The 71,205-nt window shown below is 40.6% G+C and overlaps 2 protein-coding genes across 5 annotated transcripts; both read left to right on the forward strand.

Annotated features, from left to right (window-relative positions):
- Positions 1-368: 368 nt before the first annotated feature.
- LOC129260851 (uncharacterized) lies at positions 369-16,808 on the forward strand. 4 transcript variants are annotated; one of them, XR_010296685.1, is made up of 19 exons: positions 397-879; positions 1,410-1,950; positions 2,628-2,862; positions 3,228-3,419; positions 4,031-4,115; positions 5,118-5,250; positions 5,812-5,901; positions 6,555-6,603; positions 7,023-7,137; positions 8,509-8,577; positions 9,197-9,333; positions 9,932-10,019; positions 10,673-10,840; positions 11,295-11,410; positions 12,020-12,080; positions 12,685-12,768; positions 13,218-13,418; positions 14,599-16,243; positions 16,789-16,808. XR_010296685.1 is itself a non-coding variant. In XM_064114394.1 (18 exons), the coding sequence occupies exons 2-18, from the start codon at positions 1,593-1,595 to the stop codon at positions 14,698-14,700; spliced, it is 2,283 nt and encodes a 760-aa protein (XP_063970464.1). In that variant the 5' UTR covers positions 369-879; positions 1,576-1,592; the 3' UTR covers positions 14,701-16,234. The 4 variants fall into 4 exon arrangements, 3 of the variants coding, with proteins under 3 accessions (XP_063970464.1, XP_063970462.1, XP_063970463.1); XM_064114394.1 differs by lacking the exon at positions 16,789-16,808 and having other exon boundaries at positions 369-879; positions 1,576-1,950; positions 14,599-16,234; XM_064114392.1 differs by lacking the exon at positions 16,789-16,808 and having other exon boundaries at positions 14,599-16,480.
- A 2,302-nt stretch (positions 16,809-19,110) lies between these two features.
- Positions 19,111-33,902, forward strand: LOC129260850 (small ribosomal subunit protein uS3-like). Its single transcript, XM_054898844.2, has 6 exons — positions 19,111-19,162; positions 22,776-23,000; positions 23,366-23,648; positions 29,381-29,523; positions 31,246-31,406; positions 33,823-33,902. The coding sequence occupies exons 1-5, from the start codon at positions 19,133-19,135 to the stop codon at positions 31,381-31,383; spliced, it is 819 nt and encodes a 272-aa protein (XP_054754819.1). The 5' UTR covers positions 19,111-19,132; the 3' UTR covers positions 31,384-31,406; positions 33,823-33,902.
- The last annotated feature ends 37,303 nt before the right edge of the window (positions 33,903-71,205 follow it).

Here is a 71,205-nt window from a genome sequence, read left to right on the forward strand (position 1 = left end):
AACTACATAAACTACATGAATGCGCGCGCTAAGTGAGCGGAGTTAGGGCAGTGGTGAGCGGCGAATGGGACAGGCGCAAGGGATGCCGAAAACGGCGAATTACACAGCGGTGCTTTGAAGACATATAATTATTATCCTATGAAACAATTTTCCAGTATTTTCTCTTTCAGTTGACATAAAGAAGTAAGGGTATCATAGCTAATTGAATGAAACATAAAGGAAAATACGTAAACTGAGCGACGATTGGGCAGCGTACGGTATATCCGATCTGGTTCACCGTCTCGATGTTCGGCTAGGTGGAGCGTAGTGTAGCGGTAGTGAAGTGGAGCCTGCACGAACATCGCACGAGGTAGGTCCCCGGCCGCGGGGGAACTACCCGGGTAGGTGGAGCGTAGTGAAGCGGTGGTGAAGTGGAGTAGAGCCTGCACGAACATCACTTGAAGTTGAGGTACCGTAGGTGTTCTGCCGAACAATCGGGTCTAGTATTACCGTATCAAAATGATTTGAAACATAACAGTAAAACAGTTAGTAGTTACACCAGTTCTAGTAGTCTGATTATTCTGATTATACTCACAAGTTTACGGATGAATCCGAGACACAGACAGCAACCTCCGCTACAGGTAGTCGCACTTTGCGTACCAAGTATTGCGTAATTGAGCAACAATTAAGCAAGCAAGCCGGCCGCGTCCGGCCGGCCGGCCCCGGCCAGCTCCCGGCGGATGCTGTACTAGCGCTAGCCAGGCCAGCCAGGACGGACAACGGCGACGCTAGCTGAGCTGAGAGAAGGAGACGTGAAGAATATCAGACAAACATTGATCAGGCTAGCTAGGCAGAGGCTCTAGATCTAAAATTGTCTTGCTGCTCTTGGAAGAAACCTGGGTAAGAGTTTGTTAATGAATCAGCCTGGAATCTGATATGGAGAGATTAATGATACTGTTGTTGATTGTTGTCATGTCAGCTTTGAAATTGAACTTTGATTTTTTTTAAGCATGCTGCTGCCTGAGGCTGAGGTCAGTGAGGAAACGCTTGCTTTATACTATAGCTTGAGAATAAAAGGTTGTTTAATTGGTTGAAAGTCATAGTGCTTTGTCATGTGTTCAAATTAACTTAATTTGAACACATGACATAGCACTATCATATCACCCACTTGTGCTTTTAATTTTAGAGATGGAAATAATGTGTACCCAACATTTATGTTTTGCCACAAAGTTGGTATTCAAATAAATTAGTCCCAATTGCATCATGCCACCCTATTGATTTCAATCAGAACAAATTGAATAAAAAATTGCATGTACTATAATTTAATAGAGTTTGAGTTATTAATGTTAGTATTCAGTATTCACAATTTCACATAAAATTTACAAATTTCACATAAAATTTACAGAGTCAACCTCCTTTTTTTTACACAGGTGGAAGCAAACTATATTTTATGACTTAAGATGATATTGCTGATGAACACCGCCCCAAACACAGCATTTCATGAAATCAAACTTGGTGTCTAAATTGTGATTTTAAAGAAGTCATCAGTAATACATTGTGTTCAATAAATTTCTTAATTATGCACCAAACTGATAGAGCCAACCAAAATAAAGATGATGAATTGTTGGTACTTTCCATCTCGACGCCATATCCTCATCGCAATTCTTCTAGTCCTAGTTCTGCAGTTGGTCCTGTGGACGTTCGTTGCCTTCAAGCCGTCCAACAATATTACGATATTCTTTAGCAGATCCATGGATGAAAGATCACAACTAGCACAGAACCAGCTTGACTTCAATGATGCAATCTCAATTAATTATCATCCAAGGGGTAAAAAAGGCAATAGTACTTTTAGAAGACAGAGACATAGACCAAAACGGGTGAAAGGTGGTTTCTTAGACAAGTTGGATTCATTGAAACATGGTAAACTACAACTCCATGAAGATGATACATCTGAAAACAAACTAGGAAATGGTAAGCATCCTCAGTTACTGGGAAGACAACACTCACTGATCATATGTATTTTGTCAGTGGTTACGATTTGTTTTAAATTTCTTTATGCTAATCTGTAATAATCAGCCAAATGATTGCTTCATTTCCCAGAAATTTCCAGAAAATTAAGTCACTGTGCCATTGTATTGAACAATGGACAAACTGTTTACCCTTCTGAATAGTTGGGTTAAAAAAAAACAATTGCACATGAATCTCTTATGCAACGTTTCAGCTATTTGTAAATCCATTTTTTTGTAGAATGATGATGAAAATAATGCGCCAAATCCACCCTGCAAGGCTCAGTGTACAAAGAGAAATAATTTGTAAGAATAAACAGCAAGAGATATGATACTCTGGAGTCTGGGATTAAGAATTGAAAAAAATAAGTACTGAAAAGGAGCAATTCAGGTAAAGTTTAAATGTATCAACAGAAGTAAAGTCTTTTATATCCAGAGGGAGATCATTCCAGAGAGTTGGATCAGAATATACTCATCATGAACATTTAACTGCGCTGAAGATTATCGTTACATTGGGTGGAGGTACTCAAGTGAGGATGGGGAACTGCTAATGCCATTTATCAAAGCTTATAGGCCTATGCAAAAGTTTCAAATTTGTCCAATAACATGTATTTCAGTTTTACATGACTTTATCCTCCTTAGTTTCACATCCACTGCTTCTCGAGAGGGCAAACCTAATGAAGTCACCATGGTCTGAAGAAACAAGACACAGATTGTTAAAGAACCTTCAACCAAGTCTCTTCACAGAGGATTTATCTCCCCTCAGTGATAGCCGCTGTTCTATAGCTGAAGTAGAAGCGCCTGGTTCACTTTGTCATCACTATGACTGGGATTGCAGTCATAGTCCCACCTATACACAGCACCATAGGCAAAATAGGTGATTCCTATGATTTAAGATCATTCAGATTCTTAAAGGTATATGCGTTGAAATCCCCATCTATTTAGGATTAATTGATGGTATTAGTCAGTGGTCAAACTATGAACAACCAGATAGGGTCACAAATCTGCGAAAGTTGATGCCTGATCCAAATTCTGTTAAAGTTGATGCTCGATTTGTCAGCATTTCTGTGAGTAACAAACTATTATAAGCTATTCTACCAATCATCAATGTATTACCCAAAATTTAGGAATAGTATTTCTACACTGACAGGTGATTTCTTAATGATTGATAGCAAAGTGAGGAACCATTCATTAAAAAAAAATGACATTGAAGACCTTTTGAAATATATTTTTCACTTGCAGAACCCTGACAATCAGCTGCCCAGGAGACTTCCGAATAGACTGGTACTTTGAACGAAATGGGGGCTTAACCAGTGATGTCATGAAGAATTACACCAATCAGTACTCTAAATGGAGTCATGTGACTAAACCTATCACTGTACCATTCCCTACCCAGTATGCTGATATATTGTGTCGGATATATACAAAAAATGAGTAAGAATCTCTGATTTATTGTAAAATGTTTGAAATCTGAGTAAAACAAAATGAAGATATCCAAGAACTGTGGTATTCATAACCATTTGGTATGTAATAGCAGACTGTGGACTTAGAGTGCATACGAAAATTTGATACAAGCAACATAAAACTAATTAATTTGGGTAGTAAAAGCAATCTTAAATTTGTAGAAGTTGGAAATTGGACCATTATTGGATTCAAATCTCAGATCTATGAAAAAATATTGTTTTAATAGGTGGATCTATAACTGAATCTAAAAACAATCTGTCCTATTCAAATTTGGGATTTTATATTAAACATTGTTTTACTCATCTTATTATGTATTTCACAATACACAGAATTTGATAACTATCATAGAGATTTGGCTTTGACTCATTGTAGAGTTTTAAAGTTTAGTAGAAAACTATAATTTAGCAAAATTATTGTATAAAATGCCAATGTTGCTTAATGTTAGTTTCATTGAGACTGGTCTATTCAACAATCAACATCTAAATCATATTGATGCTTTGTCAGAGATAAATCCATGATAATATATAATATGATGATCATTCTTTTTTATTTGTCATCATACTTGTTTTGTTTTAAATTAGCCCTGAGATTCACCACAACTACCGTACACAGTTTCTTCCAAACAGAGAATCTGTTGAAAAACAGCTCAAAGTCTTCTCCAAAAAGGTAAACTTCAAACATTGATTACGCAACCCTCTGAGTCTGATCATGAAAAGATGATAATTGATATCCTTTAAATATGATGAAAGAGCATTAAACTTTATCTAATATGATTTTGTGATTGTAGATACTGTGCCTGTGTTTCAGTTGATAAATGGCACAAATTTCATCCCACCGCTGCCACAATAAATCAATAACAAAAAGAAAAGAAGGATATCATAATACTAGCTACTTATATAAACCAATGTTCCTCCTTTCATTGCACTGGTGCTTCAAGTATTTTTTCACATTAATGTTAATTGCAATAGAATAAAAAGAAATGAAATTGAAATTCTCCTGAACACAATACACTAATAACTTTTAAATGAGAGAGGAATAAGCTTTCGGTTATAACTGTTTCTGCTGATGAAAGTTGGCATAATTGGATAGGCAGTTGATTCTATAACTAAAAGTCATAATCCTCATTGTCTACATTTCCAAAAGATATTTTGTTCATTACAAGCTTTGCTTTCTGTTTGTTTCCTTTTTTCTCATCGATGAATTATAATGTAGCGATTATGGATTTTTACCTTGTATATAGGCCTACATAATGTATGTTTTAAAGATTTGGAAAATAAAATAATTTTGAATTGAATTTAAATTTGAATTATTGCTTGATTGTATGAATTTTGTTTCAAGGTGTGTTTATGTCCCCATCTTTACTCTTAATGTTTTGTTGTGTTTTTTAATTTATTTTATTACCTCAAGAGATAAAGCTCTTTTGTAATTTTCTATGCTATGATAGCATGGAAAAGGGATAACATAATATATATCGCCTTTATTTCATAATCTAGTCTTGTCAATTAGTTTAGTTTCATATCAAATACTGCTATCAGCTGTCAACAAGAATAATTGATCTTAAAAGTTTATTGTTATCTCAGATTTTGAGCGTTTACCCAAAAATTATCTTTGTCATATTTCTTTTTTGATTTTTTTTTTAAATTCTATTTTTCTGTTTTGATTCTATAGAAAGAGGAGCAGAAAGATTGGCAGCCATTATCCATATTATCCATCAACGTAGATTCTCTATCCAGGGCTCAGTTTCATCGTTCATGTGGATTACCAAAGACAAGAGAACTCTTGCAAGGAATCTTTAATGCAAGTATGTCAACATTACAGATATCTTTTTTGTTATACAGGTTTCATTTGATTAGTCAACCAGTAGAATGTCTTGCCAACAGATTGTGTATCATTTCAAAAAAAGTAATTCACAGGCTTATATCATTGCCACAAAGCATTGCATGGTATTATACATGTAACTTGAGTTTGAATTTCACTGAAATTGCCGTGGCAGAACATCATATTTTCAGTTCCAATTCAATCCAGAGCAAACCAATTCAGAAAATTTCAATCTTGGATGTCTAGTCGCTTGATCAAAGGTACTGATGAGACTTTCTACTACCAATAATTGTCTTTTCATCAATTTATCTGGGTAAGAAAATGTAATGCTAAAAAGCCATAATGTTTAGTTTACAACAAAAAGCAAGGAAGCATAAATGTACATGTTATAGAAATGATTCTGACTCATTTGCTCTTGAAATTTATTTTTTGTTATAGCTGTGTTTAAGTGTTTGCTCTTTTGTCTTAAATTATCAAGCTGATGCATACAATACAGGTATTTGATCTATAACGTTATGCTCTATACTCTTTTGTATGCAAACAGGTAAAGATTCAAGTCATCAAGCATTTCTCTTCAATCGCATGAATTCAATAGGTGGTGTTACAGCCATGAATTTAACTCCTTTATATGCTGGTGAGATTTATTTATTTTATTCATTTGTCGTTTATTTTAACTGGGTAGCCCTTTCAGTTTCAAGAACTGCTCGAACAAGGGGCCCTGTATCAACAGAAATTAAAAAACACAACAAAACAATATTACATAAGAATAGTCAACAAAATGAACATAGTAATCAATGAGGAAGAAAAGGTGTAATACATAAAAGTAAAATATAAAAGATATCTCATTCTTGCTCATTCTGCCCATGCATTTTTTCAGATATGAAAAAGAAAGTTTTGTATTTATTTATTACTTATTTATTTATTTAGTTGTAATTTGCTTGGGTGGCAAGACCTAATTTCTTAATTTTTGTTTGAAAATATATACTTTGTGAATAGTGACCTTTTTCTGCTTTATTACAAGCAAACATACATGAAAATGGCCCTTATGAATAGAAGTCATTTATGACTAGCAGGCTTGCCACTTGCCCCTGTGAATATGGACAGGAGTTGAAAAAAATTTAAATCGAAACAACTTGTCTTATATATTTCTTTGCCCAGAAGTTTTGTATCATTGCCATCAATATACTCCCTGATATTTTGCAATCATTTACAAAATAAAATAACAATAGTTTCATCTCTCCTCTCTTGTTTTTTTTAATTTTTATTTATTTATTTCTTTTTAAACAGGGATTTATTTCAAACAGGCAGATGAAGAGAGAAGGGTCCTTATTCACAGGTAATTTGGTAACACTGTTAAAAAACAGAGAAAATGTTGTATTAATCTATTAAAGTGTTCTAATTTGTACCAGTAGCTATTTCTCTATTTTGGGGATTACTTTCCTCTATCTAATCATTTGAGTTTCATGTTTATTTAGCCAATGAAATATATTTTCTATATTTGCAATCTGAAACTTCTTTTTAAAGATAACCTGTCAAATTAGTCACCCTCTAGGGTCATCAGTCGGGCTTCCATTATTGTTTCATGACTTCAATTCAAATGCTATATGGCTACAATGAATGTACACCATTTGTTCTTTAAGGTGCCAACTTGATCACACTAAATCCTTATACATTTATCTGACATATATGGCAAGGATAAGGGCACAGGATATTCAATACAAGTATTTTTAATGAAATATTTTAATTCATTGTTAGATACACCAAACCCATCAAAGAATGGGTGTGGGACTATGCCAATGAACATGGTTATCTGACCAGCTATGCTATGGATACAGGCAACGGGATCATGGGAACGAGGACAATTTGCCCTGTGAGTAACATATAGTACTCTTGACTGTGTAAAGTTTGGTCACATATGAAGTGCCAACTGTGATAAATCTATGCATTCATTTTTTTATTATATCATCCATTTTCTTAGGTTAGGTGTGGATATGGAATGTAAGCTCTGATTGTATATGGTTTGCGCACACATATGTGAAACTACCCATGTTAATTTGCCAAAGTCATCCCTTTTCACTCTATTTGATGGTATCATCCATTCTCATTTGTCATAATGGGTATATTATCTTTGATATGTATGGTTTAATATACCAACTGTAGTAAACCTCTCACTGTCAATTTCATTATACTCAAAATGTCATATGTAGGAAAACTTGTTCCAATTTCATATCACCAGCGATTTCTTTGACAGAATGTATTTGCTCTCTGTGAGTGATTCAAAATATCATAACCTTGTAACTTGTAAGTATCGCAAATCAGGTACCTACGTATGATAGAGAACATTTAATGAAGTATCTTGTTCATGAATTCAAACTATTGTAAGTTAAAATCTTCTGATGAGATGGACTTAGAGCAAATTTGTAACTAAAATCACTGTCATGTTCCTTCGTAAAAATCTTTCCCATGTTTTTATAGCTTTTATCTTTTTTCAATTCATCACTGATGCATTGCTAAATGTTTTCATTGCCACAAAGTGTCAGATTCTCAAGTATTGTTGCTCATCCTTCTTTCTTTCATCTGTCACATCTAATAGATTTATTCATCAGTCCCAACCCAGCTCAAATCTCTATTCAACTTAGATCCATGTTAGCTAGCAATCACTCTTGTTCCAAAATCATCTCATCTTTGGTCAATATACACCCGTCTTTACTTTCTAGGTAAGTATATCTTCTTCTACATGTATCTGCTTCTAAAGCTTGTAGTTTGTAGAGTGAAATTGTGTGTTGCCCTGACTCATTGTTTTGTATTCTTGAAATCCAAAGTAAAGGTATACTCCTAGATGATCATTGAAGGTTTGCATGTTGTTACAAATATGGTTTACCTCGGGTAGTTCTGAAAAGAACTGTCGTGTAGGTCCCAAGGTCCTAAGGACCCAAGGGCAAAGCTTGGAGACCAAAGACTAGATGTCTGTGGTCAAAGACATGGCCAATATTGTGTAGTTGTCTGCGAGACCAAGGGTCACAACACTAAATATGCTTTCCATGAACAAATAGTTTATTAACTTATTTTTACCTTATCCTTTCTGATATATTTCTTAACCTTGTCCAGCCTTATTTTAGGGCATACCACGAGGGCAAAGCGATAAAATGATCTTGGATTTAGAAGTGATATTATGTAGTATTTTTTGACAAATTATTAGAGTAAGTGACTGTCATTACTGTCTATATGATATTCATTTCAGGGTTGCAACCATCTTCCTATAGAGTTACCTCACTGGGAGCATGACTGGGTTAAGATGGAAAATAAAGAGGTGAGCCATTTCATTATTTGCGTTCTAGTTCACAAAGGGCTTTGTGCTCAGACAATGCCCAATCCTCCCATACATTGTTCTTTAGTTTGTACTATGCAATTGCAATTTGCACAAGAATGCTGCAATATTGCACATTCATATAATTAAATTCAACAATTGTAATAATTAGTTTTCGTTATGACTTTTGCATTACAGAAGCTAAGATATTTCTTAGATGCTTAAGTTACATATTGCAATGAGAAGAGCTAAGTTTTAGAGAAAGTATGTATAAACACTCACAATTATTATTCTCTCAGAATTACTTCAGGGCACAAGAGTTGATTTCCACATAAGGGATGTTGGTTTAGGGTAATATTTTATTACATTTTCCTGGGACCCTAGGTGTTGGATTGGGGTAATGGGAATAATGTCTAGTTCCTTACAATTTCAGGCAATATAGTTGTTACATTACTGTTTAATAGCGGCGATGTGTCATAAACTATATATCATCTATTTAGATTTCAATGTCACAGTATTATCGCCTTATCATACAGTGTTTAGTAAAAGGTTTAATTGAAGTTAGTTTGATTGTGCAATCCAGTAGAATATTTAGAAGATGCTGCTCTTCCCTTTCATACAGATGAAACCAGGAGTGCTGAGCGGTCTTTGTGACGGTGATACTATGATTCATGAACACATCATGAACTTCACTAAAGATCTCATCAACTTTGATTACCCTGCCAAATGGGCTGCTTTTGATCTTAATGCCAAACACAGGTGAGGAGTTTGCTTGTTATCACGACCCTCTCCCCTATCTCCCCCCCTACCTCACGTTGATAGTGGATAGAACCATATGTGGGGGCATCATGGTCTCGTGGTTATGACTTGCCTTTCAAGCTGAGGGACGTGGGTTTGATTCCCAGCCATGGAGTGTTTTCCTACAGCAAGAAATTTACCCTACATTGTGCTGCACTCAACCCATGTGAGGTGAATGGGTACCATGTAGGAAGAAACTCCTTGAATGCTTCAGCGCCTATATGGCGGCTAAGCTAAAACATGGGTAATAATAGCATCGCTTTGTATCCTCAGGCAAAAAGTGCTTAATTAATCCAGCTGTTATTAGAGAGCATAGCTAGCTAGGCAGTTCAAGTAACCAATCGCTCTCTATTCAGTTCTAGAGCACCAGCCAGGCTAGATATAGTAAGCTTCCAGTCAGCTAAGTGCACACACAAAAAAGAAATATAGTTATTAGAGGTCATATGGGATATGGAGCTAACTCCTAAGTTGTCCGTTGCAGTCATTTGTGTAGGGCCATGAGAATATTGATAGTGTATAATCTCTCTGATTCAATGCACTTGACCTTTCTTTTATCTAGACCAGAGCAGGAATCAGCTAACCAGGTAGATGCTCTTCTTGCAGACACCCTTCAATCATTGATGGCCTCCCAACCACATCTTGCAATTGTAAGTAATGGTCATGAGGATGTTGTAATTTCCTCAACCTATATGAAAAATGTTTGAAGCATAATAGCAAAACTGATGGGGGAAAAAATGTAATTTTATGTTGGTCCATTTGCTGTTTATTTAAAATGACATATTCTGACCTACTTCTTTAAGGCCCTGCCACATCGTTCCGTGCAAGCCTTGCGGTGAGTTCCGCAACTCAATCGCAGTTTTGAGCATGTCCGAAACTTTTCTGCGTGCAAATCAGAATTGCGTGCGCTTCTGTAGGCAACTGCTTGAGAGATACTTGTAGAATACTGTCAATGCAGGCGACCTATGGGTAGCAAAAATAGTCACCCACAAGTCACACGCAAGGCTTGCACGGAATGATGTGACAGGGCCTTGAAGTATTATATTTCATGAGAATTTCTAATGTTATCCCAGTTTCACAAGAAATTCCTTGATCTTCATTATTTGGAATGCATTATGGATGATTCTCACTTTTAATCAAAACTGTACATTGGAATATCACCAGGGTATTTTGATAGGGGAAGGATGAAATAATAACAAAGGATTGAATAGAATAATATTTAAAATAAAAGAAGAAGAAACAAAGTGCATTTAGAAAATATATTTTCATTATGTTTTGTCTATCAATTTGTTCCTTCTGGCAGTTTCTGTTTGGTGATCATGGTGATCGTTACCATGGTGATGATGCTAATCATCCCGGTAGCTACATGGAGATTCTCCTGCCATTTTTAGCCATCATCCTTCCTAAACATGTGATCAACTCTCATCCAGAATGGGAGAGGAACCTCCTTATTAATAGTCAAAGATATGTGGTGAGTTAAAATTATTTTTTTACAGTTAAAGAAAGAGTAAATCGAGTTAAAAGGGAAGGTGAAAAGCATATATAAAAAGTTTTCAAATTCTATTCTGCATAAGCAATAAGGCGTACATCTATAATCCAGCTCCATTACACACTGATTTGGAGGTTGGAAATTCAAGTCATTGGTCTCAACTTCCAGATTGTGATGTCAAAAGTCAGTCCACAGGTTTAAATATATGTATATTAAATTGATAAAATTACCATTATGTAAAAAAAATCTTTATATTTCATTCACATGAGTTGAAAAAAATAAAATGCCCTTACATACATAATTTGACAACAATAAATAGCTGGAATGTTTTATTGGGGGATGAAGTCTGCACCTTTGAATGTATTTAAACAGTGCTTTCTCTATTGTCACCATTGCCCCTCTCTCTCTCTCTTTGTCTCTGTCTCTCTCTCTGTAGGTCCATTATGACTTGCACCACACAATGAAGTCTCTTATGGATTATCCACACCTGGATCAGGTCAAAGGTCATATATTCAAAGAGTCATACAATCTCATTACCCAGGTAATTCCAAGGTAAGTGTGTTACTCTTGTTGACATGGCATAATTTAAAATCCAAACTTGAAAGTACTTTGAATTATCAGTTTAAAAAGTCTACATAATGAGGAGGGGGGGGGGGGTTCAAGAGGGAATATTTCTTACTTTGTCAAGTTTGATGACAAGAATCTTGACTAAGTTACTTATGATTGTGTTAGCCAGTTAGGAATCTTTCACTGGAAATAGTGAATATTGTACAATAGATACTTACAAATTCTCTGTGGTTGTGACGTTTCACCAACCGTTGTTGGCCTTATCTGGCAAATCAGGCACATCTCTCCAAGTGACTTAGCACCAGTTACCAGACGATAGTGTTTCTTGATTCCCTGGGGATTAACCACAGAGCATTGTAAGTTTTTACTCTACAATTCTCAACCATTTTCACTAAAAGACAAATTACTAACTAATCATAATATTCATGGATTTACTTTTGATAGATTTATTGAGTTTTTTAAGAAACATGAAAAAGATATCATTTGTTCATTTAAGCCAACTTAGTAACAAATTATTATGAATTTGAATGATTTGCTGTATTAGGACTAAACCTTGAATTAACACTGTCCATTTATATTCATTTCTTTTGTCAGTGACCGTGGATGTACTGAGGCTAAGATACCTAACTGGAGTTGTGCATGTGGAGGACCAACGGTATGTGCTGACAGAACTTCTACATCACTTCACATTATGAATGGGAATTGTATATCATGCATGTGTATAAGTTATGTTGGATTTATAAATGACTTGAATATTTGACGCAAACTGAGTTCTGAACAGATGTAAACCCACATTTTTATTATCAGTGATAAATATTTTAATGTGATTTTTTTACCACTCCTTGATATAGATCATTGGAATACACTGATATTTTTCAAAAATTCTGTCAATTACTTAAAACTTGATGGTTTCATTATCCATGCATGCACTGTATGTATATATTTACAAGTTGGTAACATTTGTCTTTTTTTAACTCCCATACAATTGAGTTCATGGTAGTCATTATGATTACCTGTGTATGATGTGTATTCACAGGTCTGTAATTCATTTTAAATTTGTCTGCACTCTCACATTAGAGAGGGAATAAAAACACTAAAGGAAACTATGAAAATTCTACCAGCTCAAAAAAAAATATTAACCACTAAAAGTATTGAGAGATACATATTACGTGAAAATGGTGGTTGATGAAGAATAAAATATACTATAATATATTGAAATAATAAAATATACTACAATATGCTTTTTAATATCCTTATAGATGTTAACAAGAGGAGAATGGACTGAAAATCATGTTTCATATGCTAAACAAGCCATAGATGTCATCAACATGAAACACTCCAAGGTATGTTAGATTCAGGGGAAAAAAGAAGGTGCTGTTTTTGTTGTTTCTGATCATTTTATCTCCATTTTCTAATCAGTGATAAGATGATTTTCACCTTCTTTAGGCAGTCTCTGGTGACCTTATGTTTAAGTAATTATTCATTTTAAAATAGGAAAGAATACGTGGCAGCTTAGGAATATTTATTCCAAATATGACATTCTTAGTGTGTGCAAGGACTTGGAAACAATTTGAACTATGATTTTCCATCTACAAATAAACATCATGTACATGGCAATTTTTTTGTGTTGATAATGGAAATGGAAAGTGCAATCCCAGTGCAGCATCTTTTCAGTACATTTTTAAACACTCATAAGATAATTTTTCAATTTGACAATAAATAATTCCAAGTATTTTAAAGCAATAAAGTAATTTGAAGCCTACAATTAACTCATGTTCCTTGAATACCCTAGGAATCCTTGCAAATCAACTTTCCAGACAGCAACATGTCAAGTTCCTGCATGGACCTCCATTTTGATTCCCTCGTCACTGTTGCTAGGATACACCATGACTACGCCCGTCTACAGATCACTGTTTACATCATCACCTTTGATGCTGTAGAGGGACCATCTAGATGGGACCTTCGCATCACTGAAGATGGTCATATAGACTCTGTGAGTATTCATCTGATACAAAGGAAATTCTTGACTGGAATTGCACCCCTTCTAAATGGTGCCCATTTTAACATCTTTACATTGTTAGCATCTGTGATTGTGTATAAGATTTGATTTCAATGTTCTTTTTTCTTATTTTTTTCACCTACCCCTTCATTTTACCCTTTTTGCCCCCCCCCCCCCCTGAGTGGCTCTTGGAGCAAATGCCTGCTTGTCCCCCATATGCTATTACTTTTATAGTGCTCAAAGCACTATACTATTTACAAGCTGTCAATGAGGTAGAAGCATAGACAATACTCAAAGATGTGAACATATCATTAGATTCTTGAGGTGTATCCCACCGCTGCCACCAAAAATCAGCAGATGATATTTCAATAGAATCCTTGAAGTACAATCTTCCTTGAACTATTTCTATAAAAGATTTATTTTAGGACTACTAGTAATCTGATATCATAGTATTCTTCAAATTGGCAACAATGATTTTTTTATTTCCACTGCATGGTTTTATTTCCACAGATGATTGTTGATTTCCCAATTCTCCAAGTTTTTAGGAATCCAAAGCCTATTTTCCTTGGTGATTTGTTTTCTTGCTAGTGAAAGCAAGGTGATAAATATTTAGAGGTAGTTGCAGCAGTATGTGCAGCAATGCCTGTTGTAATTCATGCATTTCTTATTATTTAATGGATCTTGCATCCTCTTCTATGAAATATTCCTCAATGTCCTGCCAATGACTAATTTACAAGTTATTAAGACATGACATAATGAATCAACCACTGTATGTGTAATATACAGTATGTGAAACATGCATGTGTCTTCTCTTTCACTCAATTCAAATCAATTCTTAGTGAGTGCTATTTTCTACACAGTGCAGAAATGCAATGAAAAAATGAAAGATATAAATCTTGTAGGGCCTATATATAGGTGTATGAGCAGGTATATGATAATTACAGTTTTAAAGAAAAATATTCTATCAACATTTTCAACACCATGTCATTTGGTTTTTATGAACTTGATTTGTTACTATTTAATGGATTTTTTTTCATAAACAGCTAGATTCTGAAAGCAATGTATATTTACAAAAAGATCAACAATGATTGAGCATTATGATTATATTGAATTGCAACTGATTATGTGTGCTCATTCTTCTTTCCCTTTTCTTTTTCTTCTTGAACCCACACAGCTCCAGCAGCTCTCAAGATATCAAAAGTATGAAGAGTGCCTTGACTCCAGGGTCTCCATAGAGTTCTGTGTCTGCAAGCAGTTTCCTCCTGGGACCCCCTGATAAATGGAAGGAAGCATCACCAAACACAAAGGAGGAGAGAGGGGGAACACCAAGCAAAAGTTGAATGCCATGTAGTGCTTTTAGTCCAATAACTGGGCTTTAATTTTTTTTTAATAATTATTACATATATGTGAATCTGCCCAATTTGAATCTCTGTGGACCAAATAAATCTTTGTGACTCACATATCCTGGTCAGAAAACTTGCTTCAACTTGGGCAGTTATTTGATTTCAGGAAGGTTAAGACTTATAGAAGGTCCTCTCCTATATACTTAACTGAATATTCTGGCGTAGAGACAAAAAAGGGAGGAGGGATGAAGATTGAGACGGGAGGGAGAGAAAGAGAGAGAAGAGTAAGAAAAAAAGAGGGATAATCAAATGCATTGCTATATTGAAATAGATACTGAAATATGTGTTATAGATAGAGGCATACATAATAGTAATCATAGTAGTGACTGAGAGAAGAAAATAAATGTTATTAGATTTGTATTCCCCAGTTGGAGATAGAAAAAGGGAGAGATGGGTGTGTGTGAGGGGGGATGATGAAAGAGAAGATACAAAAGATACACATTTAGAAGAGCGAAACAAACAAGGGTTTATATATGGAAATAAAAACTGAGTAGGGCCATCAGGACATTGATATGCAATAACAAAAAGATGAACATTTGTACTTTCTGTGAGAGAATGAGATTAAATCTATGGGAATTCTGGGAGGAAAGAAAGAGAGTTGAGAAAATGTGAACACAGGGAATAGATTAGCTGAATGAAATATATCAAGAGAGAATGAGAGATACAGAAAAAGAAGAAAATGTTACGCTATATGTCTATAGAGAAAGAGTTTCAGACGAGTTGGAGTTATAATTAACAAATGTGAGCAACCACCCATTAAGTCTCTAGAGAAGGTTCTCTGTAAATGGTGGAAATAGAAATTTCTTCTCTGACAAGTGAAAATCTAACAATAAGTTTATCTGAGCCACTGGCATAAATCGAAGCGGTGAACCTATTTTGTTCAGTGGGGGTGAAACCTCCCACTTGAATAGTATGATGTCACAGATTTACGCCAGTGATCTGAATGAATTTTTACTCTTGTTCATACTGACAAAATTTGAAGTTGTAAAGTTAGATGAAATATGAGATACAAGAGTTGCATGACATCACTTTTTCCAGACTGCTTGAAAGTTCCACCAAGATTCCTCAGTGTGCAAATCTCATGCTTGAGTGAACTTCCAAATTACATCCTTGTTTTCTCTTTATTCTTTGAAGCTCTCATTAGATTTCTTCTACAATCAATCAAGTAGTTATGTGTGCAATTGTTCAATTTGGCAAGTTATATATAGTTGTGAGATCTCTCAAAATTAATTTTGGGTAACTTACTGTAAGTTTTGGGCCCAGGTTTTGGGTTGGCTGGTCACAAATGTTATAGTTATCCTTTCATCATGTGATTTTCTTTGTATTGTTTATCATTTTTATTTGTTAGTAAATACATGTATTATTTATTTGTTTTAAATGTAATCAGTGATGCAATAAAAAGACAACCCCGGGGGGGCCACTTACATTGACGAGTGGATACCATGCGCGACCAAAAAAACACGTAAAAAGGATGTCTTTTTCACGATAGGGCACGTTACGTACGTAACGTGATAAGGGTGTCAAAAACACAAAAATAATGAAAAAAGGGTATCTATTTCGCTAGGAAAATTACGTGTTTAGGGTCGAATTCGCGGGGATGATAAAACAAAATTAAAATGTTTTATAAAGGATGTCCTTTTTGCCCCAACACTTCGTGTTTAGAGTCCGATTTGCGCGAGGTGTAGAAGGTGGGGTCGTACTAAACCAAATACGGTAAAGCCGACGACCGAAGGACCCGTAACAATAAAACATTCCTGTACTTGTTTAGGGGTTCATTTCAGGGAACATTTGCCAAGAGTATCGTTTTGTTTCCTATACTTGTAAAGGGTAGGGTTTCACACGCCAATACTTGTTAAGGGGTGCATTTTCAGAATATGGAAATTACGTGTTTAGGGTGCTTTCCCAGACCCCATGGTCGCGCATGGTATCCACTCGTGAATGGAAGTGGCCCCCCCGGGAAGACAACTTGAATGTTTATTTCAAAGCTGTGTGAAATCCTTTTTTATTATTTCAAAGTCTTGCTCATTAATTTTTAATTTGGAACGAAATGATTATTTTTTATCCATAATGATTGAATCAACCTCGGTGAATTGGGATGAAATACTGTATGAGATTTACCAGTCCAGCAATCGATTATTTAGTTGAACATTACTTGTTGGCATGTTTATTAACCCTTTCCCATGTTTGCCTAACATTTAATTACATGACCAACCAAGATGGGTGTACCTGATGAGAAAATTGAATCATTTAAATTCAGATTTTGAAGTATTAGACAGGGGCCGCGGGGGGGGGGGGGGGGGGGGGGGGCTGGGGGGCTTCAGCCCCCCCCCCCCACTTTATTCCAAAACCGTGTCCAAATACGGAAAAATTACCATATGGTTGTGATTTTTTGCATGGTCACCTGTTCCCATGCTATGAGTTCAAAGGACTCTGTGCAGTGCATATTAATATAAAGGTCATTTAACTTTAGGCTAATTCAAAGAATGTTGAATAACACAATTCAAATCTCCCATGATCTGGAAGAGCAGCTTCTCATCTTTGTACTGATTCCTTACTTGTGCTATTGACACCATGCCTGACTGAATAAATGTCAGACAATTTGCATGGGTACTACTTTTAGTCAAAATGGATGAACTTGAGTGAATGGAAATTTATCCTTCTCCATGATGAGGGAAACAACCTTTACAGCCATGCATTATATTAACGTAGCCAATGAACGGATTATTCAAAATCCAGAAAATGTCCAATAACAAAGAAATTACTCGGCTGGGACATTGGTAAAACTTTCATCTCTGCCTAGCATACTTCCCCAATCTTGGAAATCTGTTTGCCTATATACCTGATGTCTTCAACATGCATGTAGTGTCAGAGGTCACAGCGATGTATCCAGCAAAGAGTTGCATGCTCTTTCATGTTGTGATAGATTTGAAGGACAAGTCTACCCAAACAAAAAGTTGATTTGAATAAAAAGAGAAAAATCAAACAAGCATAACACTGAAAGTTTCATCAAAATCAGTTGTAAAATAAGAAAGTTATGACATTTTAAAGTTTTGCTTAATTTCACCAACAGTTATATACTCGTCCTGGTCAATATGCAAATAAGGGGACTGATGATGTCATCCATTCACTATTTCTTTTGTATTTACCTATATGAAATATTCTATTTTTCCCCTCATTGCCCTGCAAAACAAAGTTTATTCCCCCCTGAACATGTGAAATTATCATTTGTTTTAATATTTTGTGGTTCAGTCAAGTTGGTCCTTATTGTCAAATCTGTAAAAATTGAAACAATGTATAATTCAAACAATAAAAAAAAATTGTGAGTGAGGGATATCATTGACTCTCTCATTTGCATATCCTTCAGTTGTGCGTATAACCGTTTTGTGAAAAATAAGCAAAACTTTAGAGTGCCTTAACTTATTTTACATCCAATTTTTATGAAATTTTCAGTGTTATGCTTGTTTGATTTTTCTCTTTTTATTCAGATCAACATTTTCTGGGGGTGGACTTGACCTTTAAGTTGTAATATCCAATAAGCCTTGAATGATATGCCTCTGAATTCAGAATACAGACTTCTGATTATAGTGCTCACAATGCCGGTTTGATTCTTTAGGATGTCTGCAGTGAGTTAGGAGGACAAAATAGATTTGTGTTATATTTCCATTGAACCAAATATGTAGATTACACTTTTTTAATCAGATTAACAACAACATCAACAAAATCCTTATTTTTCGAGAGCAACTTCGTTGGCTGAATAGAATATGCCTTTAGTGCAGCTGCAATCACCTAGTTTGCTGCATGTGCAAACTCTTTGCTTGAGGAAAGTGGTCTAAAAATGCAGCCTGATGGTGTGCACATAGAATAAAATCAAGTTGTGTGTGTCAAGACCCACTATTGTTGATAAAGTTTCAGTCAGGGTCTGTGCTTGCAGACTACCTACAATCAAGAAAATAAAAGAAAATACATTTACAATGAAGAAAACATAAAAGAAAAAAATGAAAAAATGTAAAGAAACAACTAAAGAGGAAAATAATATGGCCTAGAGAAAGCGAAAAATATATTTCAAAAATACAAATAAAAAAAGAAAGAGAAAGAAAAGAAATTAATAAAGAAGAAGGAAAGAAAGAAAAGAAAAATAATTCAAATACTAAAGAAAATATTAATTCTCTGTTAAAAAGCAGTGGCAAATCTTTTCTGACCATGGATAGAGGTGTCTCTGGTTGCCTTAGCCGACCTTATTAAATTGGCGTGCGCCATCTACGGTAATATTTTTAACAATCTTCCTTTTCGAGACCAGCCTCCAAAATGGCTACTCAGATATCAAAGAAGAGGAAGGTGAAGAGCAGTATTTTTACCTTCTTGAATGAAAAAAATATTGTAAAAGTAGCCTTTCTTTACAGATAAACTCTCAGATTGTTTGAAAAATCATGACTAGTTTCGAGATTATAATTTATGATGAAGATATTCTTCGATTGAAACTCGGGTGTCTGTGATGTGCGGCACCGTCCTTGTATAACGTACACACATGAGAACAGCCGCTTCTCAATTTCGCTGCCAAACTAAAGAATAAAAAATTGTCTATTGTCAAGTCGGTGACACTGTTTGGCATGAGTTTACTTTGAAATAGGTGTCGGCGCTAATGTAATTTTGCACTGGCCGATTACCAGATATACACTCGTTCACTTTCGACATGGGATTTATTCAATTGGGTGCAATTCGTGAAAAAGTTGGATAAAAAAATATATGACTGGCAAACTGCTAATGCTAACTTAATATTAGACAGCTGGCAGCCGTCTGTTTCGAGGAGTTTTTTAACTTTTTTTTTTGTTGAATTTCTCCTCGTACACAGACGGCTCGCTAGCATGCAACCACCATTAGGGGACTTGCAATGCAAAATCCCCCCGTCGGGGCTCTTCAATTTTTGTCTTTAATGAATAAAAATTTTGAAAATTAACGCGACCAAAATGCAAATTAATATTCCCTCTTGGCATTAATTGCCAAAAACGGAGAAAAATCAAGTTAAAAGGAACAAAAACAGTGACTTACCTCGGCTGTCGCGCAAATTCACTTCCCCGTTTTATCCGATCTTAAGTACATAAACATATTGCCATTGAGTCTTTTTTTTTGTTGAATTTCTCCTCGTACACAGACGGCTCGCTAGCATGCAACCACCATTAGGGGACTTGCAATGCAAAATCCCCCCGTCGGGGCTCTTCAATTTTTGTCTTTAATGAATAAAAATTTTGAAAATTAACGCGACCAAAATGCAAATTAATATTCCCTCTTGGCATTAATTGCCAAAAACGGAGAAAAATCAAGTTAAAAGGAACAAAAACAGTGACTTACCTCGGCTGTCGCGCAAATTCACTTCCCCGTTTTATCCGATCTTAAGTACATAAACATATTGCCATTGAGTCCCCTGTACAGATCGCGCTAGAACTTCGGTCTCTGTATTTGGTGAGTGAAGCCAACGGAGTTCAGCTGAACAACCAACATAACAGAGACCGAAGCTTTTGGTCTAACTTAATATTGGCTTATTGCTAACCCAGGGAGCTGACATCGAGGCACAGACTGGAACTTCAAAAAAACGAAAAGTTCTCTCCTACCCCCATCTCGATCGGCCAATTTTGTTATGAATCGTAACAAAATGGCCGATCGAGACTGGGGAAGAAGGAGAGAACTTTTCGTTTTTTTGAAGTTCCAGTCTTGTGCCTCGATGTCGGGAAACTGCCACTCGTTAGACCTTCATATCCTAGGCCTAATCGTGGTAAGTGCATAATTTCTGTTTTCACAATTCATTTGGAGAAATATTTAGACCATAAATCACGCTAGTCCCGTGAGTAGGCCCTATGGTCAAACTCAAATACACGGTAGGCTATTCGGTAAGCCCGTGGGCTCCCGCCCGAGTCGGGCGGGAGTTCCCTGGGTTAGCATACTGCCAGACCAGCTACGGCCATGGGCTCTAAATGCAGTTTCGGCAAAGGCTGAATCTCGAGCAAATTTCCGCACATAAGCATTCAAAAATTCTATGGTAAGGTCCCCAAGTCTGCGCGCACACAAATCTGAGCTGCGAAAATCTTGTTTAAAAAATATACAACAACGTAGAGTTCTAACTTGTAATGTCAGCACTCGCACTAGACAGCTGGCAGCCGTCTGTTTCAAGGAGTTTTTCAAAAAAAAATTATTTTTTAAATTTCTCCTCGTACACAGACGGCTCGCTATCGTGCAGCCACCATTAGGGGGTGAACAATGCAAAATCCCCCCGACGGGGCACATCGATTTTTATCTTTATTTCATAGAAATATTGAAAAAGAATTGAACCAAAATAGATATTATTATTCCGTTTTGGCCTGAAATGCACCAAAACGGGGAAAAATAAACTTAAAAGGGGAAAAACAGTGACTTACTTCGGCTGTCACGCAACTTTCCGTTTTATCCAAGCTTAAGTACATAAACATATGGCCATTGAGTCCCCTGTACAGATCGCGCTAGAACTTCGGTCTCTGTATTTGGTGAGTGGAGCCAACGTAGTTCAGCGGAACAACCAACATAACAGACCGAAGCTTTTGGTCTACACTCGCACTAACTTAGTGCCCTGGGGGGGCCACTTCCATTGTCATTGACGAGTCTCGAAAAGCGCCCTAATTTAAACACGTATTTTCCATATTCTGAAAATGCACCCCTTAACCACCCAAGGCCAGGGTTCATTACATGCCGCTGCGCACAGAAAAATCAAGCCATAGAAGTCGTGTGTTGTGGACACCAGAAGCGAGATCCCAGCACGCGCAACCCACTATATATTAGAAATCCACTGCAAATCGGCTACGCCTCGTTGAATGGATCATTTCATCTTTCACCTCATGAAGTATTCTGTCCATTGCACTCATAAACATTCATTATTTGTATATTTGAAAATATCCCCCTGAAACAGGCAAATATGTAGGACTAGGCCCTACGACAATATCGTTAATGTGTACATCAATTGCATATTTGCCAAAAAGTTTATTAGCTATAGACTAGTAAGTTCTGAGTCTATGTGAATTTGTACTTGAACATCTTGAGAGTTTCAATTGGGGGACATTGAATTCATTTTTTTCCCCTTTTTTTGTTGATTTTTCAATTTTTGGATATCTTGTCCTCTAATGTCTAATGGTGTTATATTGAAAAGGAGAAAATAGAGGAAAATATGGTGAAGGTTTGATGAAAATCTGTCAAAGATTAACAGGGTATGATTTTATTTTAGTTCTGATTTTGTGATGTCACAGACAAGCAGCTCTCCACATCATGTGATGTGTTAATTCCCCAAAATATCATTTTCTGTGAAAAAAGTAAGTTACAAGTGATTCTAATTGTGCTGGGGATACATCATCAGAAATTTTATGCCTGCTTTTGAGGAAAATAGTTCATCATGTTCCATTCAAATGGAATTTATGGATGTATGGGGAGATCATGACATTTGCTCTGGCCACAGATGATCTGATGGAAAATCTGCACGTTGAGCCAGACATAAAACCTAACCTCCAAAACTAAATAAACCCTAATCCTAATCTTTGCATTACTCTGAACCAAAGTCTCTCAAGAGTCCTAACTCTGACACTATTTTGTCGGCTGAGATAATAATATGACATGAGCAAATGTCGCAGGAGCATAATTCTGCCGTGTCATATGGGGAAGCTGCTACAACATTACAAATTAAAAACTTTATAGAGTCTCTTATTCTTTGATGGATTTTCATCAAAACATCAATATTTTTCTCTAATTCTTCAGCTTTTATTACAACAAATTTTTCATCATGCAGTTCGTGAGATAATGTTAAAACATGCCATTATCTTTTTATCCATCTATGAGTTTTTCTACATCAGTAAATCACTGGTCATGATAAGTGAATCATAGGGAAGAAATCAATTTTTTATATGCAAGTTGTAACTTTCATTTTTTGTGTGTGCAGTTTGTCGCTGATGGCGTATTCAAAGCTGAATTGAATGAGTTCTTAACCCGTGAGCTAGCTGAGGATGGGTACAGCGGTGTTGAGGTTCGTGTGACTCCAACCAGGACAGAGATCATCATCCTGGCCACACGCACCCAGAGTGTCCTTGGGGAGAAGGGCAGGCGCATTAGGGAGCTCACTGCTGTTGTGCAGAAGAGGTTCAACTTTGCTGACAATACAGTTGAGGTATGACTCCCAAGAATTATCTTTATTTGGGAAGTTTTACTATGCTATCAACCTTTGTTTTTATTAGTGTTAATTTTTTCATGGATGAATGATATGCAAATTTCCCAGTTAATTGGATGTCTGTTTAATGGTTACAAATTTTTTTTTTACTCTTTTTCATTTGTATGATATTGGATTTCACAGTTTCAATTGACATTTGCATGTTAATCACTAAAAGTTCTCCTTTAAAAAAAAAAGATTGCCTTGATGTCATATTCATGAAATTGTCTTGATTTGTATTGGTTCATATTTCTCTATTTTTCAAGACCCTCAGATTTTTATGAAATACTGAAATGTAAATTACTTTTTGTAAAATTTCTCTGTAGCTGTATGCTGAGAAGGTTGCCACTCGTGGTCTGTGTGCCATTGCCCAGTGCGAGTCCCTTCGGTACAAGCTAATCGGAGGTCTAGCTGTCAGGAGGGCCTGCTATGGAGTTCTGCGCTTCATCATGGAGAGTGGCGCCAAGGGTTGTGAAGTTGTGGTCTCCGGCAAGCTCCGTGGTCAGAGGGCCAAGTCCATGAAGTTTGTTGATGGTCTGATGATTCACAGTGGTGCTCCTGTCAGGGACTACGTGGATGTGGCCATCAGGCACGTCATGTTGAGGCAGGGTAAGCCAAAGAGTTTGTAATATATCTTGTGTGGGCTCTATGCTCAAGTAGAGAGCCTGGGTATTCAGATGGGCAGTTTTAATTTACTGCTATGATTTAGATGAGGTAAAAGTATATAAGTGATTGGCATGGTACCTAATTAATGGTACCTATTAGGCCTAGTAACCATGAAGAGATATGGCGAGTAGGGGATTCATTCTGGAGTCTAATAATTGAGGGTTGTGTGGGTTGGGAAGGGGAGACGCAATATCCCTTTTTTTTTAAAGGAAGTTGGGAGGGGAAAAGGTAAAAAAGGAAATGGAGGGGGGGGGGGAAGAGAGGAGAAGATCAAATAAAGAAACCTTAGTTTTGTAGTCATAATAGCCCTATTATTCATGACATCTATTTAGAATGTCTGTTTGCAGTTTACTTCACTACTTTAACCCTTAATAAACTGGGGGTGTCAAATCGACCCCCCCCCCCCTCGACAAATTTCATCACAACGCTATTGTGCAATTTTTTTTTACCGCACCACTCGCTGACTCTTATTAGTCTTGCGCATCTTTTGAGACCAAATTTGCGACACCCAGGAAAGCGGTTCGGAAATTACGCAACATTTTCTAAGTGCATGTCAAGACCCCAAATTGCTCAAAAACGTGATTCTGTGAACAAAATAAATTCAAAATGTGTTTTTCCACCAAAAATCTTAAATGTATGATTATTTTTATTGTTGGTTTAAATGGATTTATTTTATGCTTTTTATGATCTCAGAAGAGTCCCCAACAAATTTCATTGAAAAAACAATAAAAACAAGGATTTCAAAAACATAAGAAATTAATTATATTTTTGCAATTTTTTGTTAGAAATTGATACTCTCACTAAAAATTAGTATTCCTTTAGCTATATAAATTGAGTTATAGGCAAAAACATACACAAAAAACAAAATTTAGGGCAAACTTTGTACGCTTATTTGCATTATTAATAAGTTTATTTTTAAAAATAGGAAATTTTACAATACGATACAGTCTTGTAGTTTACATCTGGCTCTACATGTGCAAATTGTGAGATTTGGGGGGTCATATCGACCCAACGTTCTCGCTACCACGCGTCACGGTTGGCGGGCGCCGCCAAGCCTGAAAATTTTCAGGGCAAATCCGCCAACCGTGAACTTCCCCGACAACCGTGGCCGACAACTGTAAAGCAGGCCTAGATCTACACAAAAACTGGGTAATATATAAAAAAATAATCTGCTTTTCAGATCTTAAAATAAACTTGTCGATTATTTCGTCCATGATTTCTTCCCGGGATTTCTTTGACTCACTCACTACTACTAGTGCACTCTGTACGATACGACCTCGACTCGAGGCCCAATCTCTTTCGTGGGAAGCGCGAAGATGTTTACTTCGCATTTGCGTATCGCATTGCTCACATTATTTAGTCTTTAAAATGGTAGTAAATACGCTCAAAAACAAATGAGGGGAGAGGGGTATCGTGGGTTACTGGCTTGGGCAATGTAATTTAGATTATTACGAATTTCAGTTGATATTGTCACTTATTATGTCAAATATAAAGTGTGTCAAAATTACTATCAAAATTCGATCGAAATATAGTTTCATCTCGTCCCAGGCCCCAGCCTTTATAGCTACATCTACATGAATTCATTGAATGCATTTCTGATGACACTGCCGTAGAGCGAATTGAGAAAACTATTCAAAGATCACGTTAGTAATGACAAAGCCAATGGAATGGGTTGATATAATGTCCAACTCATTTACTTACATCAAAATGATTTATTCACATTTAAATTCCGATTTTACTCCATTATTTCCAAAGTCTTGATCTCTACATCGATCTTTTGAAACTGTTGATTAATTTCGCGACGGCGTGTCTACCAAGTTCTGTGCCACTGCACTTGCGCTCACAACGGTCACATTCATAATACAAATCGCACATGGCATCAAAATCCTTGATCCGGGGATCCGATAGTCTTCCAAAATTAGATGGGATCCAAAACTAATTTAATTTGATTTTTTTCATATATTCATTGAATCTGTTATAATTTTCATAATTAATAATCTTTATTGGTATTATTCACATTTTTTATCATTACGACTCATTTTTTTAATGTGAGTTATACGTACAGTGTATTTTCATTCTTTTGTATTGTTCTTTATTACTCTTTGCCTGCCAATTAAATAATGAGCGCACCTGTCACGGGCCTGAGAAATGTTTTTAGTCATCACAGTGAATGCTTTATGAATTTGTTGTACAATTGCTTAACTACGATTTGAAATAAAATATCATTTGAAATTAATTTGTGTAAAGGAAAAAAAGAGAATGGGGGGGGGGTGGCCGTGGGCAATGTAGATGAAAATGATGGGATGTTTGTGACTTTGTGGGGAGGGGATTGTTCGTAGCGAATGAAATTAATATTCTTTTGTTGGTCTACTGTGATTGTGGCTGCATAATCTTTATGGCGATTGGAAAATCCACCTTGGGGCGGGAGGGGTACGTGATTTTAATAGATTTCGATAGAAGTACACATTCAACAAAGTGGAATTGGCAATTCATTCACAGATATTCGTTTTAAGTACGAATTATTGAAGTTGATATGTGTGAACGTTTTAGAGGATATCGGATATGTATATCGTTTTTTCACGCCCACAATGAGTTTGCTAGTATAATTTGAATATCGTTGGATGAATTTTTCAAGTTTGTCTTTGTCTTTATGTTTTATATCGGAATTGTGCTTTTAATATATGAGTTATATCTTGGCAACGTCGTGAGCCTAATTATATACTGCGAGTGGATATTTATGAAATGAGTTGGAATGTGAACGAGACGCCCCAAAGCCGATGGCACGTGATCTAATTATAGTATTCACTTTCTGGGTTGAGCCAATCATTGTGCTTGAAAACGGGTTTCCCCGAATTCCCGCCCTTGGAATGTGTCCCACGTGTGTGACCTGTTAACCTGTTGTTTGAGTGCGAATCAGCTGATTTCGTGACCTCAAAAACTCTTCATGGTGTTTACGCTGGATGGGGGCTATAAAATTAAGATCTTTCTCTTTTATTCATTTTTAATAAACTGTTCGTGATTTTCAAACCACACCTATAGTGATATTGTGATGCAATTTATTGAATCACGTACCTCGATCGATCATCCCACTCATGGTGCAAGAAAATATTTTTTAAATTCACCAAAATATACATGTAAGAAAGATTTTTCGGCCGTCATCATCGGTAGAACCGTAGAAGTATAGACACGTCTATAAAAATGTATTCGCTTCGAATATTGACTTCTTCACCAATCCCATACACACGATCTCAACATCCCCTTGTCATTGTCCACGCCACGACCCCTCCCCTATCGCTCTCTCCCTTCGACCATCCTACAACCCCACTCCTCTTCCTCTCTTTCACACACGCTGTATTTGTAGGCCTACATGTAAAAATAGAAATCGTATTTCCTGTCAATTAACCTATACTTTCAAAACATTTAAATCGCAGTTAAGAAAAACAAATTCGTAATATTAGAGTATTATGAATGACTAAAAATATTTCTCACGCTCGTGATGAGCACAGCACATTCATTATTTTATAAGTGAGTAACGAACAATACAAATGAACACAGCAATAATTGACAGTGATAAAAGAATCTCGATTGGAAATTATTAGTATAAACATCATCAACAGAAGTCTTATGAGAGTTATAGTTTCAGTGAGTATCGAATAAACCAAACAAGAAACCATGCAAATTATATAAGTTGGGGACCCCGTCTCATGAATAGGCCTACCGATGCCCATTATTGGGAAGCCTCGGAAGAAAACTTCAGAGGCTTCCAAATAATACCTAGGTCACATTTGCTCTACGGCGAGTCGAAAACAGCCGTTTTATTCATTTTTATTCAAACCACCTATATTCAGCTGGTACAAAAATGTTAAAAGGGCTGTTTTCGACTCGCCGTACGGCCGCCGTAGAACAAATGTGACCGAGGTATAAAGTCGGAACAATCTTTGGATTTAGTAAGGGCGTGACGCAGCGCAAGCTCAAAGGGCTACGCATGCGGTCCGTAGATGCAGTCGGTCATTGACATAAGAAACAACACGCATTCACAAAATTAATCGCACTTTCTAAGGATGTAGCGATATCAATCTGAACATTGGAAAGTATGGAGTTAATTTATCAATGGAAATAATCTATAAACTGTAAGTATAAAATGAGATTGACTTCAATTTTTTAGTTATCAGTAATTGCCTTTCTGCTTCAATCGCAATTCGCCCAACCGGCTGTGTGGCCGGAGAAGCATTAAATAGACATAAAATGTGGTGCATTTAGCAGCAATCTAAGCTCGTCGATATTGATATTTTCGATAGCTGAGGGGGGACACCCCCCTCCCGAACCCTCCCCCCGTGCGTGCTTCGCACGCACCGAGGCCGCTGCGCGGCTTGCATCGCTTCGCGCCGCCAAGCGTCAGAGTGAACCTGGCGAGAACGTTGTATCGACCCCCCCCCCCGTAAAATCCCCAAAATAGCCCAGTTAAAATAGGGTTAAGGTTTACTTTACTATGGCTTATTATTTTGAGATGAATTCTAACCCTGATTTAACTGGACTATTTCAGACCAAGATCTCTGCCATTGATTTACAAGATTGCCAGGAAAATTTGCACGCACATAGAGCTCAGGGAATTTTTTTTTTTTCGGGGGCTCCATTTTAGATTTAAAAAAAAAATTTGGGAGCTATAGCATGAAATTCATTTAAACCAACAAAAGTAAAAATAATCATACATCTATAATATTCGTTAAAAATCACAATTTGCATTGACTTTGTAGACGGAATAACATTTTTTAGCAATTTTGGGACTGACATGCGCTTACTTAATGTTGCGTAATTTCTGAACCGCATACCCAGGTGTCGCAAATTTGGTCTCAAAAGATGGGCAAGGCTTGAAAGTAAAAAGTCAGCAAAAAAAGTCAGTTGTTAAATAAGGGTTATAGTAAATTACACATGTCTAGCCATGTTTCTGCCACATCATGTGACCTGCTCAATGGTCATTTGGAGTCCAAACAATTGGCTAAGAGTAAAACCATTCCGGTCCTTGAAGCAAGACTACCCATGCTGTCTGACAGCCATGTGGTCTTGTGCCGACAGACCAGATACATAGATTGAATAATTGTATCTTTCTGTCATGTTGCATTGACTTCATTTTATTTTGATGTGGGGTTTTTTGTTTGCTTGATGATTTAGTTCTGGGCTTGCATTCAATTGAAAGTATGGTTTGAGTAAGAATTTTATTTAGTATTTTATTTGGCTAAGCAAATTGTTCATACTGCTATTCAATTCACTTCTAAGTATAATACTTTGAGCAAAATACTTACTAAGAACCATTATGATGATGCAAGCTTATTGAATGTAAAAGTATTTCATTTATTAGCCTGGTAAAAATATTTTTAGCTCAAAATATTTAGAGCAAAACAGGAGGTGATATTATGCTAAAATGAAATAATTTGAATGTGCAATTAGCCAATTCACAGTTAGCTCATGTTTATCTCAAATTACCTTTTGCTGCTCACACACAGTACAACTATGAAAAGGCTTGTTTTGCTTACACATTGACAACAGACACAGTTTGCTTTTATAACAATGTCTAATTCAAGGAAAAGGGTGACAAAGTGAAGTGTTGTTTAAAGGGTGTTGGGTATTTAATCAGTATGTAACCTGACAGGATCTCTTTAATTGTTGATATGTTGTAGGTGTGCTTGGGATCAAGGTGAAGATCATGCGTCCATTTGATTCAACTGGCAAGACTGGACCCAAGAAACCACTCCCTGATGTCATCAGCATCTCGGAACCCAAGGATGAGGAAGCACCTACTCAGCCATGGTCAGAACAGAAGGTAAGGTTTAGGCGTTCAAAGTCCAACATTCACATTTTATTTGGCATTAAGTGGAAGCTTTGTTGATCTGTAGGCGCCGCTTTTCTGACGGCGACGGCGGCGGCGTCGTCAACATTGAAATCTTAACCAAGGTTAAGTTTTTGAAATGTCATCATAACATTAAAAATATATGGACCTAGGTCATGAAACTTGGACATTAGAGTAATCAAGTATTACTGAACATCCTGCCTGAGTTTCAGGTCACATGACCAAGTTCAAAGGTCATTTAGGGTCAATGAACTTTGGCTATGTTGGGATTATTTGAGGAATTGTCGTCTTAACTTTGATATTTTATGGATCTAGACCATGTTGGGGGAATCAATATCGAAATCTTAACCAAGGTTAAGTTTTTGAAATGTCATAACTTTGAAAGTATGTGGACCTAGTTCATAAAACTTATACATAAGAGTAATAGTGTATCACTGAAGATCCTTCCCGAGTTACAGGTCACGTGATTAAGGTCACTGAGAGTCAATGAACTTTGGCCATGTTGGGGTTATTTGAGGAATTGTCATCATAACTTTGAAATTTTATGGATCTAGTCCATGAAACTTGGACATAAGAGCAATCAAGTATCCTTGAACATCATGTGTGAGTTTCAGGTCACATCACCAAGGTCAAAGGTCATTTAGAGTCAACAAACTTTGGTAATGTTGGGGGTATTTGTGGAATTGTCATAACTAAAAAAGTTTATGGATCTAGCTCATGGAACATCGACATTAGGGTAATCAAGTATGAATGATTGTTTTGCACATGTCTTAGGTCACATGGTCATGGTCAAAAGTCATTTTGGGTCAATGGACATAATATTTTATTATCACATCAGTGTTTTCTTCTGTGAATAAGTATTCATTAGCAGTTTTCAAAGGCAGCACTGCTGATATATCGAATAGCGTAATGCAGGCGAGACTGCCAGAGGCGTTCCACTTGTTTGTTTTTTGTAGTAGTATCTTAAAAACTGGTATGGTTGTATTTTGTAATTGATATGTAGGCCATAGTCGAACTGACTCTCCCATGGATGCCCAGCCAATGCCGGTCAGCGATGCAATTTTCTGGTGATCAGTGGATTGATGAAATAAAGAAATAGATAAGAATTCAACAATCCATTGATTTGAATTAACGGGTCTTAAAACAAATTTCCAAAAGGTTCAATTATTATCCCTAAAAGGACTTGGGGGGGGGAATCATGCCCCCCCCCCCTCAACGCCTCACGCGATATTTTCGAAATGCAAAAGGATAACCCCGCAAATTTACATGACTTTTTTTGGAGTCTCGCGCAACTTTTGAGACCAAATTCACGACATACGTAAATAACATCGCAATGCCACATGACTTTACGAGACATGATGAAAAATGCTTATTTTTATACTTTGTGTACAAAGTCTATGGTATATAAAATTCATGAAAGGGTGATTACTTTTCATTCTAATTGGTCTGCTTAATTAATTTAGGGTTTAATTTAGTTGTTGAGTGGTCTGTAAAAATTTCCATTGAAAAAAAAAACAATGAAAAACAAAGAAATGCATAAGTTGTAAAAAACAAAGAAATACATTAGGAAAAATGGGGTTTCACAATTTTTCTTTGTGACAACCTTGAAATTAGATTACAAAGATGACATCTGGAAAAAGAAAAGAAAATTTGATTTACTTAACTGAATGAAATTCTTCTCGTGGCCTTTTTTAGGGAGCTCCCAAGCCCATGGATCAGCCCCAGCAGCCACCCCAGCCAGGCCAGCAACCCCCAGCCCCACAGCAACCCATGCCAGGTGCTGCCCCAGTTGCCCAGCAGCCACCACCACCCCAGCAGCAACCCATGATGTGAACAACTTCTCTCTACTTCAGATGGTAAGTTGTTGTACCTCCTCTAGATGTTGAATAGAGATGATATGTGACTACCCAGTTTAATGCAAACAAGTCAGCAAAAATAAATTCCTTGTTCTCTGTACTTTATAAAAAGCACCCTTTTTTCAAAAAGCAGAGCTTTTCAATAATGTATTATAATAATTTATCATTTATCATTTAACTACTTTATTCAATGCAAAAACTAATTCAGGGGGATAAATTTAGAATAAAGAAAAAAAAAGTTTATTATTGAAATACTTGTCTCGCTCTTGGTGAAATTTTACACTGTCACATTTTGATGTCATCCCCCCTTGTTTTTTCAAGTAACAAAGAAAAGGAGGAGAGAATAAAAGATAGAGGAGGAGGAAAAGATGATCAAATAAAGAGATCTGGGTTGTGAAACTCCATAATGCCCCTATTATTCATTACTTAATATAATATGCTTTCTTTTGTGGTAACTTTACCACTAAGGCTTATTATTTGGATATGAATTTCAAAACAGATTACACATGTCTAGCCATGTTTCTGCCACATCATGTGACCTGCTCAATGGTCATTTGGAGTCCAAACAATTGGCTAAGAGTAAAACCATTCCGGTCCTTGAAGCAAGACTACCCATGCTGTCTGACAGCCATGTAGTCTTGTGCCGACAGACCAGATACATAGTTGTATAAGTGTACATTATTTCCTCTGTCATGTAATGTTACAAGCTCTTAATGTTTTTCATTAACTACATTCAATTTTAAAGGTAAAGTCCACCCCAGGAAAATGTTGATTTGAATAGATAGAGGAAAATCAAACTAGCATAACACTGAAAACTTCATCAAAATCAGATGTAAAATAAGAAAGTTATGACATTTTAAAATTTCGCCTATTTTTCTCAAAACAGTGATACGGGTGATACGCACAATTCAGTGATATGTAAATGAGACAGTCGATGATGTCCTTCACTTACTATTTCTTTTCTTTTTTATTGTTTTACTTATACAATATTTAATTTTTTACATATTTGACAATAAGGGCCAACTTGACTGAACCATATAGTATTAAACAATGCTATTCCACAAGTTCAGGGAGGAATTAATCATTGTTTCACTTGACGATGAATGAATATTTCATATTTCATATACAAGTAATACAAAAGAAATAGTGAGTGGATGACGTCATCAGTCTCCGCATTTGCATACCGACCAGGATGTGCATATAAATGTTTTGTGAAATTCAGCAAACCTTTAACCCTAATTCTCCCGGGGGGGGGGGGGGTCCATAATGGCCCCCCCCTCGACAATTTTGTGCGATATATCCGCTGCACAAATTTTTTTGACCTCGCCGCTCACTGACTTTTTACTTTCAAGTCTCGCGCAAATTTTGAGACCAAATTTGTGACGACCGGATACGCGGTTACGACATTACGCAACATTATGTAAGTGCATGTCAGACCCAAAATTGCTCACAAACGTGATTTCATGTACAAATCCAATGCAAATTGTGTATTTAGCCAAAATTCATAAATGTATCATTATTTCTACTTTTACTGATTGAATTTAATTAATTTTGCCTTGCTTATGATCAGAATTAAGTCTGGAACGATTTCCACTGAAAAAACAATAAAAAAACAAAAAGTAAAAAAAACAAAGAAATACATAAGAAATTCATAAAACAATAAAATACATAAGAAATTGATTTCCAAACTGAAGTTTTTTTTAATTGCGATTGTTAAGAATGCTACAAAGAATATTTTAACCAAAAATTAGCATTCTAGGAGCTTTATTTAGTGAATTAGAGCAAAAAGTATGATTTATGCATAAATTAGCATAATTAATTCATATAAAATAAAATCTCATTATTTTGGAAAATTTTACCATACAGCCTTGTAGATTACATCGCACACAACCAGCGTGCAAATTTTTGCGTCGCTCGAGCGATCAGCGGCCGAGATCTTAAGGGGGGGCCATAATGGCCCCCCCCCCCCCCCCCCCCCCCCGGGAATGACAAGAATCAAAATACCCCGGGAGATTGAGGGTTAAAATGTACTAACTTTTTTATTTTACATCCGATTTTGATGAAATTTTCAGTGTTATACTTGTTGGATTTTTCTCTTTTTATTCAAATCAACTTTTTGTTGGGGTGGACTTATTCTTTAAGGTAAGGTAATGTATGCTTAACAATTTGATACTTCTGGGAATTGTTTCATCAATATTTGTTGTGTGATGAGTTGTCAGATCTGACAACTTTCCTTGATTTAGATTAGCTGTGGAGCACTTGATATGGTAACTGTTGGGTAAAACAGACATTGTAGGATAAAATATCTGACAAGTCCTTTCATGAGAGGTTTCCCCTACATTTATCACATAGAAGTGATCATCAAAAATTATTATTAATGACTTTATTTTTCTTGTTTCTTATTTTCTTTTCACAGACTACTGGATATCTGCATCAAAAGAACATGGATGCACCAGGCATTGTAATGTAAATAAAAAGGATATTACATGCCAAAAACTTGTCTGTTTTCTGAAGTTTTTTTTCTAGTTGTTGATTTGTATGAGCAATTATACATTTTGTTTTCTTTCCTTTTTCTTTCCTTTTGGGGGCCATTGTGAGACCATGAATTTGGTCTAATTCTATGTTTTCTGGAAAGGGGGTACCTAATACTGAAACAGTGTTACGTCATTTAAAAGAAAATTATCTGCCAAAAGTTTACCAAAATAATTATTTTAACAGTAATAAACCCAAAATAAATATATGATTCCAGTCCATTTTTTGGCACCTCTGGGTTTTCCCAGATCCTGCTATGGTGGATTCTGTGGTCTTATTAAAGTTCTTGTCATACAAATTGTCAAGCATGCACCCTAATGTATTTCATTTGTAAAGAAGAGTGAAGCTGAGCCATATTTGTCGTCATATTTAATGACATATGTCTCCATATTTTATTTTTGGTCTTAATTTCATGTTATTCTAATTCTATTCTCGATCATTTTAGTTTCCAATCTTGAGGTACTCCCTTTAATACCCATCATTTGCTCTACTCCCAAATCCTTAAAGGCTTACTGCAGTACGATTGGTCTATGACCTGATTTTGGAATAAAGCGGAACCTTTGATGCAAATATTGAGACAAGGAACATATACCCATACAAAGTTTTAAATCATTGTATGAATACTTGTGCTCAATTCGATCAATATGCTTCCCTCCTTATAATAAAAGCAAATTCAATAACTAATCGTAATGACATCCTACTAATCGTACGATTTGCTATGATTTGAAACCATTATGGCGTTTAAACCAAAATATAAGGTCTGAAATTTAAAAAATTTCCAATATTTATATTTTTACAGTTAATTTCAACCTCAGATGAAAATATTCAATTCATATTTACAGAAAATAAGCAAAATGTGATTTGTTCTAAAATCAGGCCGTAGACCAGTCGTAAGGTGTGCGGTGCCGTTATCATAATTTAGTCCAATTGCCACTTGGGCCATTTACCGTGTCTTATTTCCAGTTGGTCAGCCATTTTGTCTGATACTCTGTTTGAATGCACTTGTTAGACTAAAATGGGGAATACCATGGATACGGTATGGCCATTTCGCTATGGTGATTGGACTAGAGGATAACAGTTTCAGATTGCTAGTTTTAGTAAATGGGTTTGCCAAAGTGGTATGAGCATTGGTGTTATGGGTTCAGAGATAATGGAGTGATATGGAATGTAGGAAGAATGATGTGGTATAAAAAGAATGGTGTGGTATGTAAGAGAGGATCAGTGTTGTGATGCAGAGAGGATGTGGTAGGAAAGCGGGGACCAGTGTTGTGATGGAGAGAGACGGGTGTGGTATAAAAAAGAAGATCGGTGTATATAGTGATGGAGAGAGAAGGGTGTGGTATGTAAGAGAGGATCCGTGTGGTGATGGAGAGAGAAGGGTGTGGTATGGAGGAGAGGAACAGTGTTGTGATGGAGAGAGAAGGTTGTGGTATGAAAGAGAAGATCTGTGTTGTGATGGAGAGAGAAGAGTGTGGTATGTAAGAGAGGATCAGTGTATATAGTGATGGAGAGAGAAGGGTGTGGTATGAAAGAGAGGACCAGTGTTGTGATGGAGAGAGAAGGGTGTGGTATGAAAGAGAGGACCAGTGTTGTGATGGAGAGAGAAGGGTGTGGTATGAAAGAGAGGACCAGTGTTGTGATGGAGAGAGAGAAGGGTGTGGTATGTAAGAGAGGACCAGTGTTGTGATGGAGAGAGAAGGGTGTGGTATGAAAGAGAGGACCAGTGTTGTGATGGAGAGAGAGAAGGGTGTGGTATGTAAGAGAGGACCAGTGTTGTGATGGAGAAAGAAGGGTGTGGTATGTAAGAGAGGAACAGTGTTGTGATGGAGAGAGAAGGATGTGGTATGGAGGAGAGGATCAGTGTTGTGATGGAGAGAGAGAAGGGTGTGGTAAAAAAAAGAAGATCAGTGTTGTGATGGAGAGAGAAGGGTGTGGTATGGAGGAGAGGATCAGTGTTGTGATGGAGAGAGAGAAGGGTGTGGTATAAAAAAGAAGATCAGTGTATATAGTGATGGAGAGAGAAGGGTGTGGTATGTAAGAGAGGACCAGTGTTGTGATTGAGAGAGAAAGGTGTGGTATGTAAGAGAGGACCAGTGTTGTGATGCAGAGAGAAGGGTGTGGTATGTAAGAGAGGACCAGTGTTGTGATGGAGAAAGAAGGGTGTGGTATGTAAGAGAGGATCAGTGTTGTGATGGAGAGAGAAGGGTGTGGTATGGAGGAGAGGATCAGTGTTGTGATGGAGAGAGAGAAGGGTGTGGTATAAAAAAGAAGATCAGTGTATATAGTGATGGAGAGAGAAGGGTGTGGTATGTAAGAGAGGACCAGTGTTGTGATTGAGAGATAAGGGTGTGGTATGTAAGAGAGGACCGGTGTTGTGATGGAGAGAGAAGGGTGTGGTATGTAAGAGAGGATCAGTGTTGTGATGGAGAGAGAAGGGTGTGGTATGGAGGAGAGGATCAGTGTTGTGATGGAGAGAGAGAAGGGTGTGGTATAAAAAAGAAGATCAGTGTATATAGTGATGGAGAGAGAAGGGTGTGGTATGTAAGAGAGGACCAGTGTTGTGATTGAGAGATAAGGGTATGGTATGTAAGAGAGGACCAGTGTTGTGATGGAGAGAGAAGGGTGTGGTATGTAAGAGAGGATCAGTGTTGTGATGGAGAGAGAAGGGTGTGGTATGGAGGAGAGGAACAGTGTAGTGATGGAGAGATGAGGGTGTGGTATGTAAGAGAGGACCAGTGTTGTGATGGAGAGAGAGAAGGGTGTGGTATGTAAGAGAGGATCCGTGTTGTGATGGAGAGAGAAGGGTGTGGTATGTAAGAGAGGACCAGTGTTGTGATGGAGAGAGAAGGGTGTGGTATGTAAGAGAGGATCAGTGTTGTGATGGAGAGAGAAGGGTGTGGTATGAAAGAGAGGACCAGTGTTGTGATGGAGAAAGAAGGGTGTGGTATGAAAAGGATCGGTGTTGTGATGGAGAGAGAAGGGTGTGGTATGTAAGAGAGGACCAGTGTTGTGATGGAGAGAGAAGGGTGTGGTATGAAAGAGAGGACCGGTGTTGTGATGGAGAGAGAAGGGTGTGGTATGTAAGAGAGGACCAGTGTTGTGATGGAGAGAGAAGGGTGTGGTATAAAGAGAGGACCAGTGTTGTGATGGAGAGAGAATGATGTGGTATGTAAGAGTGGATCATTGTGATGGAGAGAGAAGGGTGTGGTATGTAAGAGAGGACCAGTGTTGTGATTGAGAGAGAAAGGTGTGGTATGTAAGAGAGGACCAGTGTTGTGATGCAGAGAGAAGGGTGTGGTATGTAAGAGAGGACCAGTGTTGTGATGGAGAAAGAAGGGTGTGGTATGTAAGAGAGGATCAGTGTTGTGATGGAGAGAGAAGGGTGTGGTATGGAGGAGAGGATCAGTGTTGTGATGGAGAGAGAGAAGGGTGTGGTATAAAAAAGAAGATCAGTGTATATAGTGATGGAGAGAGAAGGGTGTGGTATGTAAGAGAGGACCAGTGTTGTGATTGAGAGATAAGGGTGTGGTATGTAAGAGAGGACCGGTGTTGTGATGGAGAGAGAAGGGTGTGGTATGTAAGAGAGGATCAGTGTTGTGATGGAGAGAGAAGGGTGTGGTATGGAGGAGAGGATCAGTGTTGTGATGGAGAGAGAGAAGGGTGTGGTATAAAAAAGAAGATCAGTGTATATAGTGATGGAGAGAGAAGGGTGTGGTATGTAAGAGAGGACCAGTGTTGTGATTGAGAGATAAGGGTATGGTATGTAAGAGAGGACCAGTGTTGTGATGGAGAGAGAAGGGTGTGGTATGTAAGAGAGGATCAGTGTTGTGATGGAGAGAGAAGGGTGTGGTATGGAGGAGAGGAACAGTGTTGTGATGGAGAGATGAGGGTGTGGTATGTAAGAGAGGACCAGTGTTGTGATGGAGAGAGAGAAGGGTGTGGTATGTAAGAGAGGATCCGTGTTGTGATGGAGAGAGAAGGGTGTGGTATGTAAGAGGGGACCAGTGTTGTGATGGAGAGAGAAGGGTGTGGTATGAAAGAGAGGACCAGTGTTGTGATGGAGAAAGAAGGGTGTGGTATGAAAAGGATCGGTGTTGTGATGGAGAGAGAAGGGTGTGGTATGTAAGAGAGGACCAGTGTTGTGATGGAGAGAGAAGGGTGTGGTATGAAAGAGAGGACCAGTGTTGTGATGGAGAGAGAAGGGTGTGGTATGTAAGAGAGGACCAGTGTTGTGATGGAGAGAGAAGGGTGTGGTATAAAGAGAGGACCAGTGTTGTGATGGAGAGAGAATGATGTGGTATGTAAGAGAGGACCAATGTTGTGATGGAAAGAGAAGGGTGTGGTATGTAAGAGTGGATCATTGTGATGGAGAGAGAAGGGTGTGGTAGTGGTATAAAGAGAGGACCAGTGTTGTGATGGAGAGAGAAGGGTGTGGTATGTAAGAGAGGACCAGTGTATATAGTGATGGAGAGAGAAGGGTGTGGTATGAAAGAGAAGACCAGTGTTGTGATGGAGAGAGAGAAGGGTGTGGTATGTAAGAGAGGACCAGTGTTGTGATGGAGAGAGAAGGGTGTGGTATGTAAGAGAGGACCAGTGTTGTGATGGAGAGAGAAGGGTGTGGTATAAAGAGAGGACCAGTGTTGTGATGGAGAGAGAATGATGTGGTATGTAAGAGAGGATCAGTGTATATAGTGATGGAGAGAGAAGGGTGTGGTATGAAAGAGAAGACCAGTGTTGTGATGGAGAGAGAGAAGGGTGTGGTATGTAAGAGAGGACCAGTGTTGTGATGGAGAGAGAAGGGTGTGGTATGTAAGGGAGGACCAGTGTATATAGTGATGGAGAGAGAAGGGTGTGGTATAAAGAGAGGACCAGTGTTGTGATGGAGAGAGAATGATGTGGTATGTAAGAGAGGATCAGTGTATATAGTGATGGAGAGAGAAGGGTGTGGTATGAAAGAGAGGACCAGTGTTGTGATGGAGAGAGAAGGGTGTGGTATGAAAGAGAGGACCAGTGTTGTGATGGAGAGAGAAGGGTGTGGTATGAAAGAGAGGACCAGTGTTGTGATGGAGAGAGAGAAGGGTGTGGTATGTAAGAGAGGACCAGTGTTGTGATGGAGAGAGAAGGGTGTGGTATGAAAGAGAGGACCAGTGTTGTGATGGAGAGAGAGAAGGGTGTGGTATGTAGGAGAGGATCAGTGTTGTGATGGAGAGAGAAGGGTGTGGTATGAAAGAGAGGACCAGTGTTGTGATGGAGAGAGAAGGGTGTGGTATGTAAGAGAGGACCAGTGTTGTGATGGAGAGAGAGAAGGGTGTGGTATGTAGGAGAGGATCAGTGTTGTGATGGAGAGAGAAGGGTGTGGGATGAAAGAGAGGACCAGTGTTGTGATGGAGAGAGAAGGGTGTGGTATGAAAGAGAGGACCAGTGTTGTGATGGAGAGAGAGAAGGGTGTGGTATGTAAGAGAGGACCAGTGTTGTGATGGAGAGAGAAGGGTGTGGTATGTAAGAGAGGACCAGTGTTGTGATGGAGAGAGAAGGGTGTGGTATGGAGGAGAGGAACAGTGTTGTGATGGAGAGAGAAGGTTGTGGTATGAAAGAGAAGATCCGTGTTGTGATGGAGAGAGAAGAGTGTGGTATGTAAGAGAGGATCAGTGTATATAGTGATGGAGAGAGAAAGGTGTGGTATGAAAGAGAAGACCAGTGTTGTGATGGAGAGAGAGAAGGGTGTGGTATGTAAGAGAGGACCAGTGTTGTGATGGAGAAAGAAGGGTGTGGTATGTAAGAGAGGATCAGTGTTGTGATGGAGAGAGAAGGATGTGGTATGGAGGAGAGGATCAGTGTTGTGATGGAGAGAGAGAAGGGTGTGGTATAAAAAAGAAGATCAGTGTTGTGATGGAGAGAGAAGGGTGTGGTATGGAGGAGAGGATCAGTGTTGTGATGGAGAGAGAGAAGGGTGTGGTATAAAAAAGAAGATCAGTGTATATAGTGATGGAGAGAGAAGGGTGTGGTATGTAAGAGAGGACCAGTGTTGTGATTGAGAGAGAAAGGTGTGGTATGTAAGAGAGGACCAGTGTTGTGATGCAGAGAGAAGGGTGTGGTATGTAAGAGAGGACCAGTGTTGCGATGGAGAAAGAAGGGTGTGGTATGTAAGAGAGGATCAGTGTTGTGATGGAGAGAGAAGGGTGTGGTATGGAGGAGAGGATCAGTGTTGTGATGGAGAGAGAGAAGGGTGTGGTATAAAAAAGAAGATCAGTGTATATAGTGATGGAGAGAGAAGGGTGTGGTATGTAAGAGAGGACCAGTGTTGTGATTGAGAGATAAGGGTGTGGTATGTAAGAGAGGACCAGTGTTGTGATGGAGAGAGAAGGGTGTGGTATGTAAGAGAGGACCAGTGTTGTGATTGAGAGATAAGGGTGTGGTATGTAAGAGAGGACCAGTGTTGTGATGGAGAGAGAAGGGTGTGGTATGTAAGAGAGGATCAGTGTTGTGATGGAGAGAGAAGGGTGTGGTATGGAGGAGAGGATCAGTGTTGTGATGGAGAGAGAGAAGGGTGTGGTATAAAAAAGAAGATCAGTGTATATAGTGATGGAGAGAGAAGGGTGTGGTATGTAAGAGAGGACCAGTGTTGTGATGGAGAGATAAGGGTGTGGTATGTAAGAGAGGACCAGTGTTGTGATGGAGAGAGAAGGGTGTGGTATGTAAGAGAGGATCAGTGTTGTGATGGAGAGAGAAGGGTGTGGTATGGAGGAGAGGAACAGTGTTGTGATGGAGAGATGAGGGTGTGGTATGTAAGAGAGGACCAGTGTTGTGATGGAGAGAGAGAAGGGTGTGGTATGTAAGAGAGGATCAGTGTTGTGATGGAGAGAGAAGGGCGTGGTATGGAGGAGAGGATCAGTGTTGTGATGGAGAGAGAGAAGGGTGTGGTATAAAAAAGAAGATCAGTGTATATAGTGATGGAGAGAGAAGGGTGTGGTATGTAAGAGAGGACCAGTGTTGTGATTGAGAGATAAGGGTATGGTATGTAAGAGAGGACCAGTGTTGTGATGGAGAGAGAAGGGTGTGGTATGTAAGAGAGGATCAGTGTTGTGATGGAGAGAGAAGGGTGTGGTATGGAGGAGAGGAACAGTGTTGTGATGGAGAGATGAGGGTGTGGTATGTAAGAGAGGACCAGTGTTGTGATGGAGAGAGAGAAGGGTGTGGTATGTAAGAGAGGATCCGTGTTGTGATGGAGAGAGAAGGGTGTGGTATGTAAGAGAGGACCAGTGTTGTGATGGAGAGAGAAGGGTGTGGTATGTAAGAGAGGATCAGTGTTGTGATGGAGAGAGAAGGGTGTGGTATGAAAGAGAGGACCAGTGTTGTGATGGAGAAAGAAGGGTGTGGTATGAAAAGGATCAGTGTTGTGATGGAGAGAGAAGGGTGTGGTATGTAAGAGAGGACCAGTGTTGTGATGGAGAGAGAAGGGTGTGGTATGAAAGAGAGGACCAGTGTTGTGATGGAGAGAGAAGGGTGTGGTATGTAAGAGAGGACCAGTGTTGTGATGGAGAGAGAAGGGTGTGGTATAAAGAGAGGACCAGTGTTGTGATGGAGAGAGAATGATGTGGTATGTAAGAGAGGACCAATGTTGTGATGGAAAGAGAAGGGTGTGGTATGTAAGAGTGGATCATTGTGATGGAGAGAGAAGGGTGTGGTAGTGGTATAAAGAGAGGACCAGTGTTGTGATGGAGAGAGAAGGGTGTGGTATGTAAGAGAGGACCAGTGTATATAGTGATGGAGAGAGAAGGGTGTGGTATGAAAGAGAAGACCAGTGTTGTGATGGAGAGAGAGAAGGGTGTGGTATGTAAGAGAGGACCAGTGTTGTGATGGAGAGAGAAGGGTGTGGTATGTAAGAGAGGACCAGTGTTGTGATGGAGAGAGAAGGGTGTGGTATAAAGAGAGGACCAGTGTTGTGATGGAGAGAGAATGATGTGGTATGTAAGAGAGGATCAGTGTATATAGTGATGGAGAGAGAAGGGTGTGGTATGAAAGAGAAGACCAGTGTTGTGATGGAGAGAGAGAAGGGTGTGGTATGTAAGAGAGGACCAGTGTTGTGATGGAGAGAGAAGGGTGTGGTATGTAAGAGAGGACCAGTGTATATAGTGATGGAGAGAGAAGGGTGTGGTATAAAGAGAGGACCAGTGTTGTGATGGAGAGAGAATGATGTGGTATGTAAGAGAGGATCAGTGTATATAGTGATGGAGAGAGAAGGGTGTGGTATGAAAGAGAGGACCAGTGTTGTGATGGAGAGAGAAGGGTGTGGTATGAAAGAGAGGACCAGTGTTGTGATGGAGAGAGAAGGGTGTGGTATGAAAGAGAGGACCAGTGTTGTGATGGAGAGAGAGAAGGGTGTGGTATGTAAGAGAGGACCAGTGTTGTGATGGAGAGAGAAGGGTGTGGTATGAAAGAGAGGACCAGTGTTGTGATGGAGAGAGAGAAGGGTGTGGTATGTAGGAGAGGATCAGTGTTGTGATGGAGAGAGAAGGGTGTGGTATGAAAGAGAGGACCAGTGTTGTGATGGAGAGAGAAGGGTGTGGTATGTAAGAGAGGACCAGTGTTGTGATGGAGAGAGAGAAGGGTGTGGTATGTAGGAGAGGATCAGTGTTGTGATGGAGAGAGAAGGGTGTGGTATGAAAGAGAGGACCAGTGTTGTGATGGAGAGAGAAGGGTGTGGTATGAAAGAGAGGACCAGTGTTGTGATGGAGAGAGAGAAGGGTGTGGTATGTAAGAGAGGACCAGTGTTGTGATGGAGAGAGAAGGGTGTGGTATGTAAGAGAGGACCAGTGTTGTGATGGAGAGAGAAGGGTGTGGTATGGAGGAGAGGAACAGTGTTGTGATGGAGAGAGAAGGTTGTGGTATGAAAGAGAAGATCCGTGTTGTGATGGAGAGAGAAGAGTGTGGTATGTAAGAGAGGATCAGTGTATATAGTGATGGAGAGAGAAAGGTGTGGTATGAAAGAGAAGACCAGTGTTGTGATGGAGAGAGAGAAGGGTGTGGTATGTAAGAGAGGACCAGTGTTGTGATGGAGAAAGAAGGGTATGGTATGTAAGAGAGGATCAGTGTTGTGATGGAGAGAGAAGGATGTGGTATGGAGGAGAGGATCAGTGTTGTGATGGAGAGAGAGAAGGGTGTGGTATAAAAAAGAAGATCAGTGTTGTGATGGAGAGAGAAGGGTGTGGTATGGAGGAGAGGATCAGTGTTGTGATGGAGAGAGAGAAGGGTGTGGTATAAAAAAGAAGATCAGTGTATATAGTGATGGAGAGAGAAGGGTGTGGTATGTAAGAGAGGACCAGTGTTGTGATTGAGAGAGAAAGGTGTGGTATGTAAGAGAGGACCAGTGTTGTGATGGAGAAAGAAGGGTGTGGTATGTAAGAGAGGATCAGTGTTGTGATGGAGAGAGAAGGGTGTGGTATGGAGGAGAGGATCAGTGTTGTGATGGAGAGAGAGAAGGGTGTGGTATAAAAAAGAAGATCAGTGTATATAGTGATGGAGAGAGAAGGGTGTGGTATGTAAGAGAGGACCAGTGTTGTGATTGAGAGAGAAGGGTGTGGTATGTAAGAGAGGACCAGTGTTGTGATGGAGAAAGAAGGGTGTGGTATGTAAGAGAGGATCAGTGTTGTGATGGAGAGAGAAGGGTGTGGTATGGAGGAGAGGATCAGTGTTGTGATGGAGAGAGAGAAGGGTGTGGTATAAAAAAGAAGATCAGTGTATATAGTGATGGAGAGAGAAGGGTGTGGTATGTAAGAGAGGACCAGTGTTGTGATTGAGAGATAAGGGTGTGGTATGTAAGAGAGGACCAGTGTTGTGATGGAGAGAGAAGGGTGTGGTATGTAAGAGAGGATCAGTGTTGTGATGGAGAGAGAAGGGTGTGGTATGGAGGAGAGGATCAGTGTTGTGATGGAGAGAGAGAAGGGTGTGGTATAAAAAAGAAGATCAGTGTATATAGTGATGGAGAGAGAAGGGTGTGGTATGTAAGAGAGGACCAGTGTTGTGATTGAGAGATAAGGGTGTGGTATGTAAGAGAGGACCAGTGTTGTGATGGAGAGAGAAGGGTGTGGTATGTAAGAGAGGATCAGTGTTGTGATGGAGAGAGAAGGGTGTGGTATGGAGGAGAGGAACAGTGTTGTGATGGAGAAAGAAGGGTGTGGTATGTAAGAGAGGACCAGTGTTGTGATGGAGAGAGAGAAGGGTGTGGTATGTAAGAGAGGATCCGTGTTGTGATGGAGAGAGAAGGGTGTGGTATGTAAGAGAGGATCCGTGTTGTGATGGAGAAAGAAGGGTGTGGTATGAAAAGGATCAGTGTTGTGATGGAGAGAGAATGGTGTGGTATGTAAGAGAGGACCAGTGTTGTGATGGAGAGAGAAGGGTGTGGTATGAAAGAGAGGACCAGTGTTGTGATGGAGAGAGAAGGGTGTGGTATGTAAGAGAGGACCAGTGTTGTGATGGAGAGAGAAGGGTGTGGTATAAAGAGAGGACCAGTGTTGTGATGGAGAGAGAATGATGTGGTATGTAAGAGAGGACCAATGTTGTGATGGAAAGAGAAGGGTGTGGTATGTAAGAGTCGATCATTGTGATGGAGAGAGAAGGGTGTGGTAGTGGTATAAAGAGAGGACCAGTGTTGTGATGGAGAGAGAAGGGTGTGGTATGTAAGAGAGGACCAGTGTATATAGTGATGGAGAGAGAAGGGTGTGGTATGAAAGAGAAGACCAGTGTTGTGATGGAGAGAGAGAAGGGTGTGGTATGTAAGAGAGGACCAGTGTTGTGATGGAGAGAGAAGGGTGTGGTATGTAAGAGAGGACCAGTGTTGTGATGGAGAGAGAAGGGTGTGGTATAAAGAGAGGACCAGTGTTGTGATGGAGAGAGAATGATGTGGTATGTAAGAGAGGATCAGTGTATATAGTGATGGAGAGAGAAGGGTGTGGTATGAAAGAGAAGACCAGTGTTGTGATGGAGAGAGAGAAGGGTGTGGTATGTAAGAGAGGACCAGTGTTGTGATGGAGAGAGAAGGGTGTGGTATGTAAGAGAGGACCAGTGTTGTGATGGAGAGTGAAGGGTGTGGTATGAAAGAGAGGACCAGTGTTGTGATGGAGAGAGAAGGGTGTGGTATGTAAGAGAGGACCAGTGTTGTGATGGAGAGAGAAGGGTGTGGTATAAAGAGAGGACCAGTGTTGTGATGGAGAGAGAATGATGTGGTATGTAAGAGAGGACCAATGTTGTGATGGAAAGAGAAGGGTGTGGTATGTAAGAGTGGATCATTGTGATGGAGAGAGAAGGGTGTGGTAGTGGTATAAAGAGAGGACCAGTGTTGTGATGGAGAGAGAAGGGTGTGGTATGTAAGAGAGGACCAGTGTATATAGTGATGGAGAGAGAAGGGTGTGGTATGAAAGAGAAGACCAGTGTTGTGATGGAGAGAGAGAAGGGTGTGGTATGTAAGAGAGGACCAGTGTTGTGATGGAGAGAGAAGGGTGTGGTATGTAAGAGAGGACCAGTGTTGTGATGGAGAGAGAAGGGTGTGGTATAAAGAGAGGACCAGTGTTGTGATGGAGAGAGAATGATGTGGTATGTAAGAGAGGATCAGTGTATATAGTGATGGAGAGAGAAGGGTGTGGTATGAAAGAGAAGACCAGTGTTGTGATGGAGAGAGAGAAGGGTGTGGTATGTAAGAGAGGACCAGTGTTGTGATGGAGAGAGAAGGGTGTGGTATGTAAGAGAGGACCAGTGTATATAGTGATGGAGAGAGAAGGGTGTGGTATAAAGAGAGGACCAGTGTTGTGATGGAGAGAGAATGATGTGGTATGTAAGAGAGGATCAGTGTATATAGTGATGGAGAGAGAAGGGTGTGGTATGAAAGAGAGGACCAGTGTTGTGATGGAGAGAGAAGGGTGTGGTATGAAAGAGAGGACCAGTGTTGTGATGGAGAGAGAAGGGTGTGGTATGAAAGAGAGGACCAGTGTTGTGATGGAGAGAGAGAAGGGTGTGGTATGTAAGAGAGGACCAGTGTTGTGATGGAGAGAGAAGGGTGTGGTATGAAAGAGAGGACCAGTGTTGTGATGGAGAGAGAGAAGGGTGTGGTATGTAGGAGAGGATCAGTGTTGTGATGGAGAGAGAAGGGTGTGGTATGAAAGAGAGGACCAGTGTTGTGATGGAGAGAGAAGGGTGTGGTATGTAAGAGAGGACCAGTGTTGTGATGGAGAGAGAGAAGGGTGTGGTATGTAGGAGAGGATCAGTGTTGTGATGGAGAGAGAAGGGTGTGGTATGAAAGAGAGGACCAGTGTTGTGATGGAGAGAGAAGGGTGTGGTATGAAAGAGAGGACCAGTGTTGTGATGGAGAGAGAGAAGGGTGTGGTATGTAAGAGAGGACCAGTGTTGTGATGGAGAGAGAAGGGTGTGGTATGTAAGAGAGGACCAGTGTTGTGATGGAGAGAGAAGGGTGTGGTATGGAGGAGAGGAACAGTGTTGTGATGGAGAGAGAAGGTTGTGGTATGAAAGAGAAGATCCGTGTTGTGATGGAGAGAGAAGAGTGTGGTATGTAAGAGAGGATCAGTGTATATAGTGATGGAGAGAGAAAGGTGTGGTATGAAAGAGAAGACCAGTGTTGTGATGGAGAGAGAGAAGGGTGTGGTATGTAAGAGAGGACCAGTGTTGTGATGGAGAAAGAAGGGTGTGGTATGTAAGAGAGGATCAGTGTTGTGATGGAGAGAGAAGGATGTGGTATGGAGGAGAGGATCAGTGTTGTGATGGAGAGAGAGAAGGGTGTGGTATAAAAAAGAAGATCAGTGTTGTGATGGAGAGAGAAGGGTGTGGTATGGAGGAGAGGATCAGTGTTGTGATGGAGAGAGAGAAGGGTGTGGTATAAAAAAGAAGATCAGTGTATATAGTGATGGAGAGAGAAGGGTGTGGTATGTAAGAGAGGACCAGTGTTGTGATTGAGAGAGAAAGGTGTGGTATGTAAGAGAGGACCAGTGTTGTGATGGAGAAAGAAGGGTGTGGTATGTAAGAGAGGATCAGTGTTGTGATGGAGAGAGAAGGGTGTGGTATGGAGGAGAGGATCAGTGTTGTGATGGAGAGAGAGAAGGGTGTGGTATAAAAAAGAAGATCAGTGTATATAGTGATGGAGAGAGAAGGGTGTGGTATGTAAGAGAGGACCAGTGTTGTGATTGAGAGAGAAGGGTGTGGTATGTAAGAGAGGACCAGTGTTGTGATGGAGAAAGAAGGGTGTGGTATGTAAGAGAGGATCAGTGTTGTGATGGAGAGAGAAGGGTGTGGTATGGAGGAGAGGATCAGTGTTGTGATGGAGAGAGAGAAGGGTGTGGTATAAAAAAGAAGATCAGTGTATATAGTGATGGAGAGAGAAGGGTGTGGTATGTAAGAGAGGACCAGTGTTGTGATTGAGAGATAAGGGTGTGGTATGTAAGAGAGGACCAGTGTTGTGATGGAGAGAGAAGGGTGTGGTATGTAAGAGAGGATCAGTGTTGTGATGGAGAGAGAAGGGTGTGGTATGGAGGAGAGGATCAGTGTTGTGATGGAGAGAGAGAAGGGTGTGGTATAAAAAAGAAGATCAGTGTATATAGTGATGGAGAGAGAAGGGTGTGGTATGTAAGAGAGGACCAGTGTTGTGATTGAGAGATAAGGGTGTGGTATGTAAGAGAGGACCAGTGTTGTGATGGAGAGAGAAGGGTGTGGTATGTAAGAGAGGATCAGTGTTGTGATGGAGAGAGAAGGGTGTGGTATGGAGGAGAGGAACAGTGTTGTGATGGAGAAAGAAGGGTGTGGTATGTAAGAGAGGACCAGTGTTGTGATGGAGAGAGAGAAGGGTGTGGTATGTAAGAGAGGATCCGTGTTGTGATGGAGAGAGAAGGGTGTGGTATGTAAGAGAGGATCCGTGTTGTGATGGAGAAAGAAGGGTGTGGTATGAAAAGGATCAGTGTTGTGATGGAGAGAGAATGGTGTGGTATGTAAGAGAGGACCAGTGTTGTGATGGAGAGAGAAGGGTGTGGTATGAAAGAGAGGACCAGTGTTGTGATGGAGAGAGAAGGGTGTGGTATGTAAGAGAGGACCAGTGTTGTGATGGAGAGAGAAGGGTGTGGTATAAAGAGAGGACCAGTGTTGTGATGGAGAGAGAATGATGTGGTATGTAAGAGAGGACCAATGTTGTGATGGAAAGAGAAGGGTGTGGTATGTAAGAGTGGATCATTGTGATGGAGAGAGAAGGGTGTGGTAGTGGTATAAAGAGAGGACCAGTGTTGTGATGGAGAGAGAAGGGTGTGGTATGTAAGAGAGGACCAGTGTATATAGTGATGGAGAGAGAAGGGTGTGGTATGAAAGAGAAGACCAGTGTTGTGATGGAGAGAGAGAAGGGTGTGGTATGTAAGAGAGGACCAGTGTTGTGATGGAGAGAGAAGGGTGTGGTATGTAAGAGAGGACCAGTGTTGTGATGGAGAGAGAAGGGTGTGGTATAAAGAGAGGACCAGTGTTGTGATGGAGAGAGAATGATGTTATATGTAAGAGAGGATCAGTGTATATAGTGATGGAGAGAGAAGGGTGTGGTATGAAAGAGAAGACCAGTGTTGTGATGGAGAGAGAGAAGGGTGTGGTATGTAAGAGAGGACCAGTGTTGTGATGGAGAGAGAAGGGTGTGGTATGTAAGAGAGGACCAGTGTATATAGTGATGGAGAGAGAAGGGTGTGGTATAAAGAGAGGACCAGTGTTGTGATGGAGAGAGAATGATGTGGTATGTAAGAGAGGATCAGTGTATATAGTGATGGAGAGAGAAGGGTGTGGTATAAAAGAGAAGACCAGTGTTGTGATGGAGAGAGAGAAGGGTGTGGTATGTAAGAGAGGACCAGTGTTGTGATGGAGAGAGAAGGGTGTGGTATGTAAGAGAGGATCAGTGTATATAGTGATGGAGAGAGAAGGGTGTGGTATGAAAGAGAAGACCAGTGTTGTGATGGAGAGAGAGAAGGGTGTGGTATGTAAGAGAGGACCAGTGTTGTGATGGAGAGAGAAGGGTGTGGTATGTAAGAGAGGACCAGTGTTGTGATGGAGAGAGAAGGGTGTGGTATAAAGAGAGGACCAGTGTTGTGATGGAGAGAGAATGATGTGGTATGTAAGAGAGGACCAATGTTGTGATGGAAAGAGAAGGGTGTGGTATGTAAGAGTTGATCATTGTGATGGAGAGAGAAGGGTGTGGTAGTGGTATAAAGAGAGGACCAGTGTTGTGATGGAGAGAGAAGGGTGTGGTATAAAAGAGAGGACCAGTGTTGTGATGGAGAGAGAAGGGTGTGGTATGTAAGAGAGGACAAGTGTTGTGATGGAGAGAGAAGGGTGTGGTATGTAAGAGAGGATCATTGTTGTGATGGAGAGAGAAGGGTGTGGTATGTAAGAGAGAACCAGTGTTGTGATGGAGAGAGAAGTGTGTGGTATGTAAGAGAGGATCAGTGTTGTGATTGAGAGAGAAGGGTGTGGTATGTAAGAGTGGACCAGTGTTGTGATGGAGAGAGAAGGGTGTGGTATGTAAAAGAGGACCAGTGTTGTGATGGAGAGAGAATTGTGTGGTATGTAAGAGAGGACAAGTGTTGTGATGGAGAGAGAAGGGTGTGGTATGTAAGAGAGGACAAGTGTTGTGATGGAGAGAGAAGGGTGTGGTATGTAAGAGAGGATCATTGTTGTGATGGAGAGAGAAGGGTGTGGTATGTAAGAGAGAACCAGTGTTGTGATGGAGAGAGAAGTGTGTGGTATGTAAGAGAGGATCAGTGTTGTGATGGAGAGAGAAGGGTGTGGTATGTAAGAGAGGATCAGTGTTGTGATGGAGAGAGAAGGGTGTGGTATGTAAGAGAGAACCAGTGTTGTGATGGAGAGAGAATTGTGTGGTATGTAAGAGAGGACAAGTGTTGTGATGGAGAGAGAAGGGTGTGGTATGTAAGAGAGGACAAGTGTTGTGATGGAGAGAGAAGGGTGTGGTATGTAAGAGAGGATCATTGTTGTGATGGAGAGAGAAGGGTGTGGTATGTAAGAGAGAACCAGTGTTGTGATGGAGAGAGAAGTGTGTGGTATGTAAGAGAGGATCATTGTTGTGATGGAGAGAGAAGGGTGTGGTATGTAAGAGAGAACCAGTGTTGTGATGGAGAGAGAAGTGTGTGGTATGTAAAAGAGGACCAGTGTTGCGATTGAGAGAGAAGGGTGTGGTATGTAAGAGAGGATCAGTGTTGTGATGGAGAGAGAAGGGTTTGGTATGTAAGAGAGGATCAGTGTTGTGATGGAGAGAGAAGGGTGTGGTATGAAAGAGAGGATCAGTGTTGTGATGGAGAGAGAAGGGTGTGGTATGAAAGAGAGGATCAGTGTTGTGATGGAGAGAGAAGGGTGTGGTATGTAAGAGAGAACCAGTGTTGTGATGGAGAGAGAAGTGTGTGGTATGTAAGAGAGGATCAGTGTTGTGATGGAGAGAGAAGGGTGTGGTATGTAAGAGAGGATCAGTGTTGTGATGGAGAGAGAAGGGTGTGGTATGTAAGAGAGAACCAGTGTTGTGATGGAGAGAGAATTGTGTGGTATGTAAGAGAGGACAAGTGTTGTGATGGAGAGAGAAGGGTGTGGTATGTAAGAGAGGACAAGTGTTGTGATGGAGAGAGAAGGGTGTGGTATGTAAGAGAGGATCATTGTTGTGATGGAGAGAGAAGGGTGTGGTATGTAAGAGAGAACCAGTGTTGTGATGGAGAGAGAAGTGTGTGGTATGTAAGAGAGGATCAGTGTTGTGATGGAGAGAGAAGGGTGTGGTATGTAAGAGAGGACAAGTGTTGTGATGGAGAGAGAAGGGTGTGGTATGTAAGAGAGGATCATTGTTGTGATGGAGAGAGAAGGGTGTGGTATGTATGAGAGGATCAGTGTTGTGATGGAGAGAGAAGGGTGTGGTATGTAAGAGAGAACCAGTGTTGTGATGGAGAGAGAAGTGTGTGGTATGTAAAAGAGGACCAGTGTTGCGATTGAGAGAGAAGGGTGTGGTATGTAAGAGAGGATCATTGTTGTGATGGAGAGAGAAGGGTGTGGTATGTAAGAGAGAACCAGTGTTGTGATGGAGAGAGAAGTGTGTGGTATGTAAGAGAGGATCATTGTTGTGATGGAGAGAGAAGGGTGTGGTATGTAAGAGAGAACCAGTGTTGTGATGGAGAGAGAAGTGTGTGGTATGTAAAAGAGGACCAGTGTTGCGATTGAGAGAGAAGGGTGTGGTATGTAAGAGAGGATCAGTGTTGTGATGGAGAGAGAGAAGGGTGTGGTATGTAAGAGAGGATCCGTGTGGTGATGGAGAGAGAAGGGTGTGGTATGGAGGAGAGGAACAGTGTTGTGATGGAGAGAGAAGGGTGTGGTATGTAAGAGAGGACCAGTGTTGTAATGGAGAGATAAGGGTGTGGTATGTAAGAGAGGACCAGTGTTGTGATGGAGAGATAAGGGTGTGGTATGTAAGAGAGAACCAGTGTTGTGATGGAGAGAGAAGTGTGTGGTATGTAAAAGAGGACCAGTGTTGCGATTGAGAGAGAAGGGTGTGGTATGTAAGAGAGGATCAGTGTTGTGATGGAGAGAGAAGGGTTTGGTATGAAAAAGAGGACCAGTGTTGCGATTGAGAGAGAAGGGTGTGGTATGTAAGAGAGGATCAGTGTTGTGATGGAGAGAGAAGGGTTTGGTATGGAGGAGAGGATCAGTGTTGTGATGGAGAGAGAGAAGGGTGTGGTATAAAAAAGAAGATCAGTGTATATAGTGATGGAGAGAGAAGGGTGTGGTATGTAAGAGAGGACCAGTGTTGTGATTGAGAGATAAGGGTATGGTATGTAAGAGAGGACCAGTGTTGTGATGGAGAGAGAAGGGTGTGGTATGTAAGAGAGGATCAGTGTTGTGATGGAGAGAGAAGGGTGTGGTATGGAGGAGAGGAACAGTGTTGTGATGGAGAGATGAGGGTGTGGTATGTAAGAGAGGACCAGTGTTGTGATGGAGAGAGAGAAGGGTGTGGTATGTAAGAGAGGATCCGTGTTGTGATGGAGAGAGAAGGGTGTGGTATGTAAGAGGGGACCAGTGTTGTGATGGAGAGAGAAGGGTGTGGTATGAAAGAGAGGACCAGTGTTGTGATGGAGAAAGAAGGGTGTGGTATGAAAAGGATCGGTGTTGTGATGGAGAGAGAAGGGTGTGGTATGTAAGAGAGGACCAGTGTTGTGATGGAGAGAGAAGGGTGTGGTATGAAAGAGAGGACCAGTGTTGTGATGGAGAGAGAAGGGTGTGGTATGTAAGAGAGGACCAGTGTTGTGATGGAGAGAGAAGGGTGTGGTATAAAGAGAGGACCAGTGTTGTGATGGAGAGAGAATGATGTGGTATGTAAGAGAGGACCAATGTTGTGATGGAAAGAGAAGGGTGTGGTATGTAAGAGTGGATCATTGTGATGGAGAGAGAAGGGTGTGGTAGTGGTATAAAGAGAGGACCAGTGTTGTGATGGAGAGAGAAGGGTGTGGTATGTAAGAGAGGACCAGTGTATATAGTGATGGAGAGAGAAGGGTGTGGTATGAAAGAGAAGACCAGTGTTGTGATGGAGAGAGAGAAGGGTGTGGTATGTAAGAGAGGACCAGTGTTGTGATGGAGAGAGAAGGGTGTGGTATGTAAGAGAGGACCAGTGTTGTGATGGAGAGAGAAGGGTGTGGTATAAAGAGAGGACCAGTGTTGTGATGGAGAGAGAATGATGTGGTATGTAAGAGAGGATCAGTGTATATAGTGATGGAGAGAGAAGGGTGTGGAATGAAAGAGAAGACCAGTGTTGTGATGGAGAGAGAGAAGGGTGTGGTATGTAAGAGAGGACCAGTGTTGTGATGGAGAGAGAAGGGTGTGGTATGTAAGGGAGGACCAGTGTATATAGTGATGGAGAGAGAAGGGTGTGGTATAAAGAGAGGACCAGTGTTGTGATGGAGAGAGAATGATGTGGTATGTAAGAGAGGATCAGTGTATATAGTGATGGAGAGAGAAGGGTGTGGTATGAAAGAGAGGACCAGTGTTGTGATGGAGAGAGAAGGGTGTGGTATGAAAGAGAGGACCAGTGTTGTGATGGAGAGAGAAGGGTGTGGTATGAAAGAGAGGACCAGTGTTGTGATGGAGAGAGAGAAGGGTGTGGTATGTAAGAGAGGACCAGTGTTGTGATGGAGAGAGAAGGGTGTGGTATGAAAGAGAGGACCAGTGTTGTGATGGAGAGAGAGAAGGGTGTGGTATGTAGGAGAGGATCAGTGTTGTGATGGAGAGAGAAGGGTGTGGTATGAAAGAGAGGACCAGTGTTGTGATGGAGAGAGAAGGGTGTGGTATGTAAGAGAGGACCAGTGTTGTGATGGAGAGAGAGAAGGGTGTGGTATGTAGGAGAGGATCAGTGTTGTGATGGAGAGAGAAGGGTGTGGGATGAAAGAGAGGACCAGTGTTGTGATGGAGAGAGAAGGGTGTGGTATGAAAGAGAGGACCAGTGTTGTGATGGAGAGAGAGAAGGGTGTGGTATGTAAGAGAGGACCAGTGTTGTGATGGAGAGAGAAGGGTGTGGTATGTAAGAGAGGACCAGTGTTGTGATGGAGAGAGAAGGGTGTGGTATGGAGGAGAGGAACAGTGTTGTGATGGAGAGAGAAGGTTGTGGTATGAAAGAGAAGATCCGTGTTGTGATGGAGAGAGAAGAGTGTGGTATGTAAGAGAGGATCAGTGTATATAGTGATGGAGAGAGAAAGGTGTGGTATGAAAGAGAAGACCAGTGTTGTGATGGAGAGAGAGAAGGGTGTGGTATGTAAGAGAGGACCAGTGTTGTGATGGAGAAAGAAGGGTGTGGTATGTAAGAGAGGATCAGTGTTGTGATGGAGAGAGAAGGATGTGGTATGGAGGAGAGGATCAGTGTTGTGATGGAGAGAGAGAAGGGTGTGGTATAAAAAAGAAGATCAGTGTTGTGATGGAGAGAGAAGGGTGTGGTATGGAGGAGAGGATCAGTGTTGTGATGGAGAGAGAGAAGGGTGTGGTATAAAAAAGAAGATCAGTGTATATAGTGATGGAGAGAGAAGGGTGTGGTATGTAAGAGAGGACCAGTGTTGTGATTGAGAGAGAAAGGTGTGGTATGTAAGAGAGGACCAGTGTTGTGATGCAGAGAGAAGGGTGTGGTATGTAAGAGAGGACCAGTGTTGCGATGGAGAAAGAAGGGTGTGGTATGTAAGAGAGGATCAGTGTTGTGATGGAGAGAGAAGGGTGTGGTATGGAGGAGAGGATCAGTGTTGTGATGGAGAGAGAGAAGGGTGTGGTATAAAAAAGAAGATCAGTGTATATAGTGATGGAGAGAGAAGGGTGTGGTATGTAAGAGAGGACCAGTGTTGTGATTGAGAGATAAGGGTGTGGTATGTAAGAGAGGACCAGTGTTGTGATGGAGAGAGAAGGGTGTGGTATGTAAGAGAGGACCAGTGTTGTGATTGAGAGATAAGGGTGTGGTATGTAAGAGAGGACCAGTGTTGTGATGGAGAGAGAAGGGTGTGGTATGTAAGAGAGGATCAGTGTTGTGATGGAGAGAGAAGGGTGTGGTATGGAGGAGAGGATCAGTGTTGTGATGGAGAGAGAGAAGGGTGTGGTATAAAAAAGAAGATCAGTGTATATAGTGATGGAGAGAGAAGGGTGTGGTATGTAAGAGAGGACCAGTGTTGTGATGGAGAGATAAGGGTGTGGTATGTAAGAGAGGACCAGTGTTGTGATGGAGAGAGAAGGGTGTGGTATGTAAGAGAGGATCAGTGTTGTGATGGAGAGAGAAGGGTGTGGTATGGAGGAGAGGAACAGTGTTGTGATGGAGAGATGAGGGTGTGGTATGTAAGAGAGGACCAGTGTTGTGATGGAGAGAGAGAAGGGTGTGGTATGTAAGAGAGGATCAGTGTTGTGATGGAGAGAGAAGGGCGTGGTATGGAGGAGAGGATCAGTGTTGTGATGGAGAGAGAGAAGGGTGTGGTATAAAAAAGAAGATCAGTGTATATAGTGATGGAGAGAGAAGGGTGTGGTATGTAAGAGAGGACCAGTGTTGTGATTGAGAGATAAGGGTATGGTATGTAAGAGAGGACCAGTGTTGTGATGGAGAGAGAAGGGTGTGGTATGTAAGAGAGGATCAGTGTTGTGATGGAGAGAGAAGGGTGTGGTATGGAGGAGAGGAACAGTGTTGTGATGGAGAGATGAGGGTGTGGTATGTAAGAGAGGACCAGTGTTGTGATGGAGAGAGAGAAGGGTGTGGTATGTAAGAGAGGATCCGTGTTGTGATGGAGAGAGAAGGGTGTGGTATGTAAGAGAGGACCAGTGTTGTGATGGAGAGAGAAGGGTGTGGTATGTAAGAGAGGATCAGTGTTGTGATGGAGAGAGAAGGGTGTGGTATGAAAGAGAGGACCAGTGTTGTGATGGAGAAAGAAGGGTGTGGTATGAAAAGGATCAGTGTTGTGATGGAGAGAGAAGGGTGTGGTATGTAAGAGAGGACCAGTGTTGTGATGGAGAGAGAAGGGTGTGGTATGAAAGAGAGGACCAGTGTTGTGATGGAGAGAGAAGGGTGTGGTATGTAAGAGAGGACCAGTGTTGTGATGGAGAGAGAAGGGTGTGGTATAAAGAGAGGACCAGTGTTGTGATGGAGAGAGAATGATGTGGTATGTAAGAGAGGACCAATGTTGTGATGGAAAGAGAAGGGTGTGGTATGTAAGAGTGGATCATTGTGATGGAGAGAGAAGGGTGTGGTAGTGGTATAAAGAGAGGACCAGTGTTGTGATGGAGAGAGAAGGGTGTGGTATGTAAGAGAGGACCAGTGTATATAGTGATGGAGAGAGAAGGGTGTGGTATGAAAGAGAAGACCAGTGTTGTGATGGAGAGAGAGAAGGGTGTGGTATGTAAGAGAGGACCAGTGTTGTGATGGAGAGAGAAGGGTGTGGTATGTAAGAGAGGACCAGTGTTGTGATGGAGAGAGAAGGGTGTGGTATAAAGAGAGGACCAGTGTTGTGATGGAGAGAGAATGATGTGGTATGTAAGAGAGGATCAGTGTATATAGTGATGGAGAGAGAAGGGTGTGGTATGAAAGAGAAGACCAGTGTTGTGATGGAGAGAGAGAAGGGTGTGGTATGTAAGAGAGGACCAGTGTTGTGATGGAGAGAGAAGGGTGTGGTATGTAAGAGAGGACCAGTGTATATAGTGATGGAGAGAGAAGGGTGTGGTATAAAGAGAGGACCAGTGTTGTGATGGAGAGAGAATGATGTGGTATGTAAGAGAGGATCAGTGTATATAGTGATGGAGAGAGAAGGGTGTGGTATGAAAGAGAGGACCAGTGTTGTGATGGAGAGAGAAGGGTGTGGTATGAAAGAGAGGACCAGTGTTGTGATGGAGAGAGAAGGGTGTGGTATGAAAGAGAGGACCAGTGTTGTGATGGAGAGAGAGAAGGGTGTGGTATGTAAGAGAGGACCAGTGTTGTGATGGAGAGAGAAGGGTGTGGTATGAAAGAGAGGACCAGTGTTGTGATGGAGAGAGAGAAGGGTGTGGTATGTAGGAGAGGATCAGTGTTGTGATGGAGAGAGAAGGGTGTGGTATGAAAGAGAGGACCAGTGTTGTGATGGAGAGAGAAGGGTGTGGTATGTAAGAGAGGACCAGTGTTGTGATGGAGAGAGAGAAGGGTGTGGTATGTAGGAGAGGATCAGTGTTGTGATGGAGAGAGAAGGGTGTGGTATGAAAGAGAGGACCAGTGTTGTGATGGAGAGAGAAGGGTGTGGTATGAAAGAGAGGACCAGTGTTGTGATGGAGAGAGAGAAGGGTGTGGTATGTAAGAGAGGACCAGTGTTGTGATGGAGAGAGAAGGGTGTGGTATGTAAGAGAGGACCAGTGTTGTGATGGAGAGAGAAGGGTGTGGTATGGAGGAGAGGAACAGTGTTGTGATGGAGAGAGAAGGTTGTGGTATGAAAGAGAAGATCCGTGTTGTGATGGAGAGAGAAGAGTGTGGTATGTAAGAGAGGATCAGTGTATATAGTGATGGAGAGAGAAAGGTGTGGTATGAAAGAGAAGACCAGTGTTGTGATGGAGAGAGAGAAGGGTGTGGTATGTAAGAGAGGACCAGTGTTGTGATGGAGAAAGAAGGGTATGGTATGTAAGAGAGGATCAGTGTTGTGATGGAGAGAGAAGGATGTGGTATGGAGGAGAGGATCAGTGTTGTGATGGAGAGAGAATGATGTGGTATGTAAGAGAGGATCAGTGTATATAGTGATGGAGAGAGAAGGGTGTGGTATGAAAGAGAAGACCAGTGTTGTGATGGAGAGAGAGAAGGGTGTGGTATGTAAGAGAGGACCAGTGTTGTGATGGAGAGAGAAGGGTGTGGTATGTAAGAGAGGACCAGTGTATATAGTGATGGAGAGAGAAGGGTGTGGTATAAAGAGAGGACCAGTGTTGTGATGGAGAGAGAATGATGTGGTATGTAAGAGAGGATCAGTGTATATAGTGATGGAGAGAGAAGGGTGTGGTATGAAAGAGAGGACCAGTGTTGTGATGGAGAGAGAAGGGTGTGGTATGAAAGAGAGGACCAGTGTTGTGATGGAGAGAGAAGGGTGTGGTATGAAAGAGAGGACCAGTGTTGTGATGGAGAGAGAGAAGGGTGTGGTATGTAAGAGAGGACCAGTGTTGTGATGGAGAGAGAAGGGTGTGGTATGAAAGAGAGGACCAGTGTTGTGATGGAGAGAGAGAAGGGTGTGGTATGTAGGAGAGGATCAGTGTTGTGATGGAGAGAGAAGGGTGTGGTATGAAAGAGAGGACCAGTGTTGTGATGGAGAGAGAAGGGTGTGGTATGTAAGAGAGGACCAGTGTTGTGATGGAGAGAGAGAAGGGTGTGGTATGTAGGAGAGGATCAGTGTTGTGATGGAGAGAGAAGGGTGTGGTATGAAAGAGAGGACCAGTGTTGTGATGGAGAGAGAAGGGTGTGGTATGAAAGAGAGGACCAGTGTTGTGATGGAGAGAGAGAAGGGTGTGGTATGTAAGAGAGGACCAGTGTTGTGATGGAGAGAGAAGGGTGTGGTATGTAAGAGAGGACCAGTGTTGTGATGGAGAGAGAAGGGTGTGGTATGGAGGAGAGGAACAGTGTTGTGATGGAGAGAGAAGGTTGTGGTATGAAAGAGAAGATCCGTGTTGTGATGGAGAGAGAAGAGTGTGGTATGTAAGAGAGGATCAGTGTATATAGTGATGGAGAGAGAAAGGTGTGGTATGAAAGAGAAGACCAGTGTTGTGATGGAGAGAGAGAAGGGTGTGGTATGTAAGAGAGGACCAGTGTTGTGATGGAGAAAGAAGGGTATGGTATGTAAGAGAGGATCAGTGTTGTGATGGAGAGAGAAGGATGTGGTATGGAGGAGAGGATCAGTGTTGTGATGGAGAGAGAGAAGGGTGTGGTATAAAAAAGAAGATCAGTGTTGTGATGGAGAGAGAAGGGTGTGGTATGGAGGAGAGGATCAGTGTTGTGATGGAGAGAGAGAAGGGTGTGGTATAAAAAAGAAGATCAGTGTATATAGTGATGGAGAGAGAAGGGTGTGGTATGTAAGAGAGGACCAGTGTTGTGATTGAGAGAGAAAGGTGTGGTATGTAAGAGAGGACCAGTGTTGTGATGGAGAAAGAAGGGTGTGGTATGTAAGAGAGGATCAGTGTTGTGATGGAGAGAGAAGGGTGTGGTATGGAGGAGAGGATCAGTGTTGTGATGGAGAGAGAGAAGGGTGTGGTATAAAAAAGAAGATCAGTGTATATAGTGATGGAGAGAGAAGGGTGTGGTATGTAAGAGAGGACCAGTGTTGTGATTGAGAGAGAAGGGTGTGGTATGTAAGAGAGGACCAGTGTTGTGATGGAGAAAGAAGGGTGTGGTATGTAAGAGAGGATCAGTGTTGTGATGGAGAGAGAAGGGTGTGGTATGGAGGAGAGGATCAGTGTTGTGATGGAGAGAGAGAAGGGTGTGGTATAAAAAAGAAGATCAGTGTATATAGTGATGGAGAGAGAAGGGTGTGGTATGTAAGAGAGGACCAGTGTTGTGATTGAGAGATAAGGGTGTGGTATGTAAGAGAGGACCAGTGTTGTGATGGAGAGAGAAGGGTGTGGTATGTAAGAGAGGATCAGTGTTGTGATGGAGAGAGAAGGGTGTGGTATGGAGGAGAGGATCAGTGTTGTGATGGAGAGAGAGAAGGGTGTGGTATAAAAAAGAAGATCAGTGTATATAGTGATGGAGAGAGAAGGGTGTGGTATGTAAGAGAGGACCAGTGTTGTGATTGAGAGATAAGGGTGTGGTATGTAAGAGAGGACCAGTGTTGTGATGGAGAGAGAAGGGTGTGGTATGTAAGAGAGGATCAGTGTTGTGATGGAGAGAGAAGGGTGTGGTATGGAGGAGAGGAACAGTGTTGTGATGGAGAAAGAAGGGTGTGGTATGTAAGAGAGGACCAGTGTTGTGATGGAGAGAGAGAAGGGTGTGGTATGTAAGAGAGGATCCGTGTTGTGATGGAGAGAGAAGGGTGTGGTATGTAAGAGAGGATCCGTGTTGTGATGGAGAAAGAAGGGTGTGGTATGAAAAGGATCAGTGTTGTGATGGAGAGAGAATGGTGTGGTATGTAAGAGAGGACCAGTGTTGTGATGGAGAGAGAAGGGTGTGGTATGAAAGAGAGGACCAGTGTTGTGATGGAGAGAGAAGGGTGTGGTATGTAAGAGAGGACCAGTGTTGTGATGGAGAGAGAAGGGTGTGGTATAAAGAGAGGACCAGTGTTGTGATGGAGAGAGAATGATGTGGTATGTAAGAGAGGACCAATGTTGTGATGGAAAGAGAAGGGTGTGGTATGTAAGAGTCGATCATTGTGATGGAGAGAGAAGGGTGTGGTAGTGGTATAAAGAGAGGACCAGTGTTGTGATGGAGAGAGAAGGGTGTGGTATGTAAGAGAGGACCAGTGTATATAGTGATGGAGAGAGAAGGGTGTGGTATGAAAGAGAAGACCAGTGTTGTGATGGAGAGAGAGAAGGGTGTGGTATGTAAGAGAGGACCAGTGTTGTGATGGAGAGAGAAGGGTGTGGTATGTAAGAGAGGACCAGTGTTGTGATGGAGAGAGAAGGGTGTGGTATAAAGAGAGGACCAGTGTTGTGATGGAGAGAGAATGATGTGGTATGTAAGAGAGGATCAGTGTATATAGTGATGGAGAGAGAAGGGTGTGGTATGAAAGAGAAGACCAGTGTTGTGATGGAGAGAGAGAAGGGTGTGGTATGTAAGAGAGGACCAGTGTTGTGATGGAGAGAGAAGGGTGTGGTATGTAAGAGAGGACCAGTGTTGTGATGGAGAGTGAAGGGTGTGGTATGAAAGAGAGGACCAGTGTTGTGATGGAGAGAGAAGGGTGTGGTATGTAAGAGAGGACCAGTGTTGTGATGGAGAGAGAAGGGTGTGGTATAAAGAGAGGACCAGTGTTGTGATGGAGAGAGAATGATGTGGTATGTAAGAGAGGACCAATGTTGTGATGGAAAGAGAAGGGTGTGGTATGTAAGAGTGGATCATTGTGATGGAGAGAGAAGGGTGTGGTAGTGGTATAAAGAGAGGACCAGTGTTGTGATGGAGAGAGAAGGGTGTGGTATGTAAGAGAGGACCAGTGTATATAGTGATGGAGAGAGAAGGGTGTGGTATGAAAGAGAAGACCAGTGTTGTGATGGAGAGAGAGAAGGGTGTGGTATGTAAGAGAGGACCAGTGTTGTGATGGAGAGAGAAGGGTGTGGTATGTAAGAGAGGACCAGTGTTGTGATGGAGAGAGAAGGGTGTGGTATAAAGAGAGGACCAGTGTTGTGATGGAGAGAGAATGATGTGGTATGTAAGAGAGGATCAGTGTATATAGTGATGGAGAGAGAAGGGTGTGGTATGAAAGAGAAGACCAGTGTTGTGATGGAGAGAGAGAAGGGTGTGGTATGTAAGAGAGGACCAGTGTTGTGATGGAGAGAGAAGGGTGTGGTATGTAAGAGAGGACCAGTGTATATAGTGATGGAGAGAGAAGGGTGTGGTATAAAGAGAGGACCAGTGTTGTGATGGAGAGAGAATGATGTGGTATGTAAGAGAGGATCAGTGTATATAGTGATGGAGAGAGAAGGGTGTGGTATGAAAGAGAGGACCAGTGTTGTGATGGAGAGAGAAGGGTGTGGTATGAAAGAGAGGACCAGTGTTGTGATGGAGAGAGAAGGGTGTGGTATGAAAGAGAGGACCAGTGTTGTGATGGAGAGAGAGAAGGGTGTGGTATGTAAGAGAGGACCAGTGTTGTGATGGAGAGAGAAGGGTGTGGTATGAAAGAGAGGACCAGTGTTGTGATGGAGAGAGAGAAGGGTGTGGTATGTAGGAGAGGATCAGTGTTGTGATGGAGAGAGAAGGGTGTGGTATGAAAGAGAGGACCAGTGTTGTGATGGAGAGAGAAGGGTGTGGTATGTAAGAGAGGACCAGTGTTGTGATGGAGAGAGAGAAGGGTGTGGTATGTAGGAGAGGATCAGTGTTGTGATGGAGAGAGAAGGGTGTGGTATGAAAGAGAGGACCAGTGTTGTGATGGAGAGAGAAGGGTGTGGTATGAAAGAGAGGACCAGTGTTGTGATGGAGAGAGAGAAGGGTGTGGTATGTAAGAGAGGACCAGTGTTGTGATGGAGAGAGAAGGGTGTGGTATGTAAGAGAAGATCCGTGTTGTGATGGAGAGAGAAGAGTGTGGTATGTAAGAGAGGATCAGTGTATATAGTGATGGAGAGAGAAAGGTGTGGTATGAAAGAGAAGACCAGTGTTGTGATGGAGAGAGAGAAGGGTGTGGTATGTAAGAGAGGACCAGTGTTGTGATGGAGAAAGAAGGGTGTGGTATGTAAGAGAGGATCAGTGTTGTGATGGAGAGAGAAGGATGTGGTATGGAGGAGAGGATCAGTGTTGTGATGGAGAGAGAGAAGGGTGTGGTATAAAAAAGAAGATCAGTGTTGTGATGGAGAGTGAAGGGTGTGGTATGGAGGAGAGGATCAGTGTTGTGATGGAGAGAGAGAAGGGTGTGGTATAAAAAAGAAGATCAGTGTATATAGTGATGGAGAGAGAAGGGTGTGGTATGTAAGAGAGGACCAGTGTTGTGATTGAGAGAGAAAGGTGTGGTATGTAAGAGAGGACCAGTGTTGTGATGGAGAAAGAAGGGTGTGGTATGTAAGAGAGGATCAGTGTTGTGATGGAGAGAGAAGGGTGTGGTATGGAGGAGAGGATCAGTGTTGTGATGGAGAGAGAGAAGGGTGTGGTATAAAAAAGAAGATCAGTGTATATAGTGATGGAGAGAGAAGGGTGTGGTATGTAAGAGAGGACCAGTGTTGTGATTGAGAGAGAAGGGTGTGGTATGTAAGAGAGGACCAGTGTTGTGATGGAGAAAGAAGGGTGTGGTATGTAAGAGAGGATCAGTGTTGTGATGGAGAGAGAAGGGTGTGGTATGGAGGAGAGGATCAGTGTTGTGATGGAGAGAGAGAAGGGTGTGGTATAAAAAAGAAGATCAGTGTATATAGTGATGGAGAGAGAAGGGTGTGGTATGTAAGAGAGGACCAGTGTTGTGATTGAGAGATAAGGGTGTGGTATGTAAGAGAGGACCAGTGTTGTGATGGAGAGAGAAGGGTGTGGTATGTAAGAGAGGATCAGTGTTGTGATGGAGAGAGAAGGGTGTGGTATGGAGGAGAGGATCAGTGTTGTGATGGAGAGAGAGAAGGGTGTGGTATAAAAAAGAAGATCAGTGTATATAGTGATGGAGAGAGAAGGGTGTGGTATGTAAGAGAGGACCAGTGTTGTGATTGAGAGATAAGGGTGTGGTATGTAAGAGAGGACCAGTGTTGTGATGGAGAGAGAAGGGTGTGGTATGTAAGAGAGGATCAGTGTTGTGATGGAGAGAGAAGGGTGTGGTATGGAGGAGAGGAACAGTGTTGTGATGGAGAAAGAAGGGTGTGGTATGTAAGAGAGGACCAGTGTTGTGATGGAGAGAGAGAAGGGTGTGGTATGTAAGAGAGGATCCGTGTTGTGATGGAGAGAGAAGGGTGTGGTATGTAAGAGAGGATCCGTGTTGTGATGGAGAAAGAAGGGTGTGGTATGAAAAGGATCAGTGTTGTGATGGAGAGAGAATGGTGTGGTATGTAAGAGAGGACCAGTGTTGTGATGGAGAGAGAAGGGTGTGGTATGAAAGAGAGGACCAGTGTTGTGATGGAGAGAGAAGGGTGTGGTATGTAAGAGAGGACCAGTGTTGTGATGGAGAGAGAAGGGTGTGGTATAAAGAGAGGACCAGTGTTGTGATGGAGAGAGAATGATGTGGTATGTAAGAGAGGACCAATGTTGTGATGGAAAGAGAAGGGTGTGGTATGTAAGAGTGGATCATTGTGATGGAGAGAGAAGGGTGTGGTAGTGGTATAAAGAGAGGACCAGTGTTGTGATGGAGAGAGAAGGGTGTGGTATGTAAGAGAGGACCAGTGTATATAGTGATGGAGAGAGAAGGGTGTGGTATGAAAGAGAAGACCAGTGTTGTGATGGAGAGAGAGAAGGGTGTGGTATGTAAGAGAGGACCAGTGTTGTGATGGAGAGAGAAGGGTGTGGTATGTAAGAGAGGACCAGTGTTGTGATGGAGAGAGAAGGGTGTGGTATAAAGAGAGGACCAGTGTTGTGATGGAGAGAGAATGATGTTATATGTAAGAGAGGATCAGTGTATATAGTGATGGAGAGAGAAGGGTGTGGTATGAAAGAGAAGACCAGTGTTGTGATGGAGAGAGAGAAGGGTGTGGTATGTAAGAGAGGACCAGTGTTGTGATGGAGAGAGAAGGGTGTGGTATGTAAGAGAGGACCAGTGTATATAGTGATGGAGAGAGAAGGGTGTGGTATAAAGAGAGGACCAGTGTTGTGATGGAGAGAGAATGATGTGGTATGTAAGAGAGGATCAGTGTATATAGTGATGGAGAGAGAAGGGTGTGGTATAAAAGAGAAGACCAGTGTTGTGATGGAGAGAGAGAAGGGTGTGGTATGTAAGAGAGGACCAGTGTTGTGATGGAGAGAGAAGGGTGTGGTATGTAAGAGAGGATCAGTGTATATAGTGATGGAGAGAGAAGGGTGTGGTATGAAAGAGAAGACCAGTGTTGTGATGGAGAGAGAGAAGGGTGTGGTATGTAAGAGAGGACCAGTGTTGTGATGGAGAGAGAAGGGTGTGGTATGTAAGAGAGGACCAGTGTTGTGATGGAGAGAGAAGGGTGTGGTATAAAGAGAGGACCAGTGTTGTGATGGAGAGAGAATGATGTGGTATGTAAGAGAGGACCAATGTTGTGATGGAAAGAGAAGGGTGTGGTATGTAAGAGTTGATCATTGTGATGGAGAGAGAAGGGTGTGGTAGTGGTATAAAGAGAGGACCAGTGTTGTGATGGAGAGAGAAGGGTGTGGTATAAAAGAGAGGACCAGTGTTGTGATGGAGAGAGAAGGGTGTGGTATGTAAGAGAGGACAAGTGTTGTGATGGAGAGAGAAGGGTGTGGTATGTAAGAGAGGATCATTGTTGTGATGGAGAGAGAAGGGTGTGGTATGTAAGAGAGAACCAGTGTTGTGATGGAGAGAGAAGTGTGTGGTATGTAAGAGAGGATCAGTGTTGTGATTGAGAGAGAAGGGTGTGGTATGTAAGAGTGGACCAGTGTTGTGATGGAGAGAGAAGGGTGTGGTATGTAAAAGAGGACCAGTGTTGTGATGGAGAGAGAATTGTGTGGTATGTAAGAGAGGACAAGTGTTGTGATGGAGAGAGAAGGGTGTGGTATGTAAGAGAGGACAAGTGTTGTGATGGAGAGAGAAGGGTGTGGTATGTAAGAGAGGATCATTGTTGTGATGGAGAGAGAAGGGTGTGGTATGTAAGAGAGAACCAGTGTTGTGATGGAGAGAGAAGTGTGTGGTATGTAAGAGAGGATCAGTGTTGTGATGGAGAGAGAAGGGTGTGGTATGTAAGAGAGGATCAGTGTTGTGATGGAGAGAGAAGGGTGTGGTATGTAAGAGAGAACCAGTGTTGTGATGGAGAGAGAATTGTGTGGTATGTAAGAGAGGACAAGTGTTGTGATGGAGAGAGAAGGGTGTGGTATGTAAGAGAGGACAAGTGTTGTGATGGAGAGAGAAGGGTGTGGTATGTAAGAGAGGATCATTGTTGTGATGGAGAGAGAAGGGTGTGGTATGTAAGAGAGAACCAGTGTTGTGATGGAGAGAGAAGTGTGTGGTATGTAAGAGAGGATCATTGTTGTGATGGAGAGAGAAGGGTGTGGTATGTAAGAGAGAACCAGTGTTGTGATGGAGAGAGAAGTGTGTGGTATGTAAAAGAGGACCAGTGTTGCGATTGAGAGAGAAGGGTGTGGTATGTAAGAGAGGATCAGTGTTGTGATGGAGAGAGAAGGGTTTGGTATGTAAGAGAGGATCAGTGTTGTGATGGAGAGAGAAGGGTGTGGTATGAAAGAGAGGATCAGTGTTGTGATGGAGAGAGAAGGGTGTGGTATGAAAGAGAGGATCAGTGTTGTGATGGAGAGAGAAGGGTGTGGTATGTAAGAGAGAACCAGTGTTGTGATGGAGAGAGAAGTGTGTGGTATGTAAGAGAGGATCAGTGTTGTGATGGAGAGAGAAGGGTGTGGTATGTAAGAGAGGATCAGTGTTGTGATGGAGAGAGAAGGGTGTGGTATGTAAGAGAGAACCAGTGTTGTGATGGAGAGAGAATTGTGTGGTATGTAAGAGAGGACAAGTGTTGTGATGGAGAGAGAAGGGTGTGGTATGTAAGAGAGGACAAGTGTTGTGATGGAGAGAGAAGGGTGTGGTATGTAAGAGAGGATCATTGTTGTGATGGAGAGAGAAGGGTGTGGTATGTAAGAGAGAACCAGTGTTGTGATGGAGAGAGAAGTGTGTGGTATGTAAGAGAGGATCAGTGTTGTGATGGAGAGAGAAGGGTGTGGTATGTAAGAGAGGACAAGTGTTGTGATGGAGAGAGAAGGGTGTGGTATGTAAGAGAGGATCATTGTTGTGATGGAGAGAGAAGGGTGTGGTATGTATGAGAGGATCAGTGTTGTGATGGAGAGAGAAGGGTGTGGTATGTAAGAGAGAACCAGTGTTGTGATGGAGAGAGAAGTGTGTGGTATGTAAAAGAGGACCAGTGTTGCGATTGAGAGAGAAGGGTGTGGTATGTAAGAGAGGATCATTGTTGTGATGGAGAGAGAAGGGTGTGGTATGTAAGAGAGAACCAGTGTTGTGATGGAGAGAGAAGTGTGTGGTATGTAAGAGAGGATCATTGTTGTGATGGAGAGAGAAGGGTGTGGTATGTAAGAGAGAACCAGTGTTGTGATGGAGAGAGAAGTGTGTGGTATGTAAAAGAGGACCAGTGTTGCGATTGAGAGAGAAGGGTGTGGTATGTAAGAGAGGATCAGTGTTGTGATGGAGAGAGAGAAGGGTGTGGTATGTAAGAGAGGATCCGTGTGGTGATGGAGAGAGAAGGGTGTGGTATGGAGGAGAGGAACAGTGTTGTGATGGAGAGAGAAGGGTGTGGTATGTAAGAGAGGACCAGTGTTGTAATGGAGAGATAAGGGTGTGGTATGTAAGAGAGGACCAGTGTTGTGATGGAGAGATAAGGGTGTGGTATGTAAGAGAGAACCAGTGTTGTGATGGAGAGAGAAGTGTGTGGTATGTAAAAGAGGACCAGTGTTGCGATTGAGAGAGAAGGGTGTGGTATGTAAGAGAGGATCAGTGTTGTGATGGAGAGAGAAGGGTTTGGTATGAAAAAGAGGACCAGTGTTGCGATTGAGAGAGAAGGGTGTGGTATGTAAGAGAGGATCAGTGTTGTGATGGAGAGAGAAGGGTTTGGTATGAAAAAGAGGACCAGTGTTGCGATCTCCCAGCTCCCCTTATCAATTCTAATTGTATCACATCGGTATCTCACTCACAGTCCTTGAATTCTCTCTCTCTCTCTCTCTCTATCACATCATCACCTCTCTTAATTTTCGCACTTTCTTTTGTATTGGAAATAAACAAACGATCCAATCAATGTAGCTTGATTACAGTTCAGATTTATTTTTTACAGTACAGTTCGTTTTCTTTTACATCAAATCCAAGCTTCTACATATTATATTTTTACGCATGCATATTTGATTTTTCTATTTCTTTTTCTAGTATGCCCCCATCTTCCTTTGCTGTGACCATAATCACCTTACTCTTCTGGGTTAGGCGACATGATATCATTTAAAGGGTCAACCATTCGATTTCTCATACACCCAAGACCACAGGGTCCCGTGTGATTTGCCTGCTTTAGTTCATACACTTGTTTTTCAAGCTCACACATCTGTTTTTTAAGTTCAGAAATATCCTCTTGAAGATTCTTATTTTCATTCATTACTTTCATTTCCAATGATGAAAACGCATTGGCGTGATTTCTACGCTCATTATTTGATCTTACAGATTGGCGGACATGTGCCTTCTTTAATCGAAAAAACTCCCGAGATAACTTCATGGTGTTTGAAAATAGCCAGTTAATAGTAAAATAAATACTTGTTCCAATAGTGTACTGACTGCTATCTTTGTTATATTCCTTAGAAGAGAGGCTGTTTGGAACAGACAATACATCATTATCCTCATTAGAAGAACTGCTACTTGACACCGGAGATAGTTCAGCGATCTTCTCTTTGACCTTGCTCCCAAGGCCAATATCATCTGGTAGAGGAGGACCATCATGGTTTGCTATGTCCAATGATGCTTGGCTTTGGCTGTATAAAATCAATAATATTCAATGATGTCTTGATTGCTAGGAAGTTGCCATCAAAGAACATTAAAGGGATGTTCCGGGCTGAAAATATTTATAACCAAATAAATAGGGTAAAATTCACAGAGCAAAATGCTCAAAATTTCATCAAGATCTGATAACATATAGCGAAGTTATGGAATTTCAAAGTTTAGTAATCTATTGTGAAAACAGTTATGCACGTCGGCATGAATATTTATTAGATGGGCTGATGATGTCACTTCCCCCACTTTACTTTTTCTTATGTTATTACATGAAGTCATTGTTTCATTTTTCATACATGTGTGAATGATATGTCTCCCTCGTAATTTACAGTTACAGTACTGAATATCTAATGCACTTAATCAGTTGGTTTTTCCCAATATTGTTAGTTCTTGAATGGAAAAATTTGAATAAACCTAATTTCATATGATAAAATACAAAAACAAGTGGGGATATCAGTTTGCTCATTAAATATCCATGGAGACATGCCCAAAACTGTTTCATCGGAATAATGCAATTCTTTGAAGTGCCATAACTTTATTATTCCTTGTCCACAATTTCAGTGTTTTGTTAGTCTGATTTTTTTTTAATCTGTTCAAATTATCTTATCCTGGAGTATCCCTTTAATAAACACATAAAAATGCATCAAGATATATAAATTTATATCTACATCAAGAAAAACACATCTAAAAAGTATTATCATGGCGAGGAAATGAGAAATGATATACAAGACGGAATGACACATTTTTATATAGAATTTTTTTTTGAATTGAGAAAAGCTTCAATGTTTCAAGGTTTTATTCTTATAACATTTCACATTCATACATGCACATAGACAACCGATTTTACAAAGTAATGTTTTCATAGATGATTTATGTAAGGTACAAACAAAGTTCCCGTATAAAACATGAAATCATGTAAAACAAATTATTATAGAATAGTTGTTCTAAAATACTGACTGAGAAAAAGGGAGAGAGGTGGATATCAAGGACCCAAAATTAAAAGCATTGATATTCTTTGTTTTACATCATGATTCTACTAAAGTGAATCGGGATTGGTGTTACAGAACAAATTATATACACAGCGTAACAAAAATCATAAAATCATGAATTATAATCCATAGGCCTACCTCAAATTTTCCATGATGCGATAATTGTTCATCTCCACGATTGAGGCGAAACTTGCCATGGTTTGACTTTGAATAGACTGTTGCAGACGTACCAACTATTTACGAAAAAGGAAAGGAAAATTTATCTATTTTAATTCATTTACTGAAGAATCATTAATTCATTCATTTATTTATTTCAACACGGGAAGACTTATTCAGCAAAAGCTGTTTTTCGATAGGTCCATGCATAATCAAAGAAGCCTCTTCAACAATAGTTTGGTCACCTATGAGGCCCTGGAGAATATATACACATAAAACATAAATTAAAAAATATGTATAGTGCGTCCTAGAAAAAACGAAACCGAGATTAAACGATGATTTATCATAACTTAATCACGAATGCAATAGACAAATGACCTACCATTGTAAAGCTTAGAATATCCTCTTTCATCTGATATTACTTAGATTATTCCTCATTTACGCATGAGTGAGCAAAAACAATTTGAAGAAAGGATACCAAAAACTAATTTGGCGAGGGGTATCTGAATTTCAAAAAGAAAACCACATGCCTAAAAAGTTCAATATCTGCTCTTTTATTTGATACCTTAACCACAAAAATTGGTCAAGAAGTAAAAAAGTTATGTTCCCTCGAAACAATGCTTGTATTTCCATAATTTCATTAAATAAACGTGTTTTCACCGGTTTCCCACAGAAGCTATCGCATGGTTAACAAAAGACTTAATGCATGGCTGATCGTCAACAAAACGAAGTGTCGAGTGAGTTTGAACGCTAGCCTGTAAAACCTCTTCATTTTATGAAATTATTGAAATTCAAGCCTTATTTCAAATAACCAGAACTTTGTTATTTCTTGACCATTTTCGGTAATTGAGGTATCAAATTAAAGAGCAGATATTGAATTTTATGAAAATGTGGTTTTCTTTTTGAAACCCAGATACAGCCCGCCAAATGACTTTTTGGCATCCCCTCGTCAAATTGTTTTTGCTCACTCATGCGTTAATGAGAAATAATATAAGTAATTTTAGATGAAAGAGGAGATTCTAAGCTTTACAATGGTAGGTCATTTGTCTATTGTATTTATGATTAAGTTGTGATAAATCATCGATAAATCTCGGTTTCGTTTTTTCTGGGACGCACTGTATATATCATAACATAGGCATAAACAAAAATAAAAATAGAACAATCAAAAAGGGAAAGTGACAAGTAACCCAAAGCAAATATTTTAAATTCGCTGGGACTATAGTGGCCGAGAGATTCATATAGTAGGCCTATAAAGACCAGAATAGTTAATGATAATTGTATTTTAATCATCTATTTGAACCAACACATTGTGTCTTTTTATTCCAAACAATTTACATCGGCTATGGGAGATAGAAAGCTTCAAATACAGAGGTTTTTTTAAAAATCTAATTTCCGGATTTAAAATGGCGCCTTGGTGAATGATGAGGAACGGCGCAACAGATAAACGTCGAATAAACGTACACCGATATACACCAATAAAACGACAGTGATGATCCATGAAACACAATAAATCAATGGAATATCATTTGGGAACATTATGAAATCAAATTCTTACCTTTTATTTTGAAAATTGGAGCTACGGGTCGAGGTGACTCTTTCAAAAATGTACTCAAAACTCACTTTTATTGTAATTGTAATTGTGTCCACAATATTGGCGATGGATCTTTTGCAAACGATGACGTAGGGTCTATAATTATGCTTCATTGTGCAAATCAACATGTAGGTTGATGATCATGAACTTAATGTTTGCCAGATTGGGGATTCCCCGGCTCAGTTGAATGGAGCTGCAGTGGTTACGAAGCATGATGTCTATAAAAAAATGTCTTAAATATAAGTACAACAAAATGTTTGTTTTTTTAGCCACGATAGATCCGGAGGGTCAGGATCTTGCGAGCAATCTCGCCCCCAAAGGCATCACATGATGATATCCAAGGGGGGGGGGGAGTATTTTATCGTAGTGATAGAGGGGATCAGGACAATTACCCCCGGACAACTACCCCCAGAAAATCCCCCCTTCTCTCCAGCATCAATGTTAGAATTAAGCGGGATCCATTGTAAGTTTTGGTCGGTGGCACAGGTTTTCGAAATATTTTCTACTTTATCTTACGTTAATAACTATTTTTTTCTCTTTTATATTGCTCTTTCTCCTGTTCTCTCACTTTCTTTTTTTCCCTTTTTTTTTGTTTAGCGGCGCCTTCTGCATCATGAAAAATGGGGGGGGGGGTGCTTGCACCCGAAACCTCCCGTTTGGCTATGCATATATACATCAGAAAATGTGTAAGCTGGCCCTCATACTAAGTTTTCATCGCTCGCGCT

This window comes from Lytechinus pictus, unplaced genomic scaffold (genome assembly GCF_037042905.1).
Source record: "Lytechinus pictus isolate F3 Inbred unplaced genomic scaffold, Lp3.0 scaffold_19, whole genome shotgun sequence".
In the NCBI taxonomy this organism is placed as follows: domain Eukaryota; kingdom Metazoa; phylum Echinodermata; class Echinoidea; order Temnopleuroida; family Toxopneustidae; genus Lytechinus; species Lytechinus pictus.

What these genes read in the sequence shown, in the direction of transcription:
- LOC129260851 (XM_064114394.1), top strand. Translation starts at nt 1,593, where the DNA reads ATGATGAATTGTTGGTACTTTCCATCTCGACGCCATATCCTCATCGCA. An exon ending in GATCTTAATGCCAAACACAG is followed by an intron (nt 9,334 to 9,931) that starts GTGAGGAGTTTG and finishes TCTTTTATCTAG; the next exon opens with ACCAGAGCAGGAATCAGCTA. An exon ending in CCCAACCACATCTTGCAATT is followed by an intron (nt 10,020 to 10,672) that starts GTAAGTAATGGT and finishes TCCTTCTGGCAG; the next exon opens with TTTCTGTTTGGTGATCATGG.
- LOC129260850 (XM_054898844.2), top strand. Translation starts at nt 19,133, where the DNA reads ATGGCTACTCAGATATCAAAGAAGAGGAAG. An exon ending in GCACGTCATGTTGAGGCAGG is followed by an intron (nt 23,649 to 29,380) that starts GTAAGCCAAAGA and finishes GATATGTTGTAG; the next exon opens with GTGTGCTTGGGATCAAGGTG. An exon ending in AGCCATGGTCAGAACAGAAG is followed by an intron (nt 29,524 to 31,245) that starts GTAAGGTTTAGG and finishes GGCCTTTTTTAG; the next exon opens with GGAGCTCCCAAGCCCATGGA.